General features: G+C 52.2%; 1 protein-coding gene across 1 annotated transcript; it reads left to right on the top strand.

Moving 5' to 3' along the window:
* The first annotated feature begins 15,427 nt into the window (after positions 1-15,427).
* CRHR1 (corticotropin releasing hormone receptor 1) lies at positions 15,428-43,895 on the top strand. The gene is made up of 13 exons (XM_009287882.1): positions 15,428-15,466; positions 24,672-24,756; positions 33,821-33,940; positions 35,182-35,267; positions 36,370-36,476; positions 37,284-37,404; positions 37,674-37,827; positions 38,081-38,141; positions 39,028-39,100; positions 40,257-40,342; positions 42,156-42,291; positions 42,494-42,535; positions 43,755-43,895. Exons 1-13 carry the CDS (start codon positions 15,428-15,430, stop codon positions 43,893-43,895), a joined length of 1,251 nt encoding a protein of 416 aa, XP_009286157.1.
* Positions 43,896-51,473: the final 7,578 nt, after the last annotated feature.

Genomic DNA, 51,473 nt, shown 5'->3' on the forward strand with positions numbered 1-51,473 from the left:
AAAAAGAAAAAGAAAAAGAAAAAGAAAAAGAAAAAGAAAAAGAAAAAGAAAAAGAAAAAGAAAAAGAAAAAGAAAAAGAAAAAGAAAAAGAAAAAGAAAAAGAAAAAGAAAAAGAAAAAGAAAAAGAAAAAGAAAAAGAAAAAGAAAAAGAAAAAAAGAAAATCAAGGGTGGTAGGAGAAGCATTGACCCTTTGGATGGAGAAGACAGCCTAGTTGTCTCCAGGCAGTTGCAGGCAGGGTGGCTCTTTCACAGGGGACAATGGGGTCACCCATGGGCCATGCTCAGGTCCCCAGTGGCATGATGTGCATGAAGCTGCTGAACCCAAACCCGCCTGTGTCTGAGCTGAGGAGGGGACGGCATGGGTGTCCCCAGACACCATCCTCAGTGCAGAGATGTGAGCTCTCCTAGGGGCATTCTTTGGCCTATCTCAGGATCCAGCCCTAGGACAAGATGAAACATGACCCAGAAGTCCCCCAGACATCCCTTCCGACTTAAATTGCTCTGTGATTCCTCTCGCTTAATGCTTTTAGCCAAATTCTTACAGCAGTGACTTTCTTATTCAGCAGCTGAGTGTTTTACCAGCTCACCCTTGTCCAGAATTGAGTGGACTGGTGCTGGAAGAGGACTCGAGTAGGAATAAATCCAGACCTGTGGGTTTGTGGGGGTCTGCTGTGAATGAAACCAAAGCTTTCCACTCCTCCTGTAGAGCTGGGTTATGAACCTGCTCATTGGCTTCCACAAGCTCCCCTTTTTTTAGTAAAGAGCACCTGAAATCAGGGCAGTGATGCTTGAACAGTCCATGGGGTGGTGGTGCCAGCGGGGTGCAGCGAGTGGGACCCTGCTGCTCTCTCCACATGCTTGAATGAATTGGCTAGCTCTGGCACCGAGCTAACCCACACATCCTTTTCAAGAAGCTAAAGGAGAGCATTGGAAAGAGAGCATGTGGGAACCGACCGGTCATGCATGTAGGAACATTGGAAATTACTTGACTGGAAACACTTCCCAGAGCAAGGTCTGGGGCAGCTGCAGCAGCCAGGGCAAGGGTGATGGCACTTTCTCTGCTACCTCTGGGACTGTCTCATGTCCTCCAGCATGGCATGCTTTTGTCAAGTCAATTAAGTGCAGAAATGCTCCGCTTTCTAATCCAGCAAAAGTCCCCCCCGGCAGTTCCCTGTGGAGCAGAGCAGTTACCACAGCTGGTCCCATGCCGCAGACAGGCAGGGCTCTTCTCCACCAATTTGCCTCCCCCAGGCAATGGCACTGGACCCCGGTGCTCTGCCTGCCCGTCTGGCACCGCTCAGTGTTTTCCGTCTGTCCCATGCCACAGACAGGCAGGGCTCTTCTCTGCCTCCCCCAGGCAATGGCACTGGACCCCGGTGCTCTGCCTGCCCGTCTGGCACCGCTCAGTGTTTTCCGTCTGATCCTTTAGATTTGCTCTTTGCCTCCAGCAATTCCCTCTGCAGCGGCTGCTGCGCTGTCAGCCTGGCTGAGACGAACAGGTCTCCACGCTGTTTGCAAGGCAGCTGCAGCTGCCTGGAAGAGTCCTTCCGTCCCGGCCCCTCTTGGGCGACAGCCCTGTGCGGTGAAGCTCAGCCTGACACTGTCCCATCGCCGTCGGGGGAATATTTGGCATCCAGTGGTGCATGCTGGTTTGCAGTGAGAGAACATGCAATGCCCGCTGCATGTAGGGTACAAGTGGTGTCCAGTCCTCGGAAATGCCAGCTGTGGCTTTAGATGCTGAAAACAGCATTGGGAGCCTGTCCCATCACCATGCCCTCCACCAGCAGCACTGCTGGGGGCGTAGAAGGAGACAAACTCAGTCTTGTCCACCTCTGCTTTCAGAGGTGGGTTGGACTCTGCCCTGCAGATAATCTCTGTGATGAGTAGAGCTGCATTCAGTTGTTCCTTGGGCCCTCTGAGTCATTCCCCGTCTTCATTTCATCTGAATCCGGTCAGCCCAGGTGGCTGAAGGATGTCCCCTCCTTGGTCTGTTGGCTCCAGTGACGTGCTGGCTGCGAGGCATCTTCCTCGTGAACACACGGTGCCCCCCCAAACCCTCACAAACACAAACAGCAAACCTCTGCAAATCATAGTGGAAAGAAAGTCTGCTTTTTTCCAGTTCACATATCACACTGTGCAACGTGAGAGCTTTTTTTCTCCTGCTGGTGCCAACACTTACATCCCCAGGGAAAAGCTGTTATTGAAATAGTGGAGCTGGGGAAATAAGTTCATACATACCAAGATACATACAGGCAGAGAGAGAGAGAGAGAGACATCTAATTACTTTGTTTAGGACCAGCTCTTTTGCTGGTAGGATCTGACTAAGATTTATTGGCTTCCAGGTTATACCAAAGAGCCCAACGATGTGCTGTAGCTCACCAACATCCCCATGACCAGGGTTTGATCCTGCTTGGCTGGTTTCCTTCACCTCCAATATTCGTGAAGCATCAAAGCTGGAAACCCACCCCACCCACCACCCCCAGCCCCCAATTTCAGAGCAAATGATGATCCAAAGTATTTACTGACACAGTCAGGCTATCTCCTGCCATGAGTCAGTGCCAGTGACTCTGGTTGCCCTTTTCTCCCTCTCTGAGGTGTCTCGGTGTCACAGCTGAGCACAGGGAACCTCTCTCTTGCTCTCACTCATTCATGCTTTCTCTGTGCTGCTGCATTTAAGTGGGGACCTAATGCATTGCAGCAGGGAGCTTGGTCACATCATATTAGCAGGGTATCTCTGGATAATTCCCTTCCATCAGCTCAACTACATCTCATTTTCCAGGAAGATTTTAGGAAATTTTTGTATGTGTTATACAAGGCTCAGCAAATGACTTTCTTTGCAGAGCTTTCACACAGCCTGGCCAGTCCTTCACTCAATGCTTTTGACACATTCCTCGAGGTCATTTTTTTTCCTCTGTATCTGATGACTTTCTTCCCTCTTCTAGTTTTGCCTTGCTGAGGGCTTGATTCATCTGACCTAACGCAGATGTCTTGTTTGGGGTGGGAAGAAGGGAGCTTAAGGTGACCGGCCCCAGTGTGGAGACCTCCACAGTGACAGATGATGACCTTCCCCCACCAAGCAATATAAAAGTTAAAACAAAATGAACTGAAAGAACAAAGATGAAAGATGTGGTTTTGCTTTACAAAATATTTCAGTGCCTTAAAAAAACTCTCCCAAGCTCAAGACCAGGATGCCCTTAGGCCTTTTCCCCAGTGAACCCATCGTGATCGCCATTTCCCACTGAACGGCATTTCCCAGCCCCTGAATCATTTTGTGTTAAATAATCCCGGTCACCATTACAGGGCTGGTTAAATGGCAGGCAAACATCCATAGATCACTCTGTCTCATCCTTACAGCACAGTGATTACATTGAAGATGTATCGGCGGGGAAATACCCACAGAGCAGCCGTTAAGCTGACTGGGGGCTCATCCAGGTCTTTTGGCTGGAATAACGAGGTTAATCACACAAACTCGTTTCACGACTATTACTTTTGCTGCTCAAGCTCCCCATGCACCTTCATCACAGCAGCATAAGCACAGTAGAGAAGCCACTGGCATGGAGGAGATCCAGGCTCTGGTCTCGTCCCGCTATTGGGAAACAGGGGATGATTTCAGCTTCCAGACACCGGATTTAGGGATGCAAATCTGGCTGAGCCATTGCCATAGTCCCAGCATCCCATGGCCAAACCCTGGTCTGCATCAGCAGGGTTTCCCTTCCTGACCCCTGAGGGGAGCTGCAGCCCTATAAAGCTCATGTTAAAGTAAAACCTAAGGCACAGTCAAGCTCTTACAGAGATTCACATGACATAAAAGCAGCTTGAAGGAACCAGAGCAACCCCAGGATCTGATGGGATCACAGGGAAGAAGAGCTGATCTCAAACAAGATGCAGAGGCTCATTCTTCCCCCCAAGCTAAGCCAAGTGCTTCTGGTCCCCAGCTAACTGAGCATGCTAATGATGATAACAGAGTGACAATAGGAAAAAAAACCCACATTGAAGACTGGAGGAAAAACCACAGCTTATCAAGATATCTCTGGTCCAGGCAATGCTTACAACCCAGGTAGAGTTTGACAATATTAACATTTTTCTGGGCACCCAAGGGCCCTGGCAGAGGTCAAACCAGAGCTTTTTGGATTGCAGTGGTGGACTTCTGCTCTGAGAACAAACCTCCATTCTCTGGTGTCTGTCACTGAGAAGCAATTTGCCTCTGCAACCCCTTGAGCTTGTAAAAGCCAACAAACGTCCTGGATTGGCTCAGGTTAGACAGGATTGTATCCACGATGTTATCTCATTGCAGCATAAACGTAATGGCTGTGTGCATTAGTTATATTCCTGAATGTTTTTCTTCTTCCTTTGCTAAAAAATTATGTGTGCAGAGACCAGAGCCATGTCTCAGCAGCCGAGAAGCTATTTACTCATCTGTCTCTGTACTCCTTCACCCACTGAATGTGGCAGGACATCCCCGTCACAGCAGCCTGCGCCATTCCTGCCAGTCACGGTAAAACCCAAGCCCAGATGAAACCTGCTCAGCAGCAGGTATAGCCTGAAATATAGAAAATTCATCAAAAGACTCACGGACTAGCAACGAGCTCTCAGCCAGCTGAGCACCAGGTTGCTGGCATGTAAAAACCAGCAGTTCTTTCTGGGCCGCCTATTTTGCACCTTCTGTGTTTTTTTTCTGCAAACGAGCAGGCGCTGGAGTGAGGTCTTGCGTGTGTCCCCTAGGTGGCATCTACAGACTGTTCAGTGACTGTCCTCACGCCATCCCCGCCGGGGTGGCAACCCTGGCACCAGCCTGGGACACAGCCCCACACCCAGCAGCAGCACCGTACCTCCCGAAACCCCCGACCAGGCACAAAGAACATTGCCTTGGGAATATCCTTTTTCTTAAACGCAGCACGACTCTTCCCCCTGGGCTTGTGTTTGTGGTAAGAGACCCTGTGGAGTTCCTGCACACACATTGCATTGGGATCCTGCTCTGTAATTCACCCTGTTAAAAGCATTGATACGCTCTGCTTTGCCTCTGTAACATCCTTTACAAGCTGGGCTTTAAGCTTAGTTTGCAATATGGGAAATGAAAGCACAGAGGAGCCCCTGGTTTGCCCAAGCAGAGAGCTCAAAGGGCTGAAAAACACTGGAAAAGGGCCTGATTTCCCAAACTGCTGCTGCTCTCCAGCAGATGCAGGCGGCGGAAGTTGCATGGGGTGATGCTGGTCCAGGTCCCTCTCGTGATGGAGGGGTTGGCATTTGGGACTCGAGTTTGTTTTAGCCCAATTTTCAAAAGGTTCCCATCTGTCTGCGGTCTGCTCTTCCAGCCTTGTCGGTCTGCTGCTGTCACTGCTTCCCTCCTTCCCAGCACCCTCCACTATTTCGTCAGCCCTCCTCCTCCATCTCCCCATGCTCCCTACGTGCCTCCTCGAAGCCAGTCCCCATCGGCCAGCACCTCCCGGGGACCCCTGCACCCTCCCAGCCAGGCTGGTGGCAACTGCCCCTGTTCACTCTGCCCAAACTGGGAAGGGGAAAGGGGAACCGCTGGGAAATCCCAGCTCTTGAAGGCAGGAGCTGAGGAAATGCCAGGCAAGTGTAGACCCTTGCAAGCAAACATCGGGTGGATTAAACACACCGATGTCAGATTGCAGGACCCTAGAAATAATCCTGCAATTTGTCCTCTCCCCCACTGGAGGAGGTCAAAGGGATGGAGGTGCCAGAGAGAAGCAGCTCTCTGACCTACATCACTTCACTGGAGAGCGGGATGTTGTCTCGAACGTGCTGCCTATAGAGCACACGTGTGAATTTGCTTGGGAGGCAGTTCACCGCCCTGGGAAGGGACGGGGTGCAGCAGGCTCCAGCGCTGGCTCAGCACGTTGGCAGCGTGACATAAATCACCGCTGCTCTCCCTGCCCATGCTGCTTTGTCTGCTGAGAGCGCAGGACACACGTTCCCTATAGGTGTACCACACGGGCTAATAAATGTCCGATCTCTGCCCGGAGGCAGTGACAGATCGGCAGTTCATTTAGCTCTGACCTCCTTGCACATGGCACCACTCAGGAGCTGGGGATTCAGCCCCGGTGGAAGCTATTCGGACATAACTCGGCCAAGGACAAGGACACAGCCCTCCTCTCTCAAAAAATTTTACCTTGCTAAGGCATTTCTTGGATCCTTGTTACCAGGCATCTAAGGACACCAAAACCTTAGAGCATCCCTCTGAGGCTGAACCGGGCTCCCATCCTCTTGCAGAGCCTCGGCTGTAAATGCCCAGCAGCTCAGCGTGCTCATCTAAAACCCCAGCAGCCCAGAGAGGCTTTTATGCTGGTCCCTGCAAGCGTGGCTTGGTCCATAGGAGCAAAATGAATCTGTGGAGGACACCCTGACCTGAGCTGCTTGTACATGGGGAGGAAAAGAGACCTCTTGGCAAACCCACTACTTACTAAATTACTGAACCAAGCCAAGTTTGAGGAGACAGGGCAGGTGATGCTAAAAGAGCTGATGCTCTTCTGGGCTGGGATTAGCTGTCAGAAAGATTAACCAGCACTAGAAATCCCAAGAACAGAGGAGAGCCACAAATGATGTTACTGGAGACCCGGGTGAGCAGACCAAGCAGCCGCTGCACTCACGGTCTGACCTGCTTCCCCCGGCCCGCTCCCCTGCCTGCTGTTCCGCAGCTAATTTTAGGTTAAAGGCCTTTGATCGGCTGCCAAGCCTCCAGCATGCTCCAGGCACTCTGTAAGAACCGAGCCTCCTTTCCGTGGCTTTCCAAAAGAAAATATTTGCGAGGTTTTTGAGGGCGGCAGAAGTGACGGCTTCCTGCGAAGCAGCCGTAGCTCCTGCGATCTGCCCTTGGAAGTGCCCAGGAAAAGTATCTCCTGGACCAGAACTTCTCAAAGGGCATTTCTGTGCTTCTCTCAACCTGTTTTGGCACCTTCAGCTTCAGGGGAGCCTCTCACCTGATGTAAATGAGTCACCTCCACTGACTGGAAGGCCCCAGCTATTAAAAAGCCTAACTAATGAGTCACCTGGAAGGCCCCAGCTATTAAAAAGCCTAAATTTCCAGGTGATTTATGAAAAAAAAGATCGACTTCAGGGTTCTTACCCTCCTAGATTGGGTGCCTTTGGGTCACGTTCTCTAGCCTTCATTTCCTAATTTTCCTGTTTGAACGGAAGGTGACCGTTCCTGCAGGTTCAGGATCTTGAGCCTGAACACAGACCAATATTTTAGGACTCACAGTAAACCTGGGCAGCACAAACACCTCTACTTCACCTGGAAAGCAAACAGAGCCAGTTCCTTCCCATGGGGGAGGAATTCATGGACACAGCGATGACTTTCTTAGCAGCAGCGAAGCTTTCAAAGTGCAGAGTGCTTTCAAAGGCAGCAGCTCAGCTTTAGACGGGGCAAATTTTGCATCTTCCTGAGCTCACCTTCCAGCTGGAGGTAGCTTTGAGCAGACCAGTGCATTGAAGTACCAAGCTGGAGCCAAACCTTGCAAAATTAGTTAATTTAGATGCTTATGGGAACATGGAGGCTTTAGCTGTGTTGAGTCATCCTGTGTAGCAACAAAACCCCGAGTAGAAAAAGACCCATGAGACCACGTCCCTGCTCCGGAGTGGATGTGATTGCCTTTCTGTAAAGCCCACAAGCTGGGATGATGGACTGTGCCTGGCAGAGCTAAGCATAGCTTTCATCTGCTTGCAGGTAAGAGCGCTGCCAATGCACCTTCTGCTGGCACACGAACAAAGAGGCAGCTCCAGCTGCTGCCCATTGCCTTCCTGTGCTTAAGATGTAAACCTGCAGTTATCTGTGCTGCCATCACGGCTGGTTTCTGAGCTGCTTCTCTGGATAATTGGCAAAACACAAGCAGCGAGATTGATTGTAGAATTGAATTAGATGCTGAGGCTGCTAGCTTTACGCCCTGGCCCTGCTCTGGGGTCCCAGCACCCTGGAGGCTGTCATCTCTGCAGCAGACAGGAAAAAGCAGGGGAGATGGATGGGGAGAGAGGAATGAGCTATAGCAGACATCTATCAGTGCATCCGTGAGGCTCTGCTGCTGGATTCAGTCCTGCTGAGTTGCAGTGCTGAGAGATTTGCGGATGGTGTCCTGTTTTGCGGTTCAGCACACCCAGTGCCGAGCGGCTGGGATATGGCAACGGAGGACTGCCCTTCCCCAGTGCACATCTGAACCACGACACGGACTGGTGACCTCGCACAGTCTGGGGCTGACCACGGTCAATTGGGAGATTAGGCTTTTTTGCAGCCCAGCATCAGCGCAGATGGAGCCTGACCCAGGCTGCTTTTTCACTAGCGAGCATCATTCCTGCCAGTGGGCATTCCCTGGTAGCCTGAGGTCAAAAACTCCCCATGCAGAAGCCTGGATGTGAAAGATGCCTCTAGCTTCATACCTGGCTCTGTCCCACATAGCCTAGGACATGCACAGGAGAGGTGAAGGAGTCAGACTACAAGGAACAGAGGTCTGCAAGTGGGATATGCTTCTTTGCAGAGAGGTGGGAAAGGAGGAAAAGCAGGTTTTTTCTTCTTCTCTTCTCTTCTCTTCTCTTCGCTTCTCTTCTCTTCTCTTCTCTCTTCTCCTCCTCTCTTCTCTTCTCTTCTCCTCTCTTCTCTTCTCTTCTCCTCTCTTCTCTTCTCTTCGCTTCTCTTCTCTTCTCTTCTCCTCTCTTCTCTTCTCTTCTCTCTTCTCCTCTTCTCCTCTCTTCTCTTCTCTTCACTTCTCTTCTCTTCTCTCTTCTTCTCTTCTCTTCTCTCTTCTCCTCTTCTCTTCTCTTCTCTCTTCTCCTCTTCTCTTCTCTTCTCTCTTCTTCTCTTCTCTTCTCTTCTCTTCTCCCTTTAATTTCATTTCATTTTTTCTTCTTCACCCAGAAAAGGGAATGCACTGCTCCAAAGGCAGCTCTGCCCTGTTATTAACTGCACTGCAGAAGCAATTACTGCAGTTGCCACAGCAATGCTCCATGTGAGTGGAGGGAGGCGCGGGCTGCCATGCACGACTTTCCCATTCACACGTGATGCCCACCACAAAGACATTCAAGAACATATGCTTAAGAGGGAAATACATCCCCATCCAAACTGGATCCCTTTCTGCAGACCAGCTTTGTGACTTCCTCTTTCCCCCTGTAATAAACTGCAGTCCTTTGGTTGACCCTCACTCAGCCGTTAATTATTCCTAATGAGGAAAAATCCTGGTTGAGCAATGATGGAGTAAAACATGTATGAGAAACACAGTTAGCAAACTGCCAAGGACCTTAAACTCTATGGAATGGAGCATTATAGGTATATTAATAATCTCTGTGCTTCTCATGGACCGAGGGACTTTATAAAACAAGAGTTTTATAAACAGACCAAAAGAAATGCCCAGTAAATGACTGTCCTTTTTCATAGTTCTCCAGCCGAAGCAGTGACGACCTACAGGATCATAGTTAACATGTGCCGGGAGAAAAACATTTGGTAGCAAGAGGATTTTTACCTATGTGGCCAAATTATTTTATCACTGCAACTAGTAGGCAAGCTAGCTTTCCCATCACTTCCCGCAATAACCACCTCATCTGTACACAGGCCATGGCTGGAGAAACAGAGAAGGTGGAAAGTCTTTGGACTCATCAAATATCAGGAGATTGTCTGTGAGATTATTTTAAGGAAAAGATGCGCCAACATCCCCAAACACGCAAAGAAAATGGGCTGAGAGGATACAAAACAGGACAACACTTCGCCGGACTTTTTTTGGCTGCACGTGCAAACCATTTTGTTCCAGCACCATCCACAGTAGCCATGAATGTTTTCCAAAAGCCATGTTCTTGGGCTTAGAAAGATGGAGCAGCATGGCTTTGGAGGACATAGTGATGCAGAATACCTCAGACAACGGCTGAGTCCATTTTCAGGTTGCATTACCCTGAAAGCAGATGGAGATGGGGCCTTGTATCAGCCTTGAGCTTTGAAGGGAGACATCCCCATATCAAAGCTCTTTCCCCGCGAGACTGCCAGTCGCCATCATGCCAAACAGCTCGGTTGCTACGAGTAACAGCCAGCACCACCTCCAACACATCCACCGTCTGGCTTCCTCCCGTCTCGAAGAGCAATGGCCCAAGCTGGCTGGTGTCTTGGCACAAACCCACCCTCTAATTAAGGCATAAGAGAAGGAAGGGGAAACCTTCAAAGAAATCCCACCAACAGCCCTTACAGGAAAGCTTAAGACCTGCCCAAGCAATTGCCTGATCCGAGTCCTCTTCATACCCTTCCCCGGTATGGTCTTGCTCAGCCTCCCAAGCCCATCTGCCCTGAGGGCACTGGGTAACTTCATCTCTGCCCTTTGTGCCACCACAGAGATGCCTTTTATAGAATTTTACATTATGTTTGGATTTTTATTTTATTTTTATTTTGCTGCTTTTTGCTCTCTGCATCGAGGCCCTGTGCGTCATTCCTTCTGGGTTTTATTTGATTGCCTTTTGGAGATGAGATTAACATTTCATCAAATGTACAGGGAATAAATAACCAGATTTGAAAGACATCCAGAATCTCTCCTGCCTTGACTGGCATTTACAGACCTGATGAGTGGGGAGGTATTTTTGCCATAAGCCATTTCTGAGGAAGTCACAATCCTTGCCGTGATCTCTGCAGGACATTTCCATTGCCCATGACATGTCCATGCCCATGATGTTGCGGTCATGCCCAAAGGAAGGGTGTATCGGTTGCAATATGTGCAACACTGTGGATGTGGCCATACCATCGGCATGTCCCCAGAGGCACAGGTATATCCCTGCATCAGCAGAGCTGCACCAGCCACCATCCATGCAACAGCATCATGTACACCCATGCAACTCGTGTACATCCCTGCAACAGCATCATGTGCGATGCAATAGCACCTTGCAAGGGAGGATGGGTCCCCGTGCTGTTAACAGAGACACAGCCACGAACAGGATGGCTCGATGCTGGCAGGGTCGTGCATCCCTCCGTCACACAGTGCACGAAAGCAGAGCACTTTCAGCTGGTGGATTGATGGGATCAGTCTCCAGAGTAAAACCGTGGGGTTTTTCCCAACCACAAACTGCAGCGTTTTGTTTGATCAGAAGTGCCAATCTCCTGATTGGCAAATTTTGGTTGACTTAGCTAAAAGCATTTTGATTGAGGAAAATAATAATTATGACTATTATTATGATTAGTTTAGCATTCTGCCTTGAGGTTTAATTATCTGTAAAACAAAAGCTTTTGTGTTTCCGTTCTATTCAAAATTGACACTTCCTCCCAAAATAAATTTGAAAAATATGACAAGCTATTTTAAAAAACTCAGAAATCAAATGAGACATTCAGTTAGATCCCAGATCTTTGTGGGTTTCCCAGCTTCCTTGAGTTTGCTTGTTTTAATTTGCAGTTTCGGTGTTTTTGTTAACATGGTATCTCCTATTGACACACACAATCTGGGGAGGGGAGAAGAAATGGCAGGAGGGAATTATCCGTATACTGAAGGAATCAGTCATTTGCTGCATGGAGCAATGAGTCAGAGCAAAACCCAGCCCAATGCGTATTTTAGCTGGGTTTTCCTTCTCCCAGGAGGACACTGGTTTCTCTCCCTGCATGACCGCATGGACAACTTCTGCATCTCCAGCAGAGTTTGATGGGATGAACAGGGGTCTGAAGCGTCCAGAGGCCACCCAAACCTTTCGCAAGGTCTTCAGGACCAAGAAACCTTTCTGCCAGCCCAGCTCTAAGGTAATAACCGTTAAAGGAGGCTGTTGATTGAGTAAGAAGACTTTGGCTTCCCTCCCTGCAATGTATTCAGCGGGTCTGTGGTTTAAGATTTCCTGCTCTTCCTTTCAGAGCAGCCGTAAGGCTTGCAGGGACGAGGCAGGCTATACAGAGTGGTCAAATACAATGACGCAACCCGAATTTGGGGCACGATTATATGATGTGGTGACCTGGAATGAGGGAAACCTGGTCCCAGCAACCAATTTCTTCTGTCAGGCAGAATTTGAGAGCCTGTTCTTCCCCTCACTGCAGGTCTAGGAGGAGGGGAAGGGGTCAGACACAGGACAGAAAGCCTGAAACTGGATTTTAAAACCAGGGCAAAAAGCAAGTCCCCTGGGAGAAACTTGATGTGTTGTGTTGTTTTTTCTCTCAGCCTGCAGTTGCTAACGCAGCTCCATGTGTTGACAGTCCTTCCTCCACCAAGCACTGCACTGAAAAGCATCCTCAGCTTCACTCGATTTATGCAGGAAAGAAACGGTCCCAACACACTGGTAGGGAAACTGAGGCACATTGCCGATCTCACCTGTGTTTTCAGCTGAGAAGCCAAACTCCACTCTTCCATCAACTTGATCTATATGTCCATGACACCAAGGATTATTTTTTTCCTGCAGATGTCCCACTTGGAAGCAAAGCCCCGTGGCCCACATTGCTACCAATGCCCCATGTGGGAAGCGGGGACATACGTGCCGCGTTCCCCCGTTGCAGGGACTGGTCCTGGTCTCGTCCCCGTTGTGCAGGACAGACACAAGGAGTTGCATGTTTTTGCCAAACAAGGGGAGGTGATGGCTGCAGGGGACAACGTAGGGACACTGTGGTGGAGTAAGTCACACAAACCACCCATTGTGGAGCTGCTCAGAAACAGGAGTGTCAAACCATATGCAGTTACATAAAATAATATTAATGATATACCAAAGGCAGATAAAGTCAGGCTAAATCACTCCTCTTCCTTCTTCCTGGAGATCCGATATTCCTCTTCATTCTCCCCATCCCTAATACCCATCTCCTACGTTTGTCTCTGTGCCTCACTGAGGAGTTTGAGATTAACCATGACGAATGGACTGATTTCCTTGTCGCAGGGACTGTTTTATTTTTCCTTTGCCACATCTGACAAGTTGCATTTTACTATAAATCCCCTCAATTAGGCCTTTCAAATAGCACTGCGGCCGTTTCCCTGATATATGGGGAAAGAATTATCTTCACGTCCCTGGCAACCAATTCCTTGACTAAAAATAGTTGATGTTCACTTTTGCTTTCCTCCTGTCACCCCACACTTCGGGCACCTGAGAAGAGCATGACCATTGCACGTGTCCCACTCGGTGGCCATGGGCAGGCTGAGATGGCCAAGGACGAGCCCCAGGGGCTCGGTGTGGAAATGGCGTCCCCAGTGCTCCCAGCTGCAAGGTGCCTTCTGTGCCCTAGGGTGCACAAAGCCCGGAGCAGCCCCCCAAAACCAGAGCATGGAGCTGTGTCCTAGACCCACGATGCACTCAGCGAACGGGTTGAATCCAGGCTGCTCGAGGGTGCGGGAGCTTTCTCAAGTCTCTTTTAAAAAATTTTGCATTTTCAGTTGGGCTTATTGAAGTGAAAGGTGACACAGGTGGCTCTGCAGTGTGTCTCATCCTGTCACTTGTCAGGGGTAGGGATGTTAGGAGACCTAAGAAACAGTTTGCTGAATTTACCAGAGCTTTGCATATTTTCAAACTTCTTTGCCAAAGCAATGACACAGTTGATTAAATCCAGCTAATGCCGGAAGATTTATGTCTGTGTTGTTTATTCCCTTTAATTACTGGGCCAGGAGCATTTACCCGTTGGGGCCTGGGATGGGTCATTGGTTGCACCTGCATGCTGGGATGCGGCCCTGCCTGGCCACTCTCGCCTTGGGCCAGCAGATGCAGGAAGGACCTTGTTCACCTCCTGCCCTCTGCCATGCTTCAGAGACAGAAAGCGGCTCACCGAAGATGGATGGAGGCTTCAGCCGTCAATCCATCAAAGGACACTGCCCTCCTATTGATCTGTCTGTGATATGCCATGGTCTGCAGCCGTTCCCAGAGGCTGAGGCTGTGGTTGGATGAAGAGGGAAGCATGGTCCAGCACCCCATGAGAGGCTGTTGGTGGATGCACCAGCATCAGGCAGGGGAAACATCTTTGGTCCCCCAGGATGGTGACCCCAATGGCAATGTCTTCCATCATCCCCTCCGCAGCCACACACCTTGGTTCTCCTTATTTCCCCAAGGAAAGAAGAAACCATAACTTGCTGCCTGGCTTTCTGCTGCCAGGTCACCATGGGCAGGTGGAGCCTGGCTCACTCCCTGGGGTGGGCGCAGCAGCCACAGCTGCTGACGACCCCCCCAAGCCCCAGGCGGGCGCAGAAGGGATGCCCTGAAACTGCCCTGGCACGGGGGAGCAGGTTTCACCCAGAGAGAGATTCATCCAGCTCAGAGATGGACCCAAGCCTGGACATTGCAACCCCAAGAGACAGGGGATGTGGGGGACCCCTCCCCAGGAGCCCACGGTGGAAGCTGCCAAGGGATGGCAGGAGGTGAGACGGAGAGGTGGGACAGAGAGCCCTTAACGTCTGAAGCGGGCGGGGGCATCGTTAGCCAAGACCCTAGGAGCATCATCCAGGCTCCCCTGCACCACCCGCTCCTGCTCCCCACCTTCCCCAGAACACGTCCCCCAAACCAGTGCGCCTCTCCTCTGTCAGTTCAAGCCCCCACTGCTCCTGCCCCATTGCCTCTGCCCCTTCCACCACCCATCCTAGGAGAAAAACCACCCTCCCAGCAGCACCCCCACCTCCTCCGTGACTCAGTTTCCCCTGTTATGATCAAGTGCCCCCAGCAGAGCCCCACTGCATGGACGGACCTACATCCACCTGCCCCACGTCCCCTCCTTGTCTCAGGAGCATCTCCCTCACAAGGAAGGTCTGAAGCCCATTCCACCCCATCCCTAAGGGAAGGGGAAGGGGGGTCTCATCTCCCTCCACGTTCACCAGCCAGTTTGCAAAGGAGCTGCAAAGGGTGGCGGCGGCAGGAGGGGAAGCCTCCTCTTCCCCCAGTCCCTCTGCCAGAGCCTTGGAGACGAATCCCTGAATACATAAACCCTCCCGCAAACTGCAGCCCCAAGCCCATTGCATACACAGACGGGAGCCCACAGCCTCCACAGGAGAGCCCGCAGCAGTGACTGCAAAATGGGAGTGCGGAGGGCAGAGAGGGGAGAGCCTGGTCCAGGGGGAGTCGGAGGGTGGGCAGGTGGGGGTCCCCGGGCTGATGGGAAGTTTCTGCTGCTAAAGATGCTGAGGAAGGGAAGGAGAAAGGAAAAAAAAAATAAAATACAGTTGGAAGGCACTAGGGAGGTGGAGGAAGAAAAAGGGGAGGAGGAAGAGGAGGAGGGAGAGAAGGGGGGAGTGGGAGGCTGGTGAGGAGGGATGTAGCCCATCGCCAGGCGAGCTGGAAGGTGGGAAGCCAGAGGACCGGCTCTGAAGGAGGTTATAAAAGGCAGGAGCGGGTTGCTGAGCAAAGGGGAGGGTGAAAGGTACCTGCCCGCCTCCGTGCAGCCCCGCCAGGACCCGGACACGGTCCTTTGCACGAAGCCCAGAGGATTTTATCCCCGACAGCAGAAGCAGCCCAGCAGGAGTGGGGACCGCTGCCAACCATGCCCCGGAGAGCTGGGCGCAGTGGGGGTTAAGGATGGTGCCCAGCCTACGTCCTGCCCTCCTCCTCCTGCAGGTAAGATGCTTTTAAGTCCTCTTCTCCCAGAAGGGCCCTTCTGCCTTCCTCCCCATGACCCCTCCGCACCCTGCACCGCTTGCTTTCTCCACAATGACTTTTCCATTTCTTTGAAGGAAGAGAAAAGTAAAAGGAGAAACAGCTACACAAAGAGCCCTCGGGAGAATTCCTCCAGATGAGGCACGGGGGGCTTGGCAAGAGCTCACAATGCCCAAAAACTAGCGGGGAGGGGGCTGGAGTGAGTGAAAGGATCATTAAAGGGGGGGAGACTTGCAGCCAGGTCCTCCCGAGCGCAGCCCAGCTCTCCCAGCAGCTCCCCGCCTCGCACCTCCCAGTGAAACCAGCTGCCACCAGTTTCCCTTAGGCTGCTGGGAGGGGGCGGCTGCTCTGGGGGTGTGATGGATGGGGACAACGCAAATGCAATGCCTAATTGTACCCCCCTTAATTGAGTTTCTAAAGAAACCTCTCCCTTTCCCCCCACCCGCAAAGCACAAGACTTTCCTCTCTAAATTGCTCACTGTGGAACTGTAGCCACTGCTAATTTTGCAGCTCTGCACAAAATGCAAATGCTTTGTCAGAAGCAATATTCCTCCTCCCAGAGGGCTCATCAAGAAAGGAAATGTTCCCAGCCAAAAGCATGTTTAAATCCCAAACCCTGGGGAAACGAGGAGACGAAAAGGTTTCCAGTGAAATCTTGAACATTACAAACGTATGTAGGCAGTTGAACAAAACGATCAGGTTTTTGATTAAACCTCTGTGTCAAGAGGGTTAAAAGAAAAAAATTGCCTGGCGCTCTGCAAAATGCTGTCTCAGTGGCCCAGTTGTGACTGCAGAGTTAAAACGGCAGAAAAAGCAGAGGGTCAGCCCTCCCCGTTAGCACCATTGCGGTTCGTACACCGCGGGCTGGTTTCTCACCATGCATCACCGGCGGTAAGGCAGGGAGGAGTATTTAGCTGCACCTTTGGGATAGGAAAGTTCTCACCTAAGCGATGAGAAGAGCTAATATGCGCCAGGCGACCTCCTTGCCGAGTCGGTGTTGCTTTTAAAAGCTCCTCTTCTGAGCAGCTGCTTTCTCCTATAACTGCACACCCCTAATCCCATTTTATAGGAGCTCTTCTGCGGTTATATTCCCCGGTTCCGGTTTTGTTTGGTTCCGATGTAAGAAATGAAGGTGAGACAGGGCAGGATCTCTTCCCCCCCCAGCCCAGGTCCTCCTTGACCAATATATGGGGACACTGTTGGCAAAGCCACAGACCTGGTGCAATAGGGGCAGGGTCTCAGATGGGCACAGCCAAGTCAGCATGACAGCTCTCGATAGCTACTGTGTGAGAAAAAAGGGGACAGAAAAAAAGCCCAAAGGTGCTGAGACACAGGTCCCATCCTCTGCCAAACCTCCTCAGGCGCAGGGGTTTCCCTAGCCATCCCTAGGTGTTCCCCAAGGATGGTCTCCTTCTGAAGACGGGAGGCCAAATCCTCAAAAAGCTTCCAGAGTTTGAGAGCAAAACCACTCCTGTATTGGGGCTGGGACCAGGAGGGGGTCACGAAAACCAGCCCAAGCAAAGAGAAGTCTCTCCCAGCTAGCTCCAAAAAGAAACACCCAATCTACAAAACACCCCTTTGCAGTCAAACTACATTTTCTTATAAATATGTGCATTCAAAATTCAGACCCTTTTCCAGCACAATCCCAACCCTCTCCTGGGGACAGCATGGGCTAAAGGACCATGAAACTCCAGCCTTTAGTGAGCACGTCCCTGCAGCCACGCGTACCCACAGCAGCGTCCAGCCTGCGAGTACAGAGACCCGCAGCAGTCCAGCTGTAACGGAGAGCTCAGCAGGGGCGAATCTCCCCTGCTTGGGCGAATTTTGCAACCTGCAGATCCCTGGGCTGGCACAGCTACAGTGTTCCCCACGCATCTGGCGAGCAGCTCCAGTTTAGCATTGATTTGTCCACCTTGCCTTGCTGGGTAGACATCCCTCAGGGGGTCGGACAGACAGACCAGGAGACAGGCAGCCAAACTTGCTGCAAAATGCTCTCTGGCACCCTGCAAGTCATTTAAACAAACTAAACAAGTGGTTAAAAAGAAACAGTTCACCTGCAGCTTTGTCAGCAACTGATGACATTTCTGGGGCTGATAAAACTGTTTGCAAAAGCATTTTGTGAAAAAACAGAGTTTGATGCTGGGGGTGGGGTAGTTTCCCCTCTCCCTTGATCAGCTCCAGCAGCAATAAGCCCAAAAACCAGCCCCCTACCCCTTTGCTGCTCAAATCCTTGCATAAGACGCAGAGCTGCAGTAGCAGGACACGCTGACCCTGGGGATCTCTTCCAGTCCTCACTTTCCTTAAAAGCCGGAGTTGATTCAGTGTGTATGAAATCATCCCCGTGGTTTCGCATCTCCAGTGAAGAAGTGAATGGAAATGGCACAGCCTGTTCCCAGAATAGCTGCTCTATTGCCATAGGATGAACACATAGAAACACGATGAGAATAGCCTGCACAGCCGGCTCAACCCTGCCCTGAAATACAGCTCTGCTCACCAGAAATCCTGCACAGGGCTGGCTCAGAAGTTTGTTGTGAGCGACAAGCTCAAGCTGAGGTCCGAGTCCACAGCATTTAGAGAGGCTGCATCTGTGGTTCTATCTTGGAGAACTCAACCCTGCTGAAATACAGCTCTGCTCACCAGAAATCCTGCACAGGGCTGGCTCAGAAGTTTGTTGTGAGCGACAAGCTCAAGCTGAGGTCCGAGTCCACAGCATTTAGAGAGGCTGCATCTGTGGTTCTATCTTGGAGAACAGTATTTGGACCCAAAGGAAAGCACAAAATCATTAGCATGGGGTTCCCTCAACAAACAGAGCCCAGGAGCCGTTGTCCAATGCTTGAGAGCTGTCACTCATGAGCGGGTGGCTCTTTCTGAAGATGGTATAATATACCCAGAAGCCCATCTGTTGTTTCTCCTTTTTACCCCGACCGTATTTTGAGCTAATAGAAGAGACCCTCCTTCTCTGCAGTGTCCTGCTTTATTAATGAGTCACCCACCCAGAAGCAATCGCCTCCGTTCCGATGGCAGAGGGCAAAAGGTGTTGGCCTTTTGCAGATCATAGTCCCTCTTCCACCCTGAAATCCTGTACTATTCGCCCTGGAAAGGCAATGGCAGATGTAGCTTTGGTGTGGCCAAGCTTTCCCTAGGTGCGAATGCAGAAAAACTGGAGGAAAATGATAGGTGAATTAAATGGTGGATGTCCAGCCCAGGGTATGACCCTAAAAAGGTGATGGGTGAGGGAGGCTTGGGGCAGCCGAGATGTGGGTCTTGGGAGGCAGCTGGGGAAAACAAATCTCCAAGACCAAAATGAAAATATCTGTGAATGCACACAGGTCCCACGTGTACAATCTGCAGGAGAGTTTAATACAACCACCTTAGAAAAACAGCCGTCTCGTGTGCTTGTGTCCATCACTCCAACTCTTCTTTAGCAGCCTTTGCTCTGGCAAATCCAGATGCCGTAGGAGCTGCTTTGATTCACGCGGTGTCCGCTTCCCCAGCTTGTTTGTGCCTTTAGCTTCCTCTATGCGAATGCCATTATTCTTTTTTTCAACCTGTCCCCAAAAGTCCGTGCCCCTTTTGATAGATAAATGAAGTCAGAATTATTTATGACAAGCGAGAGAGACCAGAGCTTAATCCAGGAAAACCTTTAATTGCTCATAAATCAGGTTTTACAAGGCATTCATTTAGCCCTGATTGATATTCTTTTGTTAGGGTCTGCATCCAGCACACTCAGAGGGAGACTCCAAACAGAATAAATGCTCACACCAAAGCCTCTGTCTACACAATGACAGGGGCTGGCCCTCTGATATGGCTAAATTCATAAATTCACAGATTTTAATGCCAGATGGAGGCATTCTTGCTGCCTGCTCTTCCCCCCGAGTAACGTCAGCCACAGAAAATCCCCCTGTGGTTCTTGCTTTGAGCCTCGGTCTGCTGCCTGCGCTTTGCCTTGATGCCTTGATGCTAGCAGGGCTTCTGATGTGGCTTTGCACGAAAGCAAGTGAAGGAGCACCGGGGTGCTCGTTAATAAAGTGGGGGTCTCGGAGAAACCTTGAACTCAGGGGGTGGGAAAGCAGGTCACTGTCAGGGCTAAGGCAAGGGGTTGGAGAGGGGGTCTTTCACGGGCCACGTGCTCCCTGGGTGTTTCATTCATGGCTTGGACTGGGGATGGGACTTTTCCAAGTGAGAGCCCTCAAGGTGGAGGTGGTAAGAAGCTCACCAGCTGCAGAAGATGGTGCCTGGAAGTCAGAGGAGACAAGGGTAAGGAGATCCCCCACAGCGGAGTGAAGGCAGGGGACAGGGAGGGCTGGGCAGCAGGGGCTGGAGGCACCGTGGCCACCTCCAAGCACATTTGAGGGGGCAGCTCTTTCGGTCAGGCTTTTCAAGGCCACCTCCAGCATATGGCTGCGGTGTTGGCAAGATGTGCTGCTCCCTGCCCTCCCTTCCCGCACCGCTGATGTTGCTCTGCCGTCCGAGGTTGGCATCCAGCTCCTTTAACTCTCGCTGTATTTAACACCCAAAGTCTGGCACCTTTTCCTGCAGGCTCAGGGCTAAGAGCAGGCTCGATCCCAGCATGACACCCCGGGGAACCTCAGCAAAGGTCCAGGACAGAGAGACTGTGCTCAGCCCTTCCCCTGCCCGTGTGTCCTAGGAGGGCTTTCTTCTTCCACATCAAGTGTCTCAGGGGGCAGCAAGCCCAGCCAAGCTGGGGAGCAGAACCAAGAGGTGAGAAAGGTCCCTACAGCAAGGACATCTCCAGGGTGGCTGGTGCTGACCCAGGGGGGTCTCAGTGGCCATCACCATCCATCAGTCCCGCTGACCTCTCCAGCTTTGTGCAAAGCCACTGGCTCGAACTGCTTCATCCTGCTAATCGCTCCGCTCTCCAATTACAGCCCTGTAGGCAGTGGAAAACCCAAGCCCCATCTTAGATTGCTAATTAGGGACAAGCCATCTATCTCGCTGCTCAGAGCTGTCAGCCCTTCCTGCCACGCAGATCCGATCTTGTTTGAGGCAATAAGATATCAAGGGGGGACAAGCCTGTCTCTGGGTAGTACAGGGCAGGGGGGTTGATGTTTGACTCAGATGTGAATATATTAATTAATATCTGTGGATTGCTTTGGAGAGGGAAAGCACTGCAGGGGGACATTAATTCCTAATTGTTATTAATTGAATTTTGCTGCTAGGTCAGTGGCAGGTCAGGGAGATTGATGCAGTGTGTGTGTGTGTGTGTGTGTGTGTGTGTGTGTGTGTGTGTGTGTGTGTGTGTGTGTGTGTGTGTGTGTGTGTGTGTGTGTGTGTGTGTGTGTGTGTGTGTGTGTGTGTGTGTGTGTGTGTGTGTGTGTGTGTGTGTGTGTGTGTGTGTGTGTGTGTGTGTGTGTGTGTGTGTGTGTGTGTGTGTGTGTGTGTGTGTGTGTGTGTGTGTGTGTGTGTGTGTGTGTGTGTGTGTGTGTGTGTGTGTGTGTGTGTGTGTGTGTGTGTGTGTGTGTGTGTGTGTGTGTGTGTGTGTGTGTGTGTGTGTGTGTGTGTGTGTGTGTGTGTGTGTGTGTGTGTGTGTGTGTGTGTGTGTGTGTGTGTGTGTGTGTGTGTGTGTGTGTGTGTGTGTGTGTGTGTGTGTGTGTGTGTGTGTGTGTGTGTGTGTGTGTGTGTGTGTGTGTGTGTGTGTGTGTGTGTGTGTGTGTGTGTGTGTGTGTGTGTGTGTGTGTGTGTGTGTGTGTGTGTGTGTGTGTGTGTGTGTGTGTGTGTGTGTGTGTGTGTGTGTGTGTGTGTGTGTGTGTGTGTGTGTGTGTGTGTGTAATTCTGCTGCTCACACCCATACCAGCAGTGAGACCCCCCAGCCTCCTCGTGCTGAAGAGCTGACACCATCTCAGCCCGCTGCGCTGCATCTCCCGGCCCAGGGGACCGGCCACCCCGTGCCCCTTGTGGGCTCCAAAAAACCCATTGGATCATGGCATCGCATCAGGGCATGGCAGTGGGTCCGGATAGAAGCAGCCTGCCCCACGTGGTGCAGCACAGCCTGAGCGACTTTAGGGAAGCAGTACTCAGTACCTCAGTTTCCCTTCTGGGACATCCTTGACTCGGTGGGTGGTGGGACGCTGACTGCAGCTGGTGTTTGCCGTGTATGGGATGCAGTAAACACTGGAGCAGCATCAGGTTTTGGTGTCTGAGCCGTGCCGTGAGGACTGGTGGGGGCCGGCTGATCCCTCTGCAGAAAATGTGGGGGCGAAAGGAAGGAGCGTGCTGCTCCGTGAGGTCCGAGGCTAACCCTGCGCCATCGGCATCTGCTGCGATGCCTCCCAATGTGTAAAATGGAGACATTAGCAGAGCCTGGAAGGGAGCTGGGTGGATGCTGAGGCGACAGCAATGGAGCCATTGGTGGCTCCTGATGGAGGAGAAGATGCTGCCAGTGTGGGGCCTCATGGGGCCCGTGCAGCTCCCAGCAGAACCATCATCCCCATGGGAGCAACTTCCCGGCTGACTGGGACCTCCGTGCGAAGCGGCTGTTTCTAGAAAAGCAGATTGTTTTTCTTTCCCCATGCAGCTGAACGCTCAGCTGAACCTCTCCAGGATTTTGGCGATCTGAGAGAGGTCGCAGAGGTGTTCTTCGCTGCAGAGCACGATTTGCCGTAGCCTATGTCAAAGCAGGGCCGGAAAGGCAGAGGGACACAGCCCATCTCTGGCCTGAGCATGACCCACCGCCGTTTCGGGGCTGTTGAGGTATGCTTGGCTCCAACCCGGCCAGGCTGGGACCTGCTGGGCACCATGTGGCATCTTACGGCAGCAATGCCCTGGCAGGTGAAGCTCTTCAAGGACAGAGCTTTGACCTAGTCTCTCTGCAAAGCCTGGGGAGGGGTTAAAGTAACCCTCGCAGGACAAAACATGGAAGAGAGACCGCCTGTCAGGGTACCAGATCAGGATGCTTTTGGCTTGTGCAAATCCACCTGGAGCTGCCGCTTTCCCCAGCTTATCCCCCTCGAGCTGGGGCTGACAGGAGTGGGAAAAAACCTCTGCCTGTTGAGAGCATTGGCCACATTGCAGAGAGACAAGACTCAGAGCCTGGTAAAAAAGCTGTTAGGGTTTGTTGTGTTTGGGGGAAACTTTTTTTTCCTTCTTTCTTCCTTCTGTAGCGGTTTCAGCTCATTTACAAAGCCTGCAAAGAGCCAGAGACTGCACTCCATCCATACACACCTCTAGCTGTAGTTTGGTCCATGTTGCTGCTCAGTGCCAAGACCTCTCCCTGTGTCTGGAAGGAGAACGGGCACTGCCAAGCTGGGGCAGGCTGCAATTAGGAGAAACACATCCAATTAACACTTGAGAGCCTGTTCAGGTAGGCAAACCATCCCAGCCCCTTTTGGGAGGAACTCTTTTGTCCCAGCTGCCCGTACAAAGAGCCACCAGGTCCGGCGGGCACCAGCTGCGGGCATCAACAGAGAGGGGAGCTGACCCCACAACACCCGACTTAGCCCATTTCTGGAGTTTTGGTGGTCTCAGCCTTTGGCAAAGAGACCCAGGAGGTGCCTGGCTCCTGCAGGACCAGCACAATGGGAGCCCCACGCAGCACCCGCTCTCGGGGCAGGGTTTAGCTGCCGGATCCCCTGTGCCATCTGGAGTAGTCATAACAAGGAAGCTATACTCAGCTCCATTTATACGTCTGCCTGACATCTCTCTCGCTGTCAAAACCAGCTTCCCAAGGCAGTAAATAGTTGTTTGGAAAAGAGCAAGTGGGTGCTGAGCTTGCCTCCGTGTCTGAATAAATCCTGCTGCTGCTTTGGTAAGGCGCAGGGGATTGCTGGGTGTGCCAGCAAGAGCAGCCAGTGTTTATATGGCTAAAGGGCAAGCAGAGGATCATGTCCTCCCTAGCCAGAGCAGTTTTGAAGGTAAATTGCACTCGAGAAGGGAGGTCAGGCACTAGGGACCAGCCTAGCTGGTGGGGAAGACAGAGGTTGTTGTTCATTGTATTGGCTCAGCACAGGACAGTGTCCGAGCCCACCGCCCTGGGGAGCTGGGAGCTTGTATGGAAGCAGAGGAGACTGCAGCCTTTCCTGCCTCCAGGCTCAGGTTTGAGTTTCCCAAGGGATCTGCATGTGCTTGTATTTCGGGGCACGGCTCTGTCGTTCAATCAGTCAGCAGTGAGCTTTCCTCCAAGGGGTTTGGTCAGTCCTTGCAGGGCAGGCTTGGGGTGAGGGAAGTGGAGTTATGCCTCATCCGTCGTCGGCATCTGTCCCCTGAGCAGAGGGGATCAGCCCGTGTCACCATGTCACCCTCTCTGAGCTGGAGGAGAAAATGGGCAGCTGCTCTGGTAGAAACCTGTGTGTTTTGCAAAACAGCAGGTTCCCTCCTTCCCCCATCTGCCTCCCTGGTGAGCCTTGGGTCAGCACCATCCCTCTGCCGTCTTCCACTTGCAATTGCCTTTCTCAGTTTTAGTGTCCCCAAACTCCTGCAAAGACACCATAATTCAGAAGTAGCTTTTCCAAAATAGTTCCCCATGTAGATGGAGTCGATGGTTTTCACTTCCAGAGGAGCTGCAGAGCCGCCCGGGGGCTGCTCTGGAGAAAGGATGGGATAGATCCTGGTCAATGCTTCCCAATGCAATGGGAATGGCAGTGCCTGCAGACAAGCCCTTCTCCTTGAGAAAAGGCTTTAGCCAGACCCGGTTGACTGTGGATCAGATCTCCTTAAGGACGTGTATTAACATCTTCCCGCTGACAGCTTACAAGGCTGCGATTTTAATAAGGTATTGAAAATCTGAGCGTGGTGTCAGGCTTATCATGTTTCCCCCGTCTGCTCTCAGGATGCAAAGATGCTAAAACTAAAAGTGTTGATTAAACTGCTAAATAGCAGAAGCTCCATGGCCTGGCAGGGGCTGTGCAGGGCTGCAGTATGGTTTGCCGAGGGGGATATTTGGGGCAGGAGAGGATCGGTGGGTGGGAAACAGAACAGAGAGCGTCAGTCTCGCAGCACCAGGCTGGATAAGCCCAGCTCCTCTGGGCTAGGAAACCTGTCCTGCAAATGGGTACATGTCCATCGTGCAGCTTTGGGGGTGGCATCCACCAAGACGTGGACAAACTCAGATCTGACCCACCTGCTGCCACGTCCAAGGAGGGATCGGGGGCTGGGGAAGCAGCATATTGCACATATAACCCTGCCTGTGGTCTGCTCTCTCCCCGTGCAGGCATTTCTCCTCTGGGATAGCCCAGTTGCAGCCTCCATCCAAGAGCAGTACTGCGAGAGCCTGCCGCCTGTCACAAACCACACGGGTGAGTGCCCTGCATCCCCAGCCCACCCTAGGCATCCCCAGGGGGCCCTGCTGGCAGGGATGGCTGGAAGAGGGGGTAGGGGGTGTCTCCAGGCTGATCTGCAGCTGCCCAGCTCCTTTTTGGGGGGAGGTGGGATGTGCTGAGGCTGTGTTGCAGCCCCATGCTGGCTGCTGCAGCAGCCTCTTTGCAGGGTAACAGTTGAGGCAGGTAGAAGATGCAGAGCTCAGGAGAGCTAAAAATAGAGAAAATAAATGTCTGTTGGGCTGGGCTCGAGGGGGAGGTGGGCAAAGAGACATCTGCCCTGCCCCTGCTCCCACACTGCCCGTTTTCTGCCATGCCCAGGGACACCAGGACCTTTGTCCCCTATGTCCATCCCCCTCTACCATCCCCCTGCCCAGGGGTGACAACTGGAGGTTGTGACTTTCTGCAGACACCACGTCACCAGTGCAGTGTGACCACCATTTGCTCAGGGCTCGGCCACGCTCTGTGCCCCAGCACTCCTAGATGTGTGCCACTGAGCACTTTGGGACGCCACCAGCCACGAGGAGCTTCTGGGGACGTGGCCATGGCCAGGGCTGGCTCAGCAGAGCTGGGTGACACCAGCAGGGTCATGGGCAGCTCACTCCTACTCAACACCCGTACATGGGTTTGCATCCAACCAGGTCAGGCCCAAGATGTGTTTGTGCCAAAACTGGCTTTTAGCCTATATTCAAAGCGTGACTTGGATGTCACCTCAGCAGTGACAGGTCTGGTGCAGTGACAGGTTTTGGGGGAGGAAAGGTGGCTGAGGGAGGGGAGAGGAGAGGAGCTCACAGGGACAAAGAGAAAAGTCCTCCCCAGCTCAGGGATGCTGCAGAGTTCATTTTCCCATGATTGAATGAAGACCAGAGCAGGCACCAAGCAATTGCCTGACTTGCCCCGGTCCCTGCTGCTCAGAGCAGCTCTCTCCATCAGGGTGACGGATGGCCGCAGAGGCCCAGCACTGATGGATGGCTACCCGCCACCCGGCTCCCATTAACAGCAGCATTAAAAACTCCTTCTTAAAAAAATTACAGCTTGGCACCAGCTGATTCAGTGCCTGGCTGAGCCCAGGCCACCACGGCCCTGCAAGGAGCATCCCCAGAGCATCCCCAGCCCAAGAAATGGAGGCAGAAAGCCGAGGGAGAGCAAGGCTGCCAGTGGAAATGGAAATGCCTGTGTGTCTCTGGCCTGGATACAGTGCAGACAAGAAACCTGGTCATCACTCATGCGCTTTGCTCCCTGAAGGTTTCATCACTCTGCTCAGCAAGGTGGTTGTCCTTGGCCATGTTAGGCTGTGATAAATTCCATTTGTTTTCTTCTTACTCACCTCACCTGGTGCAACATGTGCCCAGCTCTGTGGGCTCTGACCCACAGAAGCACCAGCCAAGCACCGCAGGGCCCTCTTGCGATACCCGGACCAGCTGGTGGCACGACCCAGGGCAGCAGGCAAGTCCCAGAGCCTCCTCGTGCCCAGTGTCATGGCCTTTGCCACCCACCGCTGGAACCTCCTGAGCGTAGGGGAGAGGGCAGAGAGGGGGGAGAATTTCTGCCATGGCTTTGCTGATGGATATGCCCTGCAATCGCCGCCACCCTCAAGCGGTGAGGGCTGCTTTCTGCAAGGATTGGGCTTTGCTCAGTAGGGATTCATTAGCGTGAATCCAAGCAGGATTTAGTGTACCTCAGTGCCCATCACCCTGGGACAGGGGAGCACAACTTGTCAGTTTTCAGATTTGCAAAATCTCCAGCACATCCACGCATCCGACCTGTCATCCCTAAGACTCATTAATTTGGGATGGGGCTGGTGCATGTGAGAGCCGCTTCCAGCTTGAGGAGGGGGCTTAGAACAAGAGGTAGGGATGAAACTAATTGTCTTATATCTTCTGCTTGGTAAGTGGAGCTCAGCGCCAGCCCTCATCCTTAGGGTCCATTTAAGCCCTGCCTGATTCAGGCAGCGATTCCTAGGGAGGGATATTTACAAAACTGGAAACTTTGTTTTGAGGCTATTTAACATGGAGAGTTGTTAGGATGATGATAACGAGAATTGCAGCAAGGCCGTAAGATTTAATTTGTTAATGTCTGCATAACCCTTGGGAAATGGCACATGCCGATAACACGAGCCCAGTGGTCCTCCAGCACGCGGCTCGGCAGGGCATCAGTTGGATGCACAGAGGGGCCCTGCCTCGTGCCTGTGTGCAGCATCCCTCCTCTGAAAAATAGCCCAGTGTGGGCTCTCCTCCCCTCTCAGGTCACCGGTCCCTTCATTGTTTAATCTCGTACTTTTTAATGAGGATGCATGGCTGAACAGTGATATCACCAGGGTGCCAGCGCTCTCCAAGGTGCATGCACCAAGCTGGAAAGATCTCTGCTCACAGCAGTGTGGTGGAGACAGACCCAGGGTGATGCTCACCAGGCTCGTGGGGTGCAGGTGTTGCAAGCAAACCCTCATCCCAGGAAGAGGAGCAGCTGAGTCCCACAGAGCTCCCTTGCCCTGCCCTCTTATCAGCATTGATTTACCTGTCTCCCTCTAAGCACCCTGTCCCCAAAGCAGGGCGATGTCCCTTGGCATTCAGGCTCCCTGCACGGGTGTGATGGTCCAACCTGATATTTTAGGTATCCGTCAAAAATACTTCTCGGTGAGCCCCTGATTCTGGCCAGTGCTGGGACACATGGGCATCCGCACACAATTGGCCACCCCATCAGAAAGGCTGCTTTCCTCAGTAGCAGTGAATATTTTCTCCTCCAGGCAGAAACCGTATCAGGCTGGACTTGAGGTCAATGTCATGCACTAGGAAAGTCAGGTTGGCTGCACCCCCAAACATCTGGAAGCCAAGAAATTCCCAGATTAAGTTTGAAAAGGAATGCAGCGAAGATCAGCATCCCTTGTCCATGGTGCCTGTCCCAAGGGCTCCCAGCCTACACATTGCCTCAGGCCGCGAATTTGTCTTCCTGATGATTTCAGCTCCCCGGGGCCTGTGCCCAGCTGCTTCCCACCTTGCCCTGCCACGAAGCCTGCCGGGGGGGCACAAGGTCATTTCACCCATCAGGACGAAGCATCCCCCTGCAGCTCCGCTTCCCATCGTGGCACTTCCCTGGGGAAGGAAGGGGGAATCTGAGCAGATGGGAAAGCCTCTTCCTAATTAATAGATGAGGTTTTTCCAAAGCAGCCCAGCAGAAAGCACTCGAGCAGAGCGAGCTCAGAGCACTCGCAGGGTTGTTTTGCCATTTGTAGCATTCAAACTTGGATCAGCCCAAGGAGCTGGCACCCAATTGCTAATAGCCCTGGCCGGTCCTGACTGCACGATTCACTCCTTTAAGCCATTAAACTGTTATCACAACAAATTGTTATCCTCAATCCCTGTGTGTGCTCAGGAGAGAGAGGGAAGCACAGCTGATTCCTTCCCAGGGAAGAAATGTTTCCTACCACTGCAAGCTCACCTAAAGCAAAGGAAAATGATACCAATGCTAGGCAGAACTGAATAGAAATGTCTTTTTTTTTAACTGGAGGTTTTTTCAAGGAAGGGAAGGGAGCGTAGCTTTGCATTTAAATAAAGCAAATCAAGTTGGTCCAGATATAGCAAAAACCTGTGGCTGAGAAGCACAGGAGAGCAGGGAGCGATGAGAGCATTTCCTTCGCAGGCACTTTATCAGACAGATTTGGAAACACGTTTCGCAGTGGGTGACAGTTTGACCAAGAGAATTTCCACCCCCTCCTGCTCAGCTCCCCAAACCACTGATGCTGCTCCAGGAGTCCCTTCTCGTGCCGCTGCTGTTTCATTCATTCACTGACTCCCCTGGGGAGAGACTGGAATTTAAATTCATAAAGGTCAAATTAACAACATCAGCACCTCTTTTCCTTTCAGCCTCGTTGGCATCTCTCCCACCAAGGCAGAAATACTAATAAAGGAGCTGAGCAGAGGCTAAAGAGGCAGCAATGAGTCCTGGCAGGGACTTAGCACCGAGCGAGAGCAGTGATACTGGGGCAGGTTTGGGAACCAAAAATTGTGAACTCACCGACATGGAAAATCATACTGGTTTAAGTATATACTAGTATCGATAAAGCCATTCTGCTCCATCATCTAGGAAACAGGGATGTCAATAGAAACTTGCTTATATTCATAGATTTTATTGTAGTGGAGGAGGGAGGAAGGTGATGAGGTTTTCTGGTAGGAAACAGTGTCCTGGCACATCTCAGCGTGAGTGGCAGCTACAGCAGTTAAACTGTACTTTGGACTGGATGTAGTAAAATCGTTGCCAGCTACTCTGTTCAGTTGTAGCCACGCTAGAAGTCTTTGCTAGGAAAACTCTGCCAGCGAGGGATTATGCTTCTTTGCTCACCCACCAGCAAAGCCCAGCCAATACCAGGGAATAAACCACTTGCTGCTACCCTTGGTAATAACACGACTCCAACCACTCTATGCGTCATACCAGGAGAACAAGATATGCCCCAAACCCAACCCACTACATTATATATTCAATAAATATATATGCTCCACAGAAGCTGTACATGGATCAGTCTTAAGTGACGATGTTGAGCAGATGCATCGAATACCAATGGCAGAAGCTAGGTTTGGTGCCTCCTATTTATTCTCCTCCAGAATAGCAGCAAAGACCCAAGGGGACAGTCAATGATGGTGAATAGCAACAAGCCGAAAATTCATTACAAAGACACTTTGCTATCATAACGCTTAATTAGCCTGTGTAATTATTTTACGTTGAGGATCATGGAACTTGAATGCTTGGGAGGATTGCTGGGGATTTTTTAAGGACTGGACTCTTACAAAGATAAATAGAAACACCCAACACCACTGAAAGCAGTGCTGGAGGTAGGGTGTGAGCAAGGATCTAAGTATTTTGAGACAACCACAGTTGCTCCCAGCCATATTGAGTACCCAACCCTGACTCATAGGGAAGGCAAGCAGCTCCACCACCCCAATTTCAACCCTGTTTTAACATAAATTGTCTCCCAGTACCATTTCCCTCAATGCCTCAAGGTGTTACTCAAGCATTTAGCACCTGAGTGGCTCTGCAGCTGGCATCGAGCCACCCCTCCTTGGCACATCAGTGCCTTGAAATAAGAGCATCCCCCCCAAAGGCCCTTGCTTTGGGGCAATAAGGTGTGAAATGGCTCCTTCTGCTCCACCAGTGTGGTGGAGCTGCCTGGGAGGGACAAACGACCTTCTGCGTGCTGGCTGCAGTGAGTATATTTTGATTAGATGTGGAGATGAGGCCCTGATTACCAAATGCAAATGCTGCAGCAGGGACACCGTCAAGGAGCCAGAGGCTTCAGCCTGCTCAAGAGGCAGTAGCAGCAATGCAGTCGCCAAGGACATCAGGGATGGACAGAGATAACTGTGGTTGAGTAAGAGCTCAGGACAGGTAGAGATATGAGCTAACGCCTTTCAGCTGTTACTCATCCTCCTGAGACACCTTGGATAAATAACCCCATCACTCCCAACCACGGGAATGAGCCTGTGATTCAGATTTCCATTGTCTCTCCTGACCCCTTTGCATTGCATGGGAGAGGCTTCGCCCTTCGAGCAGCCGTAGTGTCACTGGGGGCACAGCAGCAAGCTAGGATGCTGCGCTGGTGCATAGCTTTGCCCAGTGTGAGATGACGACGTGTTTACCAGCACGGTTATATCAGCACAACCTTTGCTTTAGTCCTCTTCATACCATCCTAGCAATGGTTTGATGGTACAATAACACCTCAGACCTCCTGGCACCAGCTCAAGGGCACCGTGGCCACACATCGGGTGGTGCTGGCCCAGGATAAACATGCTCCATCCTCTTTAAATTTGCTCAAAATCTTTTGGCAGATTAGCTGGGCCTGGAGAGCTTTACCCTGCCAGGATTCACACAGCTGTGTGGCTTTAGCTTGGAGCCATCTCAGGGGCCTCTGCGAGTGGCGGAAGCAGGCTGGAGAAGGATGTTTCATATAAACGGGGGGAATATTGCTATAGTTATCCTGAGACAGTTATTGTGATACAGTTGTCTCAGTGTAAGTCCCTGGACAGGCACTTTTTTTTTTCAGAAGAAGGGAAATGCTTTATATTGCTTCAAAGCAGCACAACCCAAAGGAAATAGGGTGAGAAGGGATTTGAGTGACTTCCCCCATGCCACATTCCCCGTCTCAAAGCAGGACCAGCTCCTTCCTACCCCAAATGCTATGTTTCTGTGTGGGAGGGAGCCAAATCAGGGGGATTGGGTGCAGGTAGGAAATTCATTGACCTTTCTTGCTGTAAAGCTACAAAGACTAAAACTGTCTGTGTAGCCAGCGGTGCTGAGAAAGCTGGAGCAGACATCTGCAGAACCTGGGAGAATAATCCCCCTGCAAATACGGATGGGCCACAAAGCAGATATGAAAGCATTTAGCACTGACACATATAATTTCCATGCTAAACAGTGCTCTAAATGCTGGGAGCCGTGTGCCACTGGGGAGCAGCTGGAGCAGACGGTCCTGCTGGGCAAACATCACAGCAGCCCTCACAGCATTCTTCACCTTTGCTGTCTTACTTAACCCTTCCGCAGCAGGAGATTTTTTTTCTTCTCTATATGCTGGAGAGAGCAGAAAGAACAGCATCTGCTTTCTGCAGCTTTTCTTCATCAAGCATTTCTCAGTGTGAGCCCGGGAAAAATATTACAGCCACCCACTGGATTAAAAACTGGTGGGACAGACCTCAAAATGCTGCCTACAGCGGTGCTGGGGTGAAGCCTGCTGTGCACAGGGTGAAGTCCCAGGAGCCTCCTACAGCCTAGCTGAGCATGACCTCTGCTCACCCGACTGCAGCCCCCAAGCCCGAATGTCACCCCACACCACAACCCCGACCCACGGGATGAGGAGGGGGCTGAGCTCCTGGTGATGCTGCTCCACCTTCACCCCGCATCCCTGCCATGGTGGGACTGCAAGACCCATCCACTTTGTTTGTCACCTGGTGGGTGTCCATAGCGCTTTAATGGGAGTGCCAAGCAGCATTAAATCAAGTGCCTTGGAGAAATGTGGAGATATTAAATCCAGACTTGAGCGGACGTATAACAGAACGATGCCACCTTTGCCTGACCACATCATTTCCATGAATCTATCTTGGGTTTGGTTATTAATGGCATCGCTGTGGTTTTGTTTTACTGATGGAGAGTACCGTTGCCACTGCTCTCTGGCTCCGCTGACTTTTAATTAGTGAGTCTTCCTGCTTGTCCTCCCTGAGCACTCTGCATCTGTGCCCCAGCACAGCCCCTGGGATGGAGGAGGGAAACTGAGGCATGAGGGGATGAGGAGAAAATGGAGTTTGTGCTCAGCCCCACCAGTCACAGGGAGGGTTTTCGACGACTGCATGAGCTGCTCTGGGCATTAGCACTGTGCAAGCCCCATTTTTCTGTGCTGGGTTATTCCAAGTGAAGCTTTTCCTATTCCAGATATTCAAGCAGCTTCTCACCTGGGTGGATTCCCAGGTGGCTAACGGAGAGCACTTGCAATTTAACTTTGTCCTTAGTTGAAGCAATTACCGGTTGTGTTTTCTCTACCTGGATGAATATTATCATAAAATTTTAAACAGGGACTTCGTTTGCTGTGACCCTCTATTTCTCTGTCAAATTTGGGTCAAAACAACTAAGGAGCTCAACAAATGCTAATGGCTGCAGATAAGCACAGACATGCACGCACCACGTGATTAAATGCACCTTGTTTCCTAAGAAATACAGGCTTAAAACAGTTAACTTAAAGTGAAGGTTGCCGCAGCAACCATACACATTAGCAAAGCTAAAAGCAAAGGTCACCGTTAAAATTAATTTCTCACTACAAGCTATGGAAGGCAGAAGGTAACGCTCACCACGCTCTGATGCGTCCCCAGCTCACATGCTTGGAATGCAAGGGAAAATTGCAATGATGTTTGAAGAAAACCTTTTCTTTGCACTGAAAATTTGCTCTGAGAACATCCCAAGAAACCAAGGAAGCAATTTTTCAGATAATCAATGAAAACAAATATTCCCTCATGAAGACCTTCATCATATTAATAACACAGTATTTTGCTTTTTTTGTTCGGTCACTCTTTAGCCAGATCTATCCATAGGAAGTTTCAGGAAAGGCATTCAAGTAACAACCATCGAGTCCGGGTGGAGAGGAAACGCTGTGTTCTGGCACCCAGAGAGCTGTGAATTGGGGTGTTTTGTCTTAGGAAATGGCAATGCCTGTCTCTGCGCCGGCAGCGCAAACATCTCTGGTACCCAGGAGTGGTTTGCACTGAACTCTGCCCCTTCCAGGGCCTGCTGCCCATCCATCTGCTGCCTGTCAAGGATTGTATTACATGGTTATTACAGCCGTTGTGCTTCCTACCTCACTTTGAGATGTAGCTAGGACATATTTAGCCACAGTACATGTTGTTCTAAATATACACAAATTATACATAAAAAGCCTGCAATCTGGCCTACCTAATGCCTACGTTAGCACACTTGTGTAGCTGGGAAAAGCACACAAGTCCTGCTTGAAATCTGAAATAGCAGCAGCAGACTTGGAGTTTTCTTCCCAGGAAAGGCTGGAAGAGACCAGCGGGAACAGCTAGGAAGATCTTACAGCCAGGAGGTGTGAGAGGGTTGGAGGGGCTCTGAGGAGCATCCCACCAGCACCAGGCTGGAGTCACCACTGGGAAAGAGAAAATCTGGCTTATTGCTGGCTGTTGTGGAGCTGGATGCCAAAGTCATGGTTGCAGAAAGGAGCAGGGCTGGAAGACCAGAGCCAGGGAACCCCAAGCTGACGGGAAGCCAGGTCAGAAAACCAGGCTTGTGCCAGAACTGGGCCTAACTCAGGTGCTCAGACAGGACCAGGGCAATAGTCATGGCCAGGATGGATCAACCAGCCCTTGGGGAGTCTCGGCACAGACCCCATTTGGTGCCTGCCATGAGGCTCTTCTGGGGGCTGAACTTGCAGCGACCCATTGGCTCAGCCAGGACTGCAGCCCCAGCTTTCCGGGCAAACCTTGACCCTTCAACAGCCTGGAGGTGGCCCATGGTCACCCACAGACCTCCACTAACCCTCTACCCTTTTTCTCCGCAGGTCCCCAGTGCAATGCCTCGGTAGACCTGATCGGCACGTGTTGGCCCCGGAGTGCGGTGGGACAGCTGGTAGCTCGCCCTTGCCCCGAATATTTCTATGGCGTGCGGTACAACACCACGAGTAAGACGAGCAGCACTGGTGGGGACATGGTGGACAAGGGATGGGAGACTTCAGAGACCCATGTGCATCAGGGGCTGCGGGGCACGAGTGACAATACATTTGTGGGTACAGAGCTCTTTGGGATGCTCTGTGGGATCCATCAACCAAAAAAGAAAAAAGCCCTCATATCCCAAATTTCAGGGAGGGTGGTTTCACAGCAGCAGCTTTATAAGCAGGTCCTCCTGGCCGTGCCCCTGTAAAGGGGGAGAGGGCTGATGTCCCCATCTTGGGGACAGGGAAAGAGGAGTGAGCCTGCCCTGCTGCTGGAGGTGGCACAGAGGTCTGCAACCCCCAGCTGAGCAAGGAGTGGGGGACCTTGCGGCTCATCCCCTCCCAGCACGGGTGACTGCATTGTCACTGCCAATGACATGCTGGGAGCAGGGGATGAAGCGAAGGCACTTGAAAAGTGCCCAAAGCCATTCCTAGCACACAGTTGAGTTTCTGACCACCCAAGTGCTGCTTTTGATGAAAGAAACATCTTGCTTCCTGTAGAAAACATCCATTTTCCCATCCCACACGTTTTGGCAGCAGTGGAAGATGGCATGCATATGGCTCCTACTTTGTGGTGCCTCTCACGCCACTGCAGGAGTCTCTTTGCTTTTATCCATACTTGTGCCTGCCTAAGACCCATTCCCATCCCTGTCCCATCCCATCGCCCTGACGAGGCTCACGGTCTCTCCTGTTAATAGCAGAAGCCCAGCATCACCCCAGTGCTGGCATCACCCCACTGCTGACACTAATCAGAGACTGCTCCAGGGCTGTCGTGGCCGTTCCTTCCCAATTAGCCTTCCCGCTTGCCGTCCTTGCTGGGAGGTGACAAAAGCTCCTAATGCAGGGAGAGAAGCGAAAACTTCACGCTTCTGTTGCAGCAGCACTTGCAGGATGGCACGTGATTGCTCAAGCAAACGGCACTGAGGAGGGGAAAAGGAGAGTCGACCTCATGCTGTTCCCACTGCATCTCGGTGGTGGGAGGCGTCAGGGTCCCCCAGTGCCGAGGGGCAGACCGAAAGCCCTTGAGCGGGTCTGAAGTGTTCCAAGGATTTTGGTTCTGCAATTGCAACCAAGGCAGTATCTGAGCTGGCTTCAAAGCAAAAGATGCCACTGGCTTGATGCCAGTGACCCCTGCATTAGTGACATTAGGTCATACCTTTGTGCCCATGCCCATACACCATTAACCCTTCGACGTGCACCCTCTCTTTCAGATAATGGCTACAGGGAGTGCCTCGCTAATGGGAGCTGGGCAGCACGGGTCAACTATTCCCAGTGCCAGGAGATCCTCAGCGAAGAGGTAGGACCTCGGTAGCCCCTTGGCCGGGCTCTTGGCAGGAGGGTGAGGGGACAGACAATGGAGTTTTGAAGGGCAACAGCATCCAGGTCAGGAATGGCCCAAGGGAGCTGTGGGCTGGGCGTGCAGCAGCATCCCAGAGATAAGGTTGCATGAAGCATCTATGACCCTCTTCTTGATTTGCATTTTCATTCCCTGCCAAAAATAAAGCCACGCCTGTTTCCTTCCCTGTTAAAAATCCAAGAGGATTTGCAGTGTGAGGTCTCCTGGCCCCAGGGCCGCTGGGCGCAGATCAGCATGCCCTCCAGCCCCGCCACCCTCGTCCAGCTCCCTTCTGACACAAGCACTCAGTGCAAACCCCATCCCTCCCCACTGACAATGAAATAAAGGAGATGTTTAGGAAGCTGAAAGGGATAAAAAAAAAGGGAGCCAAGAATTACAAGCCCCTGAGTAGGCCAAGCCACCCCTCAGAGCAGAGGAGAAGAGATACAGGCTGTTCATTTGCAGTTGATACCACCTCTGGTATTTAAGATGCTGATATTTCTTGCCAGGAATGGTTTTCTCACTCAGTTAATTGCTAATTCACAGGTTGGATGAGTGCCTAACAGCAGGAGTGATCAATTAATTTAATTACCACTCACACCTTCCTGAGATACCCTGCTCCCTCTGCCCAAATTCATCCCAGCCTCTCAGCTGCCCCCAGGGCAAAGGGGAATGAACTGAGACATCAGATGGCATGTTGCTAGTGAGCTCGGCTGAATTACATCAGGATTTCCCCAGACGATGGGTTGGGGATGTCCCAGCGCTGAGCAGGGGTGATGTAGGGGCAGCAACCGTGAGCTGCCCTGGCATGGGTAGGATGTGAGACGCCTGAGCCCTTTGCAGGGCCAGGTTGGTGCCTCTCCTGTCCACATTAGTCCCATCCAACCAGCTGCGTCCCCTTCCAGCCCCGTCTCCACTGTCCTGCACCAGGTGGGCTCCAGCTGCTTTCTGAAAGAGGGCCCAAAATTTGTGGTGCAGCTCTTGGAGGTGATGTGGTGGAGGAAGTGGGTTTGTGGTGGTACCTGGGGCTGCTGCTGACCCCCTCCCCATCTCCCCCCACCAGAAGAAGAGCAAGCTGCACTACCACATTGCTGTCATCATCAACTACCTGGGGCACTGTGTCTCACTGGGGGCGCTCCTCATGGCCTTCGTCCTCTTCATGCGCCTGCGGTGAGTGACCTGACCCACTGCTATGCTCCTGCTGGGGGGACGAGCCCAGGGAGGTCCCTTGGGCTGGGGACATACTAGCCCCTGTGTTTTGCCATATCCTCCCCCATGGCTGTTGCTCCCTAGTCTGGAGAGATTATGCCTCTCTCAGGGTTATTTTCCTCCTGCTGCTTTTTTAAAGCACTGGGTTATGGACGCAGAGGGTCCTCCTTGGTGCCTTCCACCTCCTGACCTTGGTCCTGCCCACCTCACCCAGGGCATGGCCCCAGCAGCTCACCCTTGGTGTCCCAACAAAGACATGCAGCTCCACAAACAGCCCTGTCCCCCAGCCCACACGTGGCTGGCCCCCAGACACCCACCATGCTCTGATGATCCCTTGTCCCCTCTTCTCCAGGAGCATCCGGTGCCTGAGGAACATCATCCACTGGAACCTGATCACAGCCTTCAGACGAGCCCAGGGAGGTCACCCCACAGCCCTTGGGCTGGGGACATACTAGCCCCTGTGTTTTGCCATATCCTCCCCCATGGCTGTTGCTCTCTAGTCGGGAGAGATTATGCCTCTCTCAGGGTTATTTTCCTCCTGCTGCTTTTTTAAAGCACTGGGTTATGGACGCAGAGGGTCCTCCTTGGTGCCTTCCACCTCCTGACCTTGGTCCTGCCCACCTCACCCAGGGCATGGCCCCAGCAGCTCACCCTTGGTGTCCCAACAAAGACATGCAGCTCCACAAACAGCCCTGTCCCCCAGCCCACACGTGGCTGGCCCCCAGACACCCACCATGCTCTGATGATCCCTTGTCCCCTCTTCTCCAGGAGCATCCGGTGCCTGAGGAACATCATCCACTGGAACCTGATCACAGCCTTCATCCTACGCAACGCCACGTGGTTTGTAGTGCAGCTCACGATGAACCCAGAGGTGCACGAGAGCAACGTGGTAGGTGCAGCTCTGCCAGGCAGCTGGCCTGAGCCTGGCCCCGGGTGGCTGGGGTGTGTGGGGAGCTTGAGGGTCCTAGATATGAGGCCACAAAAGCAGCTTGAGGGCCCAAATAGGGTTGCCTGGTGGTTGGTGAACAACCCAGGCTTATGAGAAACATGGGTTCAATTGCTCTGCTGGGGTCTGTGCTGCTCTGTGCATCAGTTTCACCACTGTAACACAGAGCTCTGCTCTTCACCCTCCACGTCTCCTCCTAACCCCCTCGGCAGGTCTGGTGCCGCTTGGTCACTGCCGCCTACAATTACTTCCACGTCACCAACTTTTTCTGGATGTTCGGCGAGGGCTGCTACCTGCACACAGCCATCGTGCTCACCTACTCCACGGACAAGCTCCGCAAGTGGATGTTCATCTGCATCGGCTGGTGTAAGTACCAGGATTTCCCCTTCACCCACCAGGTGCCCAGGGTTTTAGTGATGGATGATGCCCACTTCCACCCTCTGCTCCAGCTCTTCTTGCACCCAAATAGCTGCAAAAAGGCTGCCAGGAGCAGAAGGATGGGATTTGCACGGCCATATCATCTCACCCGGTGGTTTGCCCTGTGTGAGAAAATCCCTGTTACAGCATAATTTTGTGGCAACGTTGCATCCCTGAGACTCATCTGTGTGTTCATCTGCAGGTATCCCCTTTCCCATCATCGTCGCCTGGGCCATCGGGAAGCTGTACTACGACAACGAGAAGTGAGCCTGATTGCTCTCATTCCCCATTCTCCTTTCTGTCCCCATTCCCTGGAGATCAGTTGTGCCAGGGGCTGTGGCAGCCTGGAAGGGCTGAAATGAGGCAGGGTACGTGGAAAGGGTGGGAGGAAAAAAAGATCATATCCTTCCATTCTTTCTTTTATCCCACCTTTAGGCTTTCTGCCACACGAGCCCTGCCTGCAGCCGCCTGCCACTGCATTTTTCTTTTCAAAGGGCAAATGAGATTTTTGAAGGGGGAAAAGGCGAGATTAAGCCAGAGCTCCTACAATGTGTTTGCTAAATGGAGCTGGGATTTGATCTACCAGCAGAGATATAAGCTACCACCACCTGAGCCATTTTCACAGAGACTTGCTAATCGAGGACTTAACAGGCACCTGAGAGTTCATCACATAGACTGGGAAGTTAAAGGGAGCCCGTTTAGATGAACAGCAGCTTGTCTTGTTTTTCAGTGCTAGTTTTGCCCCCCGACTTCAGCAGCCCTGTGCTACACACGCAAACACAGCACAAACCCAGCAAGGTGCTCCCAGGACACGGATACACCCGTGCGAGCTCCCGCAGGGTTTGCTGGGGACAGAGCCAACCCAGACCTGTGTGCGTGTAAGGTTGTCCCTGCTCATCCTACAATAACCAGCTCCCACATCCGTACAGGGCCCATGAACACCCCCACAAGCCCCCAGGCACCTCCATATACCGGGTTCCTGGGGAAGCTATTCCGTAGTAGCTACAGCAGTTTAAGTTGTAGTGCTTTCACCCTATGGATGGTGACTTACAGAGACTGTGCAAGGACAGGAGTAAATCCAGGTCACTCACACTGCAGGCTTGTCCCCGACACCAGATGTCCCTGACACCGTTTGTCCTTGCCTTGCAGGTGCTGGTTTGGGAAACGAGCGGGAGTTTATACCGACTACATTTACCAAGGCCCCATGATCCTGGTGCTTCTGGTAAGAGCAAAGCGACCTTGCTTGCTAAATATAGGGTCCTTCCCGTCTGCACGTGGGATAAGGCTGTTCCTGAACAGGGTCTCACCCCCTCCTTCAGCACCGCCCCGCTGCAGCTGGCTATGCTGCCCCACAGCAGCAATGCCGCTCGCCCTGCAAGCCCAGCTCCCTGCACCCAAACTGCACCTTGAGCAAATTTGGGCACCTAACCCACAATGAGAAATAGCGTGCACGGATCCTGCTGGCTTGGATGGGCTAGAAAGGGAGCCTGGAGACCTCACTCCGATAGGGATGCTCCCATCGGCAGAGCCCCACGTGCATCAGTAAGTCTCTCCATCCCTGCCCTGGCACTATTTGGGTGCAGGTAGGTGCTTTGCCAAAGCATTCGCAGCAGCCTGGGGACCTCAACCCCATTCCCTGATCCACATCACTTTGCTCCTGGCCCTTGGCTGAGCAGTGATGCTTGAACCAGGGGTCACATGGACCACAATTTGCTGGGGCTTTGCCGTTTTGGGAAGGGACAACGAGGGGCAGAGGTGGCAAGTCACAAGCAGCAGTGCCAGTGTCCAGCTTGCGTTTGTAGGGGGAAAACTGTGCACAAGGTCCCACAGCTTTTCCTCCCTCCTTGCCCAACGCTGAGAAAACCTGAGAGAGTACTACTCACTGGCACCAACCGGCCTCGCTGAATAATTGAGCCTGCTTCTTATTTCCCAGCCTGTCAGGTAGCCAGGCCGCTTCTAATTTGTCAGTTGTGCTCAGCTCCCAGTGCTGCCTTCCCGTGCCCTCATTAGCTGTTCGGCAGCCGGGAGAGTGGCCAAGTGGCTCCTTGCCGTGATGGCAGCCACTCTCCCAAAATCCCTTTGGCCACCTTATATTCCTCCTCTTCCACCAACTTTTTCACCTTCAGCCCTTTCTCTAATGCTTGCCCTTCCTCGCCAATCTCCTGGTGTGCCCTCCTGCCCCGCTCCCTTGAACAAACTCCTAAATCAACCTAATCAATTTAAAAACAATAAATGCAGATGTCCTGTTCCAGTGCATGGATTGCAATAGATCAGGTTCAAGAGGAAACATTCTTATTTCCCCTGGCACGGCCCATTGCCTCTGCTGAGGAAATGGGCGAAAACACTGGGGAGCAGACATTAAGCCCTCTTCCTTCCAGATCAACTTCATCTTTCTGTTCAACATCGTCCGAATCCTCATGACGAAGCTCCGAGCTTCAACCACGTCGGAGACAATCCAGTACAGGTAAGAGCGTGAGCAACCCTGCAGAAAGCAGACCTAGAAACGGCATTAGCATGATTAGGGGGGATAGGAACAGCCCCATCAGCCAAGTATCAAGGGGATGGGAGCATGGAGAGACATCTAAGAGCACCTAAAATGCTATTTGGAGACACGTGGCCGTTGCATCTGGGGTTGTTGAGAAATCCTGGCCAGTGAGAGCTTTGTGATGGAGAATGTGGATGGCTGGATCTGCCTTTGAAGGGAGCCATCGGGAGCTGAGTCTCTTTGCAAAAGCCGGTTCTGGTGGGACCCCATTAGCTCCCCGGCCTTGGAGCTGCAAATCCTGCTACAGAGATGAGAATTAAATCACCGCTTGGCAGCAAAGCAAAGGGCAAGGAAGGAGTAATGAATCAATGCCACCCCAAACACCTCCTCATGAAGCTCCAAGGAAAAGGCAATGCTCTTGGCAGCACGAGGCAGGAAGATTTAACCCTTCCCTGCTGCAGAATATTTTGCAGACAACTTAGGAGGTGCATGGTCAGAGCAGCTCTCCAAAGTACCTGGAATAGGAGAAGACACCTTGGTCTTTATCAATGCTTCTCGCTGGATCATTTTCTGGGCAGGAATCAGGGAATCTCACTGTGTGCTGGCTCAAGAGAAGCAGGTTTGGGGTGGAGGGTGACTTTTTCAGCTGAGAATGGAAAAATTTAGATGCTATCATTGGGAAATGCCAGCTTTCCTCATCACGGAGTATTGAGCTGGAATGAATGATTCAGCTTGGGGTGAGCAAAGATGAAGGTTATTGAAATAGGCTGGTTGGCCTCAGTCAGCAATTTTGAGAGACTTTCAGTTTTCCAGTATTTTCCTGATTTTGACAGGGAAGGTTTTTCACCTTTGGGCAGAAGAAAATTTTCATTTCCCAGAAACATTTCGTGGGACAGGAAAACTTGGAGAGTTTGGTAGGTTATAAACTGTGCAGTCCTGCTTAAACCAGGCACAGGACAGCCCTGGAGAGCTCCTGCTCACCTTAGACAATGGCTTTTGGTAAAAAGCTGATGGATCCCCTGCTACTATGGCTGCTCCCATGGGGAAACTACACAGGTGCATGTGCTGTCCCATGGTTTGCCAGCCTGAGGATGCTCATGTCCTCCGTTATTTCCAGCTCCTCCGTGCCATTTGCCAGTTTGTGTCAGTGGCTGTGGCTCTCCTCCAGGTCAGCGATGCAGCACAGGTCCCAGGCCCCATCCCTGCCCAGCCCAGACCTGCCAGGGATGATGTTTCCTGTTCTCAGTTAATGTTGGAATCTGTCCATTAACAGGATTTTTAAGAAAAAGTGTTGACCTGGCATTGTTCTTGTCCCCTAATCCAAATGAATGAGATGCCAAGCCCTGATCCTTCCTCTTGTATCAGCACTATTACTTTTCACAGACCGCACTTGTAATCTCATCAAGAAAAGATATCAAATTAATTAGCTGAGATAGGTTTTTCATAAACCCATGTTGAAGGGTGTGAATTATTTTACCCTCCTTAATTCCTTTTTAATCGAGCCTTAGATCAGCCAAGCAATCATCTCACCCCAGCTCAAGGTCAGGCCTCCACTATCCACTGTCTTTTTCTGGATGGAGAAACCACAGAAGGTGCCCAGTGCTCAAACCAGCCCGGTGACTTGCGGTTCACATTGGAAAACAGCTCAACTCCGCTCCGTCCTCCCCCGGTCACTGGTTTGCCCAGGCCCAGCCAGACCAGTCCCAGCCGTGCTGGTGCTGGGAGTGGGATGGGGAGAGTCCTCGTGCCCAGGGCTGCACTGCAGCAGCTCAGGTCCGTGTTTTCTCCCCAGGAAAGCAGTCAAGGCCACGCTGGTGCTGCTGCCCTTGCTGGGAATCACCTACATGCTGTTCTTTGTCAACCCGGGAGAGGATGAGATCTCCAGGATCGTCTTCATCTACTTCAACTCCTTTCTGGAGTCCTTCCAGGTATGGTCCTCAGCACTAGCTTCCATCCCAGTCCCCCCACCAAGGGATGTGGAGGAGCCCATCCTGGCTGATGCCTCGCCCTGCTTCTGCCCCCTCCCAAAACCAGGCATCCTCAAATGCCAGGGTTGTTCCAAAGCTCCTGAACCTGGGGGTGCCTGCTGACCATAGCTCTGCGGTGACTCTGCTGCTTGTCTCCTTCCAGGGCTTCTTCGTCTCTGTCTTCTACTGCTTCCTGAACAGCGAGGTGAGCACCAGGGGCTGGGGGTGCTCAAGGGGGGGGTCTACACCCTTCCTTGCGAGCAGACGCAAACTCAGCCTGAGGCTCTGCCCCTGCACAGGGCTCGGAGGGTGCTGGCACCCAATTCTCCAGCTGAAGGCGTTTGCTGATCAGTTGGTGCTTTACCTCCAGCTCCAGGCACATCTGCAGCTACAGGTTTTGCCTAGATGGGAACAGCTACTGTCGGTCTCCTCCTTTGGAGGAGGAAAATCCACCCCCGAGAACAGATGCTCTGGGGGCGCACCCGTGTGATTTGGTGCAGCAGAAGAGCCAAGGGTCCCCTCCATCCCTGGGAAATCCTTCCCTAGGGTCATCCCCATACACACATGGGTACCCAGCACATGGACGAGGGCACGTCCCGGGCTCTGACCCAAAACACAGGCAGCAGAAAGCAAAGGAGGTGAGAGTAGAGGCCGATCATTTGGGCAGCAGTTTCCTCTGCCTCCTCCCAAATGCTCTTGCACCTTTGCTGGCTCAGGAGTGTTTGCCCCAGACAAGCTTGCTTTGTTACCAAATCATATATAATTGATGCAGGAAGAAAAGGGACTGCTGGTGACCCAGGAGCATATCACACCATGCAATTCATGGTCCTTTATCTCTCGATCCCAGCTGGGCTGGCTGGCGATTTTGGTGTTCACCCAACCACGCCATCTCAGCCGCCTGCAGCCAGTGCCCATCTCCCAGGGCCAACCCACGCTGCAGTCAATGAAAAGGCATTTCTTCACTATTTACCTGCCACACAAAGCACTTGGGCTGTTGTAGGGTGGAATTAATGTTGAAGAAATGCCACTAGCATGAACCAGACAAGCCATAAAACCTCCCCAACTGTTGCTCGCACCTCTCCCAGCCCCTTGCAGCATCCGATGCAGTGTGTAAGATGCTGGCTATTCTCAAAGCCCCCGCTCAGATTTATTTCTCCCTCGTTTCCATTTTGCACTCGGAGGCACCGTCGGTCAGGTTCATCTCTCTTCACAGCTGCAAGGGCTGCATTTCACTGGCATCGCATCAAACAAGGCCGGGTGCCCTGGGAGGTGACACGGGCTCTTGGGACCCTCCCTGCCCCCGGGGAGCTGAGCAGGGTTTCGGTAGCATTTTTGCTTGAAAGACAAGGATGGCTGGTGCCTCTGAACAACTTCGGACAGCTGAGTGGTGACTAAATGTCCCCTCCTCTGTCTCACACCCCCAGGTCCGATCAGCTGTACGGAAGCGGTGGCACCGATGGCAGGACAAGCACTCCATCCGTGCCCGCGTGGCTCGGGCCATGTCCATCCCCACCTCTCCGACCCGCGTCAGCTTCCACAGCATCAAGCAGTCCACAGCCGTCTGAGCTGGGAGCGAGCTGCTGTACAGGATGGGGGAGCCGGCATCCCCACTGCGTGGGACTCCTGACATGGCATAGCACAAGACCCAGGTCCTGCCTGCATCCACCAGTCTCGCAGAGGGCACACAAACTCGCTGCAGCTATGGGAAACCCTACAGAAGCTCCTGTCCCACTTGCTGGGGCAGACTTGTAGGATAGGACAGCTGAGACGCTGCTTTGTCATCTCCCTGGCAGCAATGTGACCTGCTGGGGTGGCAGAAGGAGCTGGAGGAGCCCGGAGAAGTTACAGCAGCCTCCCTGCCTGCCTCCATCCTGGGCATAATGTCCCATGTCCCATCGCTGCCTCTCTTGAGTTTGTCACTGTTTTGAGGTGACAGGACACCAGGACGTTGCTGGGACAGCTTATGGGGCTAATCCCTTGGGAAGCTGGGTCATCCTTCCAGTGAGTGCATGCTGGGATGCTGCTGAGGGGTGGGGGGGCGGTCAAAACACTCTGGGTGGGCCAAAGCCCTCTGGGTTGACGGGGGATGGATGGAGAGCCCTGGACTGATTGCAGACGTTGCTTTATGTGGCTGTGCTTTTGTACCACTGGAGTTATTTGAGCCCTTCCTCTGCCCCTTGCTAGGTCCCCAGGACGTCCTGTAACTGCTGCTTGGTCTGACCAGGTCATTTCTCATCTCGACACCAAGGATGTGAGGCAGAGCAATGGGGTGGGAGAGGGGAGGGAACCATGCAGGGGATGGGGATGGGTCCCAGGGGCTCTGAACAGCCACACGGAGGGGGCTTGGTCTGAAGGGAGGCATGAGGTTTAGTTAATCCTGTGGTCCAGCCCAGCCCAGATGGGCCTACAGGTCTTTGCAAAGCCCCTGGACCTCAGCCTGACTCCCTGCCCCTGCTCGGGGGGTGGAAAGGCGAGGGAGCACTGCGGTGAAGCGCTGGCTGAGTTCCCCAAAGGCAGCTACTGTGAGGACATGCCATGGCTTTGCTCCCCTCCTCCCTGCCCTGCTTTTACCCTTGCAGGCGGGCTCGGTGCCAAAGCTGCTCCTTGCTCTTATGCGGTGGATGGGGCCAAATCATTCCCGCACTGGGGTTAAGTGCCTTGGAGGAGTGGCAGCCTCCCTCCCCACGCTGGGGACCTCATATCGTCTCCCCTGCAGCTGCCGAGTCCCTGATCCGCTCCCGATGCCCTGTTTGCTGTGGTCACTGAAAGCAGCTGAGCAGAGAGGTCCATGCAAGGTGAAGGGTTTTGCCCTGACCTCCTTGGAGCCACGTTTTCCCTGCCCCATATGAGGTCTGGGGATGGTCGGGCAGGGGGAGGATGCCAGAGGGGTTAACGGGCCGAGTCCGCTCCTTGCATCCCAGGGATTTTGCCACTGGGGCCCTACAGGGTCTGGTATGAGTCCCTCCACACTTCCGTGCCTCAGTTTCCCCACTATAAAGAACAGGCATCAGTATTTCCTGCCCTGGGGAGATTTAAGCATCTTTGCAATTGTAGTACTCTCCGATTTCCACAGGTTACACCACCAGAAAGGAATAAAATCTTTCTTTTTTTCTTCAAAGGGAGGCATAGGCAAAAACCTCCAGGTTCTTTCTGTAAACATTTAAGAAGTTCAATAGTTTGAAGCAAATTCCTCCCATTTCCCTCCCATGGAGATTTCCTACCTGCATGTCTACTGTGCAGCCAAAACAAGAAATACCCCATTGCCTCCAATAACGTGCTGGGAGCAGTGGCAGCTCCCTGTATGACAGAGTGACCACAATGAGGACCATACCCTGCACGTGGGGCAGGTTTTGGTCCTTGTACAAGCTCGTCCATCACCAACAGTCCCAGAAACTGCCCCTTATCCAATATATGGGTGAGAAAAAGACCCCCAGAGTTATGCAATGGGAAAACCGGCAGCTCCCAGCTTTACAGACACTTTCTGCTGATGCCCTACAAGGAGAAGACTTGTGTGTCCCCACCGTGGGTCAGTTTGATTTCTCTGCTGGGTGCTTTGGCAGGAGCTAATAAAGATCTGCTGGTTACAGAGAAGGGGAAATGCCCCAGGGAGCTTTCTTCATCGTACATACAAGTGATGTTACCAAAAAGTGATGCGCCACAGGTTCAATTTGAATTTTTCTAAAGCGGGGTCATTTTTGGTGGAAAAGAAGCTGGAAATTGAAAAACCAAAGAAAGAAACCCAAACAGAAGCATCTGTGTTCTCATCACTGTTTTTTCCTTCTCCTCTCGGTGGTCTGCTCCAACTGACATGACTTTGCTTTCCGTAGCTGGAGAAGTGTGTGTATTCTCAGCCTTGTTTGATTAAAATTACTTCAATTCCTCTCACAAGGACTTTTGGGGCATGTTTATCTTTTGGAAAAGACAACCCCAGCATGGCCCCTCCCCACTTTCCATGGGAGCATCCTCGCACTGCACTGGGCTCAGCATCCCACTGGCCACAGAGGCACCTGGGGCAGCTGGTGGCTTTTTATCTCCTCTCTACCCCAAGTCCACATGCCCATAGCATGGAGGTGGGATACAGGCTCTCCGTGAAGGTATCAACACCATCTCATCTAAGGGGGGTGAGGAGCACCCCATGTGGGTCTCCCACGCAAGTACCATCAGGGCTAGAGAAACTCTTCCAAGTTTTCCGTGATGCTCCCTCTCGCCAGCTGAGCTAAGACAAAATAAAAATGTAATGTGCTTCGCAGCAGGAGGGAGGGCAAATTAAACTCGAATTTCATTTCATACATCAATGTTTACGAGTGAAATTCAGACGCAAACATCTCTTTCTGGTCAAGCTCTTCTGTTGTAGAATTAATTTGTTCATCAGACAGAGCCTTGGAAAACGCTGTAATTTGCTAAGCACCATGCACATAAATAATAATTACAGGTTCCTGCTGATTACATGATTGTATTTAAAGTTATCAAGTAATTCCGAGATTAATGCCCTGCCAATCCTGTGCTCTTGACGAGGTTGTATCCTCTTGAGATAATCCTGCATTAACCCTTGATATTATCCTGGCACCTCTTGGGGCTGGGAGAGGCAAAGCGGGACCCTGAGGATGGGACCTCGTGGTGCTCTGGGACATCCCAGGCTGGGAGCGAGGCAGACTCACAGGAACCTCTCCAGCACACAGAGAAGGAATTTAATTTAGCTTCTTCATTTGATTAACACATGAAACCTACCACGGAGGTTGCCTGCAGCCCTGGAGTCGCTCCCCAGCCTCAGCCCTACCACCTGGGGTCAAAGCCTAGGGGTCCTGACTGCCCTGCACTACATCCCCAGCACTCCGAGAGCTGGCAAAGGAGAAAACCTGCCGTCCAGAGCCTGAATGGAGGCAGAGAGAGGAAAGCTCACGATCCTGACCCTCCGTGAAGGACCAAGCTTTCATCCCACCTTCCAGCCAGGCTGCCCTGGGCAAACAACCCCATTGCCAGAGCCAGGACCTCCCAATTCCTGCTCCACCACCATGGGCATGATGCTGTCCACCAGTTAGAGGGTTTATAGCTTGTATTTAAAGCCAAGCTGGGACTATCATTCCCCTTCCTCCATCCTGGCTCAGACACCACATTTCTGTCTGGCTGTCCACAGCTTTGGACCACTCCTGGATGTTTAACCCTCTCTGTACCTTCCCAGGTTGGCAACGATCCTGGAAGGGGTGGGAGGTGGGGAGGGAGAGGACATCTCGTGGCTCATTTGTGGCTCATTTGTGTCTTTCAGCGCCATCTGCCCCAAGATGTCTCTCACCTGTGACGTGTCATCCTTCCAGCACTGCCAAACCCCCAAATAAATACTTCATCCTTTCATTCCAGTACCCTCTGGCTCACTGCTCTTCCCCCAGCACAAGCTTCCCGCTGACATTTGTCACTGCAGTCACAGTTAAACAGCTTTCAAAAGTGCGTGGCGGCGAGAGACAGGCAGCTCTCTGCCACCCTCATGAAATTTTCAAAGGGCTGTATTTTTCCAGTTTGGAGGAAATCTAAAGATCAGAGACACAAGTGGGGCTCCCCCTGATCCCCTCAGAGAGCCTGTCTGTTCAGCCTTGGAGAAAAGGCTTTTCTGGCCGTTCCTCGAGGAGCCCCAGGGATGTGCCGAAGGCAGCAGAGCAGCATCACACAACGTGCTGGAGATGGGCATCTGCAAGGAGCAGTGATGGGTTGGTCCCACGACCAAGAGTCACTCATGCTTGTGGCTCTGGATCTATCCGTGGTGGTCACCCACACCCAAGTCCATCCTTCCGGCTGGAGCCCTCAGCGACGCTCCCGTGGGGATGTGTGCCAAGGGTTGTCCAGGTTTTGCAGGTTTGTTTGGAAATAGCTTGGTCCCTTGCAGTCCCCAACAGCCTGCTCCCTTCGCAGCACCAGCAGAGCCCCTGCAAGCACCATGGCCGGGCCCCCCTGCCCTGCCCTCCTCTGTTCTGCCCTCCTCTGTTCTGCCCTCCTCCCTGCCAGGCAAAAGTTGCCATGGGAAACTATTGCTTTTAGGCTGCTCAAATCTGCTGCTGAGCCTCCTGCCAGGAGGGGAAAATGAGGCATGGATTTGCACCATGTTGCATAAGGAGATGCTGGGCTCTGCCTGCTGAGCACCATCCTGCCAGACACCTCTGCTGCAGAGCATCCTCCAGCCCCAGTCATCCAGGTCTGAGATCTGCTTCAGGAGACATCAGTGTGATGGGGGGCACAGGACCCCCCTCAGCAGCCCGCAGCCTCCTTCTGCCCTGGAGGAAGCAGCCCCAGCAGAACGTACCCCATCCTGACCCGACCAGCAATCCCTCAAACACGATTGCTTTCTGCTCCAACAGCAACATCCATTTCCAACCAGCTTGCTGATATATTGAGCTGCCCTTCCTGGCTCTCATGGCAGGAGACCCTAATTTTGGGTGCAGCAGGGGAAGGGTCACAACTTCCCTCGCTCAGCGCTGTGCCCGCAGGGACCAATGCCCAGTGGGGTCCCTCAGCAGTGCCGGTGGCAAGTGCTTGAGATCCAGAGGTCCATCTCCTCTCGCAGTCCCTGGCTGCTTCATTTGCTGCCTCCCCATTTTTGCACTGAGGCAAACCACAAACGACTGGTCCTCACCTGCCCTTTCCAGCACATGGTGTCGGTGACATGGCCATCGCGGCTTAGTCGGCACAAAGACTTTGGGATTTGTCTGCAGAGTGTGGCTGAGCTCTGATCACAAAGTGTCAGGGCTCGTGGCTCGGTCCCAAAGGATCGCCTCCGACTGCCGGAGACTATTAGCATCTCTGCTTCCAGAAGGGCTTCAGCTTTGCTTGGGATGAAACCAGCCTTCGGGGGAGCAGATGATCCAACCGTGTTGCAACTAGGAGGGTCTCCTGTCCTGTGCTTGCAGCTTTAGGGGTGCTGGGTGAGGCCTTGGAGGCTGGATGAGGTCCTTCTTGCAGGAGCATGACTTCAGCAGGGTGGCTGGAGAGTCCCAAGGAGCCAGTGACTCTGCAGAAGCCTGTGGGTATGTGAAATATGGGACAAAAAGGGGAGCCCTGGCTTAAGCGCTTGCAGCGTTCCCGATTGCAGAGCGGTTGTTGGCACAGCAGGAGGAACACAAACAAGGAAAACTGCAGCCTGAGAAGCACGTGTAAATGAAATCTGCTGCAAACACAGAAGTAGGATCTCAGTACAAGCCAGGAAAAAGCAGTGTGGCTGTGCCTGCTGGTTCGAAAGGAAAATAAGATGAGATATTCAGGAAAAGCCTTGGATTATAGGCTAGAATGATTACGTCCTTATTGAAGTTTGACTGGTGAATTTTGATCACTAAAGCCATGGTAATAGAAATGCTTATGATTCTGATGGAAATTATTTGGGTGGCTAATGGGAGCTATATTTTAATGCATTAATATGGTTAAGATGTGCTTAGAGACCGCAGATTGACTAAGCAGATAGAATAGCCCATTTTTTGCTCAACGGCTCATTCCATAGAGCTTTCCACACAGTGATCTTTCTGGCTGCTGCTTTTGTGCCAGGTGGTGCTAAGGGAAACTCATCTGATTACTAGCGATAAAAAAAATTGCAAGCTGAAACCAAGCAAGCTCGCAGACGGTGACAGGGAGATGAGATGAGCCACTGCAGCTTGTCACCTGCATGCCCTGGAGACTGCCCAGCCTGGTCGAGAGCAGCCCATGACCACGATTTCGCGGCAGCCTCCAACCCGCACTGATGTGTCCTGTGCAGGTGCAGCCTTGAATTAGCTGCTACCTCCCCTCCCTGCTGCACGGGTCACGCTGGGACTGCCAGTCCCTTGCTGTGATAGCTGAGAGATGCCACCATGTGCTTTTTCCCATTCACCCTCAGCATCTCCGGGGACGGCCGGGATCACCAGGCAGATTCCAGCATTTCAGTGTTTCTGGCCCATCTCCCCAGGCCAGTTGAGACCTGACACATGGATTATAAACTGGATCTAAGTGCATCTCACCACCTCCCGGAGCAGCCCCACTGCTTCCAGGCAGCATCAGGTGCTCCCAACATGATTGAGTCCACTTGGGTGCTTGTCCCCAGCTCCTTATCAAAACTCTCATTAGCCGCTGTGTTTCAGTGGCAGGGAGGCATTTAACCCCTTCCCTCCTTGGTGTTAGCCCTTGCACACAAACCCACCCTGAAGATGGGCCAAACCCACATATTTTAATTCACATCAGCCTACAAATACTTCATCCATCTCTTTTGACCCCTGGGGGAAAGTTTTTTTGCTCAAACACTAAATTCTGGCCGGTTTTTTTTTTTTTTAAAGAAGGTGTGTTTCCTGTCCCTAAAATTTCCCATCTGTGTGTAATTCCCATGCTTTTCTATTGCTTTTTCCGAAAGCAGCGCCCCAATACACTGTGTGATAGCACAGAACAAAGCCTAGCCCAGTGCCAGAGATTTTCTCCTATAAAAGCTACATCTCAGGCACGTTACACCTAAATTGCATGGAGAGATTTGAAGGCCCCGACACAACCCAAAGTATTGCAAATCCCAGCCTGGCAAAACAAGACGCGAGTCAAGCACCACTGGAGAGGAGGAAGTGTGCAGCCAATGCCATGGCAATCGAGGACAATCTATGCAAAATGGGTAGCAATTAAATGAGAATTAACTGGGTTGCAAGAAGAGAAAATTGCTTCTTTTTAAACCCTCTTGATTACAGAGCTGAAATGGCCCAGAGCTCCCATGGCTTATCACTGGCGTGAACAGATGAAGAGGCTGTTAATCAAGATTGTCAGAAGCTTTCCCAAAGCCAAACATCCTCGCTGGAGCGACAGCTCGGCGGGGACCTTTGCTTTGCTGCAGCTTCATCTGCTCAGCTATTAACCACAGAAGCGCTGGCTGGAGAAGGCAGACGGCTTGTTGGTTTCTCCAGAAAAGGGCTGGGGATTTCACACTGGTGGTTGGGAAGGTGACACCTCTGGTGGGGCGGGATGGTAATGGACCCTCCGCAGCCCGTCCCCATCCCACGCAGCCCTTCTCCTTCCTTGACATCCCAAAAGGCCAACAGTGGTTGGTGCAGCAGGCAAACAGTGCACCGCCGTCGGTGCCGTGGTGCACAGCCCGCTGTGGTGCAGAAGGCCAACAGTGCACCGCCTTCGGTGCTCTGGTGCACAGCCCGCTGTTGTGC

This window comes from Aptenodytes forsteri, unplaced genomic scaffold (assembly GCF_000699145.1).
Source record: "Aptenodytes forsteri isolate BGI_AS27 unplaced genomic scaffold, ASM69914v1 Scaffold249, whole genome shotgun sequence".
Classification (NCBI taxonomy): domain Eukaryota; kingdom Metazoa; phylum Chordata; class Aves; order Sphenisciformes; family Spheniscidae; genus Aptenodytes; species Aptenodytes forsteri.

Coding starts and splice junctions, on each gene's coding strand:
- CRHR1 (XM_009287882.1), top strand. CDS start 15,428: ATGGTGCCCAGCCTACGTCCTGCCCTCCTCCTCCTGCAG. Junction 37,405..37,673: donor AGGTGCACGAGAGCAACGTG/GTAGGTGCAGCT, acceptor CCCCCTCGGCAG/GTCTGGTGCCGCTTGGTCAC. Junction 42,536..43,754: donor ACTGCTTCCTGAACAGCGAG/GTGAGCACCAGG, acceptor TCACACCCCCAG/GTCCGATCAGCTGTACGGAA.